Below are 72,089 nucleotides of genomic sequence, written 5' to 3'. Positions count from 1 at the left end.
AGGTCACTTTTACTGTGTGTGAATGTAAATGTTCAAACTCTAATCACATTAAGTTCATGCAGGAAAACCCCACACAAATCCCAAACATGAGCCAAACATTAGCCAACGCTTATGCTAAATAGATCAAAGTCGTGATACAAGGTTTAAAGGGTTGCCTTGCATTTTCCTAGTTTTAATATATAGCTGAGATTTCAGTTGTTTTCATACAAGCTGTTTTCCAGTAGAAAGTAGTTCTGTGTTTTCTCCAGAGTAACAGGAACTCTTTCTGGAAACGTGTTGTTCTGGAAACGCTGTTAATTTGATTAATTTTAGTTATTCTCTGACTTCCACAAATTACATTTACATTTCCACAATTTATTTAGAGAGGGAGGAAAATACAAACACAAAATCTGTTAACATCAAGTGAAGCATCAACTAGAGTTGCACGATACCCACGGTATACACGGTACCCCGCGGTGCCAAATCATAACCGTCGCTACTATACTAGAAATTTTACACGACGGTAGTACCGTGGATTACTATATTACCGGTGCCAGTCTCCGCTACATAGCGGCCGCCTCTGCTCTCCTCCCGGCTTCTCACTGCATGCTACTCCTTTGTAAACAAACCAACATGGAACCGCAACCGAACTACACAGCTGCTGAATGATTGGCTGTTTGCCTGTTACTGGTGACGTCCAGGGATATGATAGGCTGTTTCGACACGCTGGGTCCGCCCGTCTGTTAGCTGATTGGCTGTTCTTGTGTTTCTGCCGGCAAGAACGAACTCCGCGAAGACAGCTCCGCTTCGATAGAAACTCGCTTCAGAACAAACAACGAGCTGAAGTTCTGTCTCGCCCAGACACGAGACAACACACTCACCATGGCAGAAGCACCGGGCCCGAGCAGCGAGTCTGCCATGGCGTCTTCGTCAGTGGCAACACTAATTTTGCTTAAAAAACAAACGTCGTTGTTTCAAACTAACTTGTACAAATACATTGCAGTTTATAAAAATAATAATAAAAAAAAAAGGCCGCAGTATCGTGATAATACCCGGAACCGCGATACTTTGTCTGGTATAGTATTGTGGTTACTCATTTTAGTATCGTGACAACTCTAGCATCAACACCAACAGGAAAGTTTTTCCATTGTTATTTTTGGTGTACTGGCTGCTTTTAACAATCAGAAGTCATGGTAAACATTTGAACATCTCTATGACAGCCGGCTTGTGTCCCGTCTTTGAGATTTAACCACTTTGCCTGTGGTGATTGTGAATAGACAGTGAATATATTCTTAAACATACAAGCTCAGCAGCTTTCTGGAGAACTCTTAAGACTACAAATGATGAAAAAAAGACACTTAAATTTTTGCAGTTGTACTTCTTACTGATTTCATGTGTAAAAGCACCATATAGAAACCTTGATGACTTCCTTTCAAATGTTTCTCTCTGTACCAGTCACAGCCATGTCTGATTGTAATGTAATGGGGGTGGCACTTAGTGACGTGTTACGATTCAGAACCAATAATTATGTTATTGAGCATGTCATGTATATGTAGAATTTCTTATTGTAAACACACACATGGTTTTCACAAGTTATCTCTCTAGAACAAAGCCAGTATATGAGTGTGCTATAGTCATAAAGTTTCCTTTTATATATTTTTATTACTGATTTCTGCTTACCCCAGGTCAGATAAGATGAGCCCACCACATGATGGCTTAGTAGCCAGCAGAACTTTGCCTTTTCATCCACATATGTTTACCAGTTCCCCTCATCTGTATAATCCTTTCATTAGCAAGGGTCGTCTTCTGAAACCAGCACATGCAGCACAGCTGTGAGGAGATCACATGGCAGTAATTACCTTTTAAATTGCCAGGTTTCATCTGACAACCTCTGCTTGAAAAGTGAATAAATTCCATTTGTAAAAGTGACTCTATTCCTCTAATCTGTGCACCCTCGGTACCATTAAAGTGCCTTCATCCACTGCTATGGCTCTGAGAGAAGTGTAATTATTAGCATGTGGTGACAAAAAAACACACACAAGAAAACACAAAAAGTCATTATGGAAATAACATGGGACTCTTTATTTGTCAGCTCAATCCAAATGAACCAATTTCACAATAAATTGCTGATTACTAGTGACAATGTAGTGTGATTATACCCTTAATAATTTCTTCTGAGGGTGACTTCCATTTCCATAACAGATAAGCCTCATGAAAAAAACAAAATTAAACTAACCTAAAATACAATGTATCAACCCTTAGAATTAAATCTGCTGTTCTTTTTTACAACATGGTCTCAAAAGAATATTCATTTCTGATTGGCTGGCAGGTGTCAGGTGGAATTGTATATCAGGAAACCTCAAACATTGTTATGCTATGTTAAAGGAATATTCCGGTAAGGACCTCGGCTTAAAGACCTCACAATGAGGAGGTTCGCAGCAGTAGCTCAGTCCATAGGGACTTGGCTCCTGGGCACTGCCGAGGTGCCCTTGAGCAAGGCACCGATCCCCCACAACCGCTCACTGGGCGCTGGTCCAGCCGGCTGCCCATCACTCCACCATCTCTCTCCACGTTTGCATGTCTATGAGCCCTTGTACCTTGTACTGCATGTGTGTGTCTGGGTTAAAATGCATGTCAAAAAATAAAATAGAGTGAAAAAAGAATTTCCCCATTGAGGGATAAATAAAGTATATCTTCTTCTTCTTCTTCTTCTATGGTGCTTGAAATGATCAACATCATCAAACTCAATAGTTACTCATTTATTTGGACACAATTTAGATTTAGATTCATCTTATGAGATTATAGATATCTGATCAAATCTGTCACTGGACAGGAAGCATTGCAGAGATCCAGCATCACTGTCATCCTGATCCACCTTAATGCAGTGGCAGGACAATGTCAAGACTATGAGCCACTGTCAAATAAAAACAGTGTGCTGTGTTACCTCTTATGGGAGCTCAACTCCAGTTTTTCTGTAAAGGTTTACTCTTATGTCACTCTCCTGTGTGCAGCACGAGTTAGTGGAGCTTTTTGGCTCACAGATGTGGGTTTGAGTCATTGGAACATGTCCACATGCTGGTGGGCCAGACGGTCTGGGTTATGGTAGAAAAGGCTGTTTCCATCACTACACAACTGGACAACAATCTGTATTTCAGAAGGTTACCTCCACAACTCCAATGTACAAAAGACGTATTAAAGGAGTTTCTGAAGCCATCTGATGATGTGACAAGCAGTCCTGATGAAGTACACTGGCAGCTTAGGTGTAACATATGCATGTCCTCCAAAGTGTAGTTACCCTGAGCTCACAGATCCAGGTGCTACATACTGACATGGAAAGGTACTTTATATGTTTGGACTTTACTTTTCACGTTGATGCTTGTAAAAAAATAAAGCTTTTCAAAGAAGTGCAGGATTCAATTTCCATCTGTCCATATTATAACAACAGGCATGCGGTGACACAACAAAACACTCTAAAAGCTTAGTCTCATTTTAAAACCTGATTTGGACCTGATGCACAATTGTTGCTAATTTGCAATTCCCTCAAAGTCATGGATACTGGGTGGATACTTTTTAACTGCATAGTTTTATTGTAATATATAGTTAACTGCAAAGCGTATCGTATTAATGAAATATAATTCATTTTATTGATGAAGAACAACAGAGTAGAGGCGAGTTAACAGTGATAGACACGACAAAACAAACAGTGTGTTTGTGGCATGTGCCTGCTAACAAAACCAGCAGGCTAAGAATACTCATACTTGTAAACTTGAGAAAATCAGATATGACTTAAAGTGATTTAGGATTTATTGGAGAACTTGAATATTTGGACCAAATTTGATGCCAATCTATGCTGCAGAGGCTGTACATGCTGCTCTGGCTGCTGATGGTATGGTGTGTGGAGTTAGAATTGGTTTAATGTGACATTTAGGTTGTTTCAAGGATGAAATATTTAGTTTGATTGTAAATAAAGGTGTTATTCATATATTTATATAACATCTCTCAGTCCGTTTAAATATAGTTTTGTCTACTATTGTTCATCAGTGTCATTACTTGCCTGGACAGGATATTCTTGTCTTTTTTCTTGTCAGTGAATTGTGTAAAGATTAAGTGAACATTTTTTGTTGGTTGAAATACTTTATTGAAAAATAAAACTGTCAACCTTGCGGTAGCACCAAATGAAAATCAAACGATGTGGCTTCCTGATCTACTCAAGGAGCACTTGTCACATTCACCCATTCAACACACATTCATACACTGAGCAATATGTTTCGACCTGTCCAATAGTGTCGAGATATAACTTCAATCACTCCATGCACTACTGATTAAGGGGTATTTGTTTCTTAATCAGTAGCCAGCCAGAGGCCTTATCAACCTCCACCTGCAGTAGTGAATATGCAAAAATGTTTTTATATCTATTGTCAGTTGTCTCGTGTAATTGAAATAAAGTAAGAGAGACATGGTCAGATGACCTGTGGCTCACAGATGATGCCTGTGGTGGCTTCAAAGAATGGCAGTTTGACGCAATTTCTTGAACCTGACAGGACTAGTGCTGTCTGTGAATAATTATCATTAACCAGACGATGCTCATGTTTACTGCTACAACTCTACTGTAGCTGTAGGTGAGTCTCAATGGTGTGTCTCAAAACTCACAGTAAAAGCTTTGGTTGTATTTCAGTTAAGCTAAGTTAAGATACGCTAAGCCTTATCTGTTCGTTTGATCCTTTGGTTTATTCACACACCAGCTTCAGTGTTGAGTTGCTCATGGTTCATGTCAAACGTCTAAACCTCCATAATCCAAATCAGTGTTTTCATTTTGGTATTTAGTTTTAGTTGTTGTCTTTTGACAAAAATGTTTTTTGTCACATTTGAGTTATTTAATTTACTGACTTTTTAATGACTTTTCAAAATTCCATGGTTACAGGTATTGCTCTAACCCCAGCTTCTCTTTGTGGTGATTAATTTGTCAGAACTGGTAATTTTACATTTTTCCCCCCCCCCCCCCCCCCCCCCCCATGTTGCTGTGAACAACATGTAGATATCTATGACCTGACGAGGTGACTGTTATGATGAGACCTTTTCCTGCTCCCTTCCCTCGTGTGTTTGTATGTCTGGTTGGTCTCCCCTCTATTGTGTGTGCTGCTGGGCGGGGCTTCAGTTTTTCCCTCTCACCTGCCTGATTACTACAGTACAAAAGATCTGCTCAACCTCCAAACTTTGTGCAATTATTCAGTCTGGTTTGTGGTAACTACACTACAATCCAAACTCAGTATGTTTGTGAAAGCTGCTTGTGCCTCAGGAACTCTGCCAGCCATCCTCCCGTCATATAGAGCTCTGTCTCGTCACCTCACCTGATTTTTGGTCGGGATCACCTTCACTTAGAATCTATCCTGCTCCTTCTACCTCAAGGTATTGTGTTGAACCTCACTACTAGTTTTCAATAAACTGTTTTACTGATTATGGTCTCTGTCTTGTATTCAACAATCAACTAGTAAGGAAGTGTAAGGCTCATACCCTCCTACTGAGAAGCCTCTGAAATATAGTGGACGTTTAAAGTAGCATGAAATGGAAATACTCAAGTGAAGTACTAGTACGTCAAAATTGTACTTCAGAACAGTAATTCAGTAATTGGACGTTACTGTTATATTCCACCACTGCTAGTTTGCCACTCCAACAGCCAAAATACACAAAAGACATGCTGTGTCAGGTAGTCAGGGAGAGCAGAGCCCTACTGACAGGTTCAGATTGATATCAGAGAACCAGATAAACTGTCAGGATAAAACTTGCTTTTACAATCTGATATTAAATGATACAGTTTTATTGACTCTTTAATTGCAGCACATTTATATGTGAGTACACAGTTGAGTAGGAAAGTATGGAGTGTTGTAGCTTTGTAACATTCGTGTATCTGTACCTTTTAATGATGTTGAGTTTGCATTTTTCAGGCACCTTGGTGTCTTAATTTGATGCTAATTTAAAGAAGCAGACTACAATCAGGGCCTTGGATAGTGTGTTGTAATATCTTGAAGCCTCTCTCCAGCCCGCAGGACTTGTCTGTCTGACAATTCAATACAGGCCCATTTTGTAGTCTGACGCTTGAGCGACAGCTTTTGAGTGAGTTAGTGTCCCTGACCATCAATTAGGAGCAGACCTCATTGACACACATAAAAAACTCTGCCATCCAGTGCTTTCAGTAATTGTGGGCATGACAGTTTATCATTATCCGTGAAAAGCGCTGGATTTTTTGCGAACACATGGCTGTTTTGATGGTCCCCCATCACTCGAGTGTCACTCAGTTTTGTGCAGCTGTTTGTTTCCATGTGATTATTTTTTCTCTCCCAAGGCCAAATGGTCATTTTGCTTTAATGAGCTCACCGTTCTGTAAAACACAAAGCTGCAGTGGGGTGTGGAGTGCAAGGTTCCAAAGGCTAATTGAGAGTTTTAACCAAGGCTACTAAAGCTAGATAATAGGCAATTACAGCTAATTGTATTTGAACAACTCTAAAAAACACTCACAATCGTTTTGTATTTGTTCCTCTTACATATTTTTTCTTATTCTAAATATTGGAATGAAATGTCCATGCACCTGATGCTTTATCAACACCAGATACAAATAATTAAATCCTGATAAAGTTAGAAAAGGTTTGTGTAAGACAGAAGACAGGAGAATAAATTGACTTATTTATACAGTGCCTTTCTGATCTACATTCACAGTGCTTTACACATCTACACATCTACACACACATCCATACACTGATGGGGGAAGCTGAAAAATTATCAAAGCACACACACGCACACACACACACACACACACACACACACACACACACACACACACACACACACACACACACAGAAGGCATGGCCATTGGGAGCAATTTGGGGTTCAGTATCAGCCAAGGACACTTCGACTGGACAAAATAAATAAATATAGTACTTTAAATAAATATACTCATTCAAAGAATCTGGCCTTCTCATGGCAACAGAGACTTTACTCCAAAGAGTTCTTAAACAATTGCAGAAAACCACAAACACATTACAATTTTCATTACTTAAGTCTAACTGATACAATTATGTACTTGTGAGCAGCCCAGAAGCATGACTCAAGTGTCAACACTTGATGCCATGATTACCATTTGACAAAAACATTGTTAATTACAACTCAGAAGTTAAGTGAAGAGCCAGGCACTGAAGCATTAAAACATAAATGAAGCCTTTGCCCCCCTTCAGCAATGGTAGATAATGGGATTCCACATCAATAAACACTTAAGAGATTTTTTCACATCAAGTGCCAGCATCCTGTGGAAAAAGTGCTATTTGACAGTAATATTTCCCCTGTATATACTTAAGAGATTTCTGTCCAACAGTACTCCTATTTATTTTGATGTGACTTTTATTTGTTGTTTTTTTCTTTTTTCTTTTGGAGCCAGCTCATTTGATATCTCTTGGTCTTGCAACCTTGTTTCATATAACATCTTCCAGCTAAGGTAGCCTTGCCTCTTATGTGTTGAATAATTCATGACTTGCAATTCAATACTATTGGATTGGGGTGAGTGGGACTCAAAAGTTGAATTACAAAACATCACATTCTTTCATCTCATAAAGTTTTTTTACAAAGTGCAGAGGTCAATTATGAGTCCTCTGGCAATAGCTGGTATGAATAATACACCGAAGGGCTCCAGAACCTTGGGAGAGTTCCTCCACTTGTGTAGATTATTGACGCGTTTACTTTTTTTCTTCCTATCCTCAGGTAAAAAATGGACCCTTTGTCTGTGGTCTCCTTTACTGTTCATGCCTCCATCTCCTCCAGGCAAAAGAGGCCTAATTTGCACAGGTCTGTTTTGGGGCCAATTATTATAATACCAAATGTACTGGAAACACAATAAAATTGAAAACAATAGAAGATTGGGCCTACCAATACCATGCATTTTAATAATCCTTTCATTAAAGATGCATTTTATCTGTCCAGCAGAGTTTTACTCCACTCTCTTTAGACTCACATTACCTACAGAGCATAGACCTGCTCCTGGTGTGCAGATAGAGCTGTTGTAATCATCCAGTCACCTCGGGTGATGAATGGCAGATCAAAGTGCATGTATATGTTTGACATGTGAAATTGTTGTTTTTGCATTGTACAACCCAGTTTCATGTCTTCTGCAGGTATAGAGGATTTTTTATTGATCTTGTGAAATATATGTTAAGTTAGCCATCTAAGCCATGACATATTATATTATATTTCCATTGAAATGACATTGTCTTTGTGTATTGACTTTAGATTGGCTCAGTGAATTTAATTAAAAACAAACAAACAAACACACAAAAAAAAAAAAAATCAATTCATTTTGTGATAATGATCACAGACTAGTGTCATAACTCATCACACTTTCCAATCTGGTTTGCGCAAACCGGATGGATGGCACGTTGCTGAAGAATGCTGTGGTATTCATGCTGGCGATTGTGCCTTCAATACTGAACAACAGTGTCATAAGCAAAGCAACCCCACACCATCACCCACTCTGTACTTCACAGTGGGAATCACACGATACATATTATCCATTCACCTTCTCTGTGTCTCTCAAGATGGTTGAAATGTTCTGTATTGACTGACTTTCACTGCCATAATATTGTAGTAGTAGTTGCATAGAGCCATTTACTGTATTCCTGCCAACACCACCTCTTAACAACACAACTGATGCTAATTAACTTCAGATGAAGTACATGTTACTTGAAAATAATTCCAGGTAATGTCCTCATGAAGCGGACTAACAGAATATGTGCAAAGCTGTCATCAAAGCAAAAAAAGCGCAAATATAAACCATACTTTGTCTACACTTTTGCTCACCACATAATTCCATATATTATTACATGTGTACAGCTAAACTGCTGGTTTCCAGTAGCCCCCTCCTGACTTGCATCCTGTCTTGCAGCACTAGATGTCAGTGTTCTCACTGCTCTGTGGAGCTGCAGGCACATGAACTACACCCTGGGACCCGCTCCAGAAAAATGCACCTATTTTTTTTCACTTGAAAGTCCTCAGTCCTAATGGATTTCATGTTATAGCCTCCTGTGTCACTGATTACAGAGGGCATTTCATAATGAGCTGCAAACTGCTGAGCTGCAGTTTCTTCTGAACCCACTCTCAGATCAACCAGTGCTGCATTTCTCACCACTTGTTGCCAGTTCAATTGTATCTTTCAGTAAACAGTTGTATGTTTACTCATCCACAGTAAAAGGCATTGAAGATTTGAGAATAAATTAGATAAAGGTACCTATCAAAACTAAAAATAGAAAAAACTAAAAGTACTGAACTAAAAGGAAACTAAACCATTTCAAGCTCAAACAAAAATCATATAATACTTATTTACTGTAGAAAAATGATGTAGTCTCTGTGATGTCACCCACAGGTTTCTAAAGAGCTGTTGCGAACTTCAGCGTGGTGGCTCTGGTTGTCTCCATCTTGGCAGTCCTCCCAGTTAATCCAAATATGGGCAAAGAGGTAGATCGTGGGTGGAGCTGAGGCGGGCTGAATGAAGCGTGACGGAACCCACCTGTCAATCAAAACAGTCACGCTGTTAATTCTCCATGACTATATATAATTTGAACAGGTGAGTGCTATAAAAAAAATCCCCCTCAGTGTTATGGAATTGATTATGGATTAGAGGTATCAAAACAGTTTTTTGTACCAGGCTGTAAACATGTTTATTTCTGCTGTGAAGTTGGACATTTGAACATGGGGACTTATGGAGACTGACTTGTTCTGTAGCCAGCCTCAAGTGGACGTTTGAGGAACTGCAGGTTTTTAACTCCCTTGTTTACAAACATGGAGGCTGCTGCCTGCTGTCAACTAGTTTGTGTTGTGTTCAAAGGTCATTCTAAGGCAGGGGTCGGTTTGGTCCGGGCCAATTTTTTTTCTGGGGGTGTTCTGCGTCCTGATTGGCTGATTGGCTGAGTGAGAACCGCACGTGTGTTCTGCGTCCTGATTAATTAAGGGAGTACTGTACAAAATGCGTGTAATAAGGTGTATACAAGTGTGTGGTTAGGGGTTTTACGGCCTTAAAACATGTATGATAATTGTACTTACTTCGCGGATTTCGTTTACGCCCACTGCGTCTGTCATGAAACTGTCAACCTGCCCTAGCAACGTGCCGTTACTAATGTATACAGCAGCGCAGATCTGCCGCTGATGTGCATTCACATTCATATTTGATATTTGAGCCGACCTTGTTCGGTTGTGTTTTTTTCATTTAATGAAACACATTTATTCACGTTGTCCGTTGCATGAGGGACACAGGACACTTTTACTTTCCACAGGTTACAGCGCACGCACGTGCCAATTAGTGTTCCAACCTGTGCGTCAAGTAAAGAGGCCAGTTTTGGCCCGCGGGCTGCTAATTGCCGACCCCTGTGTACAGAGACTCACTCGTAGCACCTCGCTCTGAATTCAAGGTGGCGATTTCATTGGCTAGATAGAATCACATGGGTAGTATGACTCTCACACGATTGGTTGGTACCTTCCAATGCTTGCTCAGTGCAGTGCTTGGATAGGGAAAAGTAATGTTACGGCATGAAATAGACTCGCCTGTCAAAAAAAAAAAAAAAATTCTACAATTAATCTCGGGTCCGGATGATATGGCGATCCGGTCCGGATCCGGACCCCGGTCCGCGGGTTGGGAACCCCGGTTCTAAGGTAACAAACACACAACAATTCTTATTTTCAGGTGATTAGAACATAGTTATGGATATTTTAAAATTGAATATTCCATTTTTGCTAATACAAGCTCCTAAATGTTACACACTAGATTTGTGTTTCTCAAACCATTGTCACCACATACCACCATAGAAAATATTAGGCTGTCACCAATGACCCCACTGATCACAGGATACATCACATCAAATATGAAAATTAGTGCCCATTTTCATATTGACAAAACTCTGTATGAGAACAGATGAACAGTGTTTCTCTATCTGAATGTTTTACAGGGAACATTTGATGTAAAGTCCTGAATCTGAATTTGGGATTCGTAATAATCTGAAAAGCAATTTTATTCCACAGATACATATATACCACTGCACATGTGGGGCGTACCCGTACCTGCAGTCCAATTCCAATATATCTGAAAGAGACTGAAAGTTTACTGAAAAGAATTAAAGGCACTTGTTTCAGTCTGTTCTCTCTGGTCTGTCTGTCTGTCCCTCTGTCTGTCTGTCCCTCTGTCTGTTCTCTCTGGTCTGTCTGTCTGTACCTCTGTCTGTCCCTCTGGTCTGTCTTTCTGTCCCTCTGTCTGTTCTCTCTGGTCTGTCTGTCTGTCGTCTGTCTGTCCCTCTGGTCTGTCTTTCTGTCCCTCTGTCTGTTCTCTCTGGTCTGTCTGTCTGTCCGTCCCTCTGTCTGCCTGTCCCTCTGTCTGCTCTCTGGACTGTCTGTCTGTCCCTCCTGTCTGTCTGTTCTCTCTGTTCTCTCTGTTCTGTCTGTCTGTCTGTCTGTCTGTCTGTCTGTCTGTCCCTCTAACTATCCCTCTGTCCTGCTCTCACTGTCATCAGTCCATCTGTGTCCAGAGTGGGAGGTCTTTCCTGCTATTGCCAGTGTGGGGCAGCCAATCAGCGTGCGCGTCAACATCGCAGTCCGGAAAAAGGAAGCTAAACTCGAAAAGAGCGCCTTGATTTAAAGTGGAGACGTTACGGGAAGGTAAGTTTTATGTTTCCTTACATATTTATAGATATATTTATGTTACCTTATCATACATATAGATATATTTATGTTACCTTATCATACATATAGAGATATTTATGTTACCTTATCATACGATACACGTAAGACACTTCACACTGACGTTAACTTCTCTAAAGCAGCGTTACTCTAAAAAACACGTCAGTTTGATGCTCCCTTTATCGGACAGATTCATGCTCTCATGTAACTCTGACGTTACATAAACGTTCCTAAACGTTTGGTGAAGTTCTACTTTTAGAACAATGTTTGACTGTACCGCCGCTGTATCACGCAGGCCTGTGAGTCCTGCGGGTTTAAATATAGTGTAGAAATATATCAGGAATGTTAGTAACCGAAACTTTGACGGAGTCAAAGCACTATGTGTGTGTGTGTGTGTGTGTGTGTGTGTGTGTGTGTGTGTGTCTGTCTGTCTGTCTGTCTGTCTGTCTGTCTGTCTGTCTGTCTCACACGGCGTTTCACTACACTGTGTTGATGTTGTAATGTAAATGAAGTGTTGCATACCACCGTGTACACACAGTAACGTCAGGTCTTCTGTGGAGGCATGTTGGAAAAAGTGGCTGCGCTCCAATAGTCTATTTTTCTTCCTCACTGAGTGAAATGACCCGGGAGTATTAACGTGTCCGCCATGATAAGAGCTGTTTGAATTCTCTAACTGTTAAGGAAAGGAGCTTCAATGCTTCCTTTGTTATCTCCTTTAGCATAGGATACACTGGACTATCCTTTAGGAAAGGAAAGGAGGTAATGCCGTCCCACAATTCTTTGGCAGCATCAAAAAAACAACGCACTGTTCAGTCATTCATAACCAGACATAAAAACATCAGTGTATTTAAACAGTATGATGCAGCCTGCAGCAGAGAGTGTGTGAATATGAACATACCTGTACATGTTGACGTGATGTAAACACTCTGATCATGAAGTGTGTTCTGTTGCTGACTGTAGTTCACACACAGAGTAAAAACTGTTTCTAACTGTGACATGCAGCGTCCTGCAGATCATCATTTTACAATTATGTACATCATGTTACATCAAGTTACTGTCGATTATTAATCATATATCTTTGCCATAACTTGCTAATATGTTTCTGCATGAGTGGACAGGAGGGTGAGCGACCATACCAGCGTAACAAACATCTGACTCTGTGACAGGTGGACAATATTCATTTATCATTTAAATTCTGACGCTGATAATGACATTAATCACATTTTTCACCGGGTTGTGCATTTTTATATTTCCTGCATGAAACAACACGGTCAGAGTACAGGGAGATGTGTCTAAGATGAGCGTTTTGTAGTCCATCTTCTGAACTTTGTAGTTTTACCACAGATCACTTCAATAACATTCGCCGTCTCATAATGACGTAGTCTAGTGTAAGAGCAGTCTGATTCTCTGAACACCGTGGTCATCTTCTCCTAACTCCTCATGAATTCTCCTTCACATCTTTCCTTAAATTTGTGACGTTTCCCATTGAGATCAAGGAAAAGTGGTTAGGAAAGGACTTAGGTCAGCCAGACCCAAACATGGCGCCTAATGAATCCAAAAAATATTCTCATTTCCGGGTTTACTTCCTACCGGTGGTGCAGTGGTCAGCATTGTCTCCTCACAGAAAGAAGGTTCCTGGTTTGGTTCTTCCTCTGTGGAGTTTGCATGTTCTCCCGTGTCTGTGTGGGTTCTCTCCAGGTACTCCGGCTTCCTCACACAGTCCAAACACATGAACCATAACAGGTTAACTGGTGATTCTAAACTGCCCGTAGGTGTGAATGTGAGTGTGAATGGTTGTTTGTCTCTATGTGCCCTGTGATGAGCTGGTGACTTGTCCAGGGTGTACCCTGCCTCTTGCCCTAAGTCAGCTGGGATAGGCTTCAGCCCTCCAAGCGACTGTAGTAAGATAATGGACACAATCACCTGAAAATAAGAATCATTGTGTTTTTGTTACTTTAGATGAGCCTTGTGTATCTACAGACACTGCGGGTCCATGTTTGGAGGATGTATTCCAGTTGTATCGTCTAACCCGGTTTTTAGTCAGCTTGAACAAAGTTAGCTGAGTTTAGGCGCACACAGACAATGCAGAGTTTTGAGCTGGGGACAGGCTTCATGATAAACTGTCAGATGGTCCTGTACTACATCTCATCATCCAGTCACAGTGAGCATCTCCCTGTGGGAGAAGTGTACCCTGGTTAGCATTGATCAGGCCCTCTTGTTTACAGTGCAGGGGTCCTCAGAGAAAGCACAGTGGTTAATTACTGTTAAAGCTCTCTGCCCACTCCACACTCTGCTAATACTAAGGAGATGACACTAATGAGGGAATGCAGGGAGGGCAGTGCCTCTGCATGGCTGTAGGTCAGCTGGAGGAGGGTTTGATGATTACCACTGCTGCTCAAGGGACAGAGCAGTGTTTTAGAGACCGCCATTATTCATTTGTTATGAGTAGATGGTGACAGTAAAGTTTATAATGTGTCTGACTGCATCTGGTGAATATTGTAAAAAATGTTCATCACACTTCACCAGATCTTCAAATTGCTGTCTAACACTGTAAACATTCTGAAGTGTTGAATGTGAGCACATCCACACATTTGAAATGCTTTAATCTACCAATAACCTGCGCTTCTCTTTTCTTAAAGCAACACGCGGTTAGGATTTTTGTTATTTTGCGTCTCCATTGAGGGCTGTGAAGGGGTTAACTGTTCAGAAAGGACACAGTGTGAGGCGGGCTGGGAATCATAGAGAGGTGGGAGACAGTGCACATTTTCAGACAGTCGCTACCAGACCACATGGGAGAAGCAGGGTCCCCCTTATCACTGTGACTGTGAGTGTCTCCCCTGGTCCAACCGGCCCCCTCCGGCTCAGTACTACTACTAGGAGTAGAGGGAACGCTGGGAGAGAAAACGCAGCCGGACAGCCAAAGAGTTGGTGCAGACAGAACAACGCTACTGTCAACAGCTGGAGCTGGTCACCACTGTATGTCTGTAGCAGTCAGCTGGCTCATGGTCCAACTTTGAAGGGGTTCAGAAAGGACACAGTGTGAGGCGGGCTGAGAATCTAGCTGTCATAGAGGTGGGAGACAGTGCACATTTTCAGACAGTCTCTGCCAGACCACATGGGAGAAGCAACCAGCAGTCCAGCAAGTCCAGTCCACCTCCACTCCTCTTAGCCAATCACTGTGAAGTGTGTGTATGTGCGCGCATCTGTGTGTGTGTGTTTGTTGGTTTTGGACACAGCCGTCCAATTCCAACTTCAGTAAGAGTCGACTGATAAAGTTATTTCAGGGCCAGTACAGGTACTGATTATTAGAAGGGAAGGAGAACGCTACATGCGGAGTCAATAAACATACATTTACTGAAGCACTGGACATGAGTACAGTTTTGAGGTACTTACATATTTATAGTATATACATTTCATGCTACTTTAAAGTACATTTGGAGGCATATATCATATTATTATCGTTAATCTAAAATTTAAATCAACTAATAAATAATTCGGATACATTATCAATGTAGCCATCCAGCAGTATATAAAGTCATTCAAATCACATTAATACATCAATAATTATAATTCAGTAATATAATACATAATATTCTATAATAGACCATGGTGCACTTTTTGGTATTGTATTTTTACTGAAATACAGTCTTTCAGTCTACCTTTCAACGTTATCTTAATTACTTTAATATTACTTGTGATGTATAACCAATCACATTGTGCTGTGGGCAGGACTTTGAGCGAGATTTTAGAGTTCTGACTACAGACAGAGAGATACCATCTGTATCAGTGTCATAGCAGCACATATTTAAAATGATTTATTTTATTGACAGATAAAAACATGTGGTCACACTGATAATCAGTCAGGTCAATCATTGTTTTCTCCGTAGTTTAGACAGGTAGGCAATGGATTATACTGACCCTGTGCCACTGTGACAGTACTGAGATTGCGGTTTGAAGCCACTTTGTGCTAACTGAATGTCTCAGTGTGTAGCTGTGTTGGCGATTGTTTTTAGAATTTCACTTCAGTGGTCAGTGCTTGTAGCTGATAACTGGATCTCTGTGATTCTTTAATCTCCCTTTTAGGAAACAGACTTATTTCTGTTTTCTGATAACTTTCCTATTGCTGCGTTAAAAGCTATTAAACCTAATGCAATGTTTTCCACAATGTTGCTGCTTCAACTTAAAAGCTTTACACTGGCAAACCAGCAAAGGCTTTTATTGTGAAACAGTGTTAGCGTCTTCAGTTTCATCTGGTTTGTCAGCTTCATCAGTGAATCCGAGTACTTATAGCACAACATGTAGTAAAGACAAATGGCAATAAAGATACAGGCTAATTGACCCCACATGTCATGGTGAACTCTTCTTCATGTGCAGTTTTTAGCAGTCATCTACTGATGCTGGCTTTGTTAGTGTTTGTCATCCATAATTCTGATTTGATTACATTCATGGTACCAATGCAAAGTAACAGCAAGTATACACTCATTTGTGTTCAGTTCATCATTAGTGTATGCCTGTGTGTAAACCTGGTTCCATTGCTTGTGTCTCTGCAGGGTCCACCTAATCACTGTGACTATGAGTTTCTCCCCTGGTCCATCTGGCCCTCTCGGGCTCACCACTATCCAGGAGCAGAGGGAACGCTGGGAGAGAAAACGCAGCCGGACAGCTAAAGAGTTGGTGCAGACAGAACAACGCTACTGTCAACAGCTGGAGCTGGTCACCACTGTACGTCTGTAGCAGTCAGCTGGCTCATGGTCCAACCCCGCTGTGTGTGTCTCTGTCACGTCACATCGTGGCTAAGACTCTTTTTGTCCGTTCTCCATGCAACTTCAGTTTAGAAGCAGAGTGTTAGTCTTGCCTGACTTTGTTAACCTGCTCAGATTTGGTAATTTTTCCTAGATGATGTGCCTCTGAATATGTACATATATTACATTGCGTGCATTTTTATTGAAAGAAAAAAAAGTTTTATTTTGAAAGTCAGCCATTAGCCATTTCTGTGTCTGTTTACTGGCCAGTTCAAGCTGCTCTGAGCAGATTGACATGTTGGCTGTCTCAGTAGAGCAGAGCTTCTGAAATGGACCGTGGCCCACCTGTTGGTTTCAAACATCTACATTACTGCTGGATGGCTTGGGTGATAATATATTATTATTATTATTATAACTAATGACTTATCAGTGGATTATCTGTGGCGGCCGTGTCACATCTGTGCTCAGCTGTCAAAGAGTTTATATAAATATATCTAATATATCTAATATAATATATATCTAAACTAGGCCTCAAAGATATCAGTGGTAGAAATCCAACATTGAAAGCAACCTCCATTCCCCAACAGATGACCCTCAGGGACCACTTCTTACAGTGTTTATAAAGGTCTATATAAGGCTTTATTTAGGCTTCTCTGTTGTATCGGGATTAATTTTCCCCACAGCTTCCTGCCACAGGCATGGCTAGATGCCACTACAAAGAAAGAAATCATCTTTCTCATAATTTTGGTGTGCTGACTCTTTAAAAGTACATTTCACTAAGAGAGTTTCCAGATTTAAATTCACAGCAAATAAAGTCAAAAGGTTGAACAGACAGGCAGTAGTGTAATAAGAGTGCACTTCACATGTTTTAATATAGCTGTAGAACATACTGTGCCGTACATATTAACAAAATAAAAGGTAGCATTCATGGTACCCTTTCTCCCCGTGGAGAGAACAGACTTTTCCACCCACCGCTGCAGCCTCATTTCTACACAATTACTCACCCTCCACCCGTTCACTCCAATTAGGAGTCATTTTTAGGCCTAATGCACATTCAATTTGCTAATCCCATTTTCACTTCAAATGACTTGAGACCAGCACAGCTGTCGCTTTATTGTCAGTGGTGTGGTACAACAACATCCCTCTGTACTTGTGCTTCATATGAGCCATGCAGGCATACAGTACATTCCATGTTAACAGTCAGTTTGGGCTGTAGGGCAAAAAACGACCAGTCCCTGTTGTTAAGGCTCGTAAATGTTTTGTGCAGTCTGTCATTGCTATTACATTACCTCCCTGTGTTGGGAGAGTAAATGAGATGTCAGCAGTGAAAGCACCTCCTTAGAAAAAAAATCTTTAATCAGAGGCACATCCAATCAGGCAGCCTGTTAATACAAATGCTAAGAAATAACATCATTTTATCTCCCTCTGCTCTCTTGTTTCTCACAGTACTTTGTGGAAATCTTGAAAGCCAAAGGAACCCTGAAGCAGGACATTAGAGAAAGCATCTTCAGTTCAATTAAAGCCATTCATTCAGTAAACCAGTAAGTATCTGAATAATTTATAGAATAGCTATGTTTTGGAGATTGTGTGAAGGGATGAATATAAGTTGTTTTTTTCTAGTTAACCAAAGGAAATCCTTATCTTCTCCATTAACTGGAGTCAGTGATCTTGTGTCATGTATATTAGGTGTAATAACTCCAGGTGATAAGGGCATTATTGTTACCATAGAAAATTCTCGTTGCCTGCCTGACTGGCTGCTGAAGAGCTCAGGGGTCAGGATGGCTACTCTAACCACACATCTAGACATCAGATTGATCTTGCAGTCAAGGTGCTGTACAACTAAAATTTTCAAGTGCGCTTGAAAGACTTCAAAAAGTGTTGTCACATAAATAAAAAGTCGATGTTTGAAGTTAGTACATGTGTACATTCTAAAACACTGGATTCAATCATGGTATCTATAAATCAATAATGAAGAAAAAATAGGGCTCATAATTTTGAAAGCTGTTAAAGTGGTAGAACTTTGATCATTTCTGTGTTAAAGATAAAAACATTCAGTATCCTCACTGCTTCTGATGCTTTTCCTGATCTTGGAGCTGAATGGGTGGATCAACACTGCAGTGCCAGTTTGTTTTTCAATGTCTAACTTGACTATGTCATGCGAATGAATGCATTTTCTTATCAAGGGTTTTTTTTAAGAGGACCTCAAATTAACTCAAATGCACTCCTGCCCAAACTTTGTTTAGTTAGTAAATTATATGCACATAACTCATGCTGAGTGTGAATGATTGGTGATAACCAGCATATTTATTTCTTGTTTAGTTCAGATACCGTTTGCAGATCACAGTGTGGACAGTCAAATTTGAGGAACCCATCCAGTTTTGCAGTGTACGTCCTGAACAGAGTGTGCGGTCTGAACGCAGTGTACCACCTGAACACGGTGTATGGTCTGAACACGGTGTACGGTCTGGACACAGGACACAGGACACAGATCAGTATCAAACTGCACTGCTTGACAAACTGTGGAGTGAGTGGTTGGGATACCTTTGATTGGGAATTCCATTTCCAGACTAAATAATGAGTGGTGTGGATTCCCTCAGGCTCGAATCCTCTGCATACTGACAGGCTTTCTTGTTGAGAGTGCTGCAATGAAGATTGAAGTATGAATTACACAGTCTGATGTATTGGATAAATGGTTCCACAGTTCCCATACATCTTCATTATGAGCCCCTTATTGAATCAATGGTTGAAATATAATGGCAAGCACTCCATTTAAAAAATGGTCCATAGAGAGAGTGTGTTAGTGCTAGACTGATTTTACCACTGCAAAATGATTGATTATAGATTTCCCCATCTTCTTTTCACTTTCTTTCACTCTGATGTTTGGTTTACATTGAATATCTGTGTGACAGTGCCAAGAATAATTGATAATAACAGTGGTGATAATTGGCTCTTGTAGATGGATATGTAGGTGACTTTCTCATCCATCTGTCCCACAAGTGTTTTATACTGTGAGTCTTAATGCATTAAACAGGCTCACTGTTATCAAGGGACATGTTGTAAAAGGTATGCTGCTGCTTCTGTCAGCAAGTGCTCTGTATCCCAACACCAGTATGGCCGTCAATGGTGATTTACATACATGCTGCGGCACACCATGTTTCACGTCATTTGCTCAGCATCATACATGGCAAACAAGTATTGTCACAAACACACAGAAACACACACACATACAGAGACACTAAGACAACAAACCTCAACACACAACTCAATAGCAGGTGAAAGAATCCAAAACAGGAGTTATGCTTTTTGGGCCACTTTTAAAGTCATTATGCTGATGACGAGAGAAGTCAACATAACAGACAGGGAGAGAGGAACAGAAAGAGACGGGCGGGGTGAGCAGCTGTGTATACAGAGGTGTAGGTGTGTATTAGTGTGAGGAAAAGAGAGGGACAGGTAAGGTGAGCGGATTGAAGTAGTTTGTGAGTAAACACTGCAATAAAGTGGAGCAGGAGCTGTTGGATTTGTTTGTACAGAAAAGCTTAGTCCTGAGTGAGAATAAGAGAAGATCCTGTAACCTGTAAAGTTTTACAGAACATATAAATGTTATTATATAGTTCATGTTTTATTGAATTAATGATTATCGAATCGCCAAGAAAATTACAATCTGTATATTTATACCAGTAATTCTTTGATAATTTTAATTTCATTTAATTTAATGGAGGGTTGATCTCAGTCAGCTTGTTGCTAAGGAGTAGCTTAAAGAAGAGAAAAGAGTTGTTTAAACATTGAGTCGCCTTTGCTGGTTGGCCAGTCTTAGCCACTGGTGAACCTACATGCAGATATTGCAGCTAATGTTAAGCTAGCTGTTGATTGTTGGTGAGTTCCTCTAAACTGTAGGCTGATTGAACCACATTTTTTTCCCTACACATTAAATACAGAAGATGTGACGTGTATGTGCCAAGGCTTTGGAATTGTTTAAAGGCCCCATAAATGAAGATGGACTGTATAACAGAGTAATGAACCAATTACCTGCTGTTGGTAAAGCAATGCAATACGTACTATGTAATGAGTAAGAATAGAAAACATAATGAAGACATTTTTCAAGTGACTTTCCGAACATTGATAATGAGTATACAAAGACCAAAGGTGATTTAAAATGACCTTCCATTGAGGACAGGTCCAAGACTGTGAGAGATCTGCGCTTCATATTTTATCATTCAGTCAACAGGTAGAAGATGTCTCATCATTTATTTAGATTAAAGGTCATAGAACTACTACTCTGAGGAAGCCGCACATCCAGGTGGCGTCTCTACCAGTTTAGATTCTTCTGCTTCATTGTTCCCCTCCTTTGTCACTTTGGCCTCAGAGATGACCGGCTCAGGTTCCATGTCAGGCTTCCTTACACTTCACTACACTTCACTACACTGTGTGTGTGTATACCAGCTGATATACTTTATATAAATAAACACACATCCTCTCCTTCAAATGTAGTCAGAGATGTATAATGGAGGCAGGATATTTGACATCAAACAATGAAGCTCAAAATTACATTGGTGCACTGAAACTTCACTTGGAATTTACTAATTATAATAATTCTACATAAAGAAGACAACTAGAACATCAATAGATTGAAACAAAGAGCTGCATGTTGAATGTGTAGATCTGATGATGATTTTTACAGTTGGCTACTGTAAAAAAAAAAAAAACACTTGGCTACTTCCTAAGATGAGTTGTTGATCCTCACAAAGCAGCAAGTAACCACTTTAGTGGCAGAGACCTTGTGTGAGAGCCGTGTTTGTCAGCTCTGATAGTAATACAAGTCTGTCAGTGTGTGCAGAGTGGAGGTATATTCATCTGATGTTTCTGTCTTTATTTACTTAACTCCAGAGTGCAGTGGGAATAGTAGTAATGAATTCTGCCTTCATTAAGCTTTGTTGAGTTACATAAGAAAAGGAGACGTGAATATATTGATATGCCATGGCATTCATTCTGCTTCTGACTGTTTATGGAGAACAGAGAGCAGGCAGCAGAAGCAGCAACCCAATTATCCCCAGCTGCTAACATGACAAACAAGAATCAACAACTTGAAAGAGCAGTCAGCGCATCCAGTAAGAAGCATACAATCAGCAATGGATTTGAAAGGGGGAGGAAGGGGTCATAATGAGAATCAGGAGAGGTAGATCAGACATGGAGTGACACGAGTCACCATGTTCCAACACAGCATGAATCACACTATACAGTTGACTAAGAGCAACAAAGTGTTGCTGTATCTCTTTGTTTTCTTATCAGTGATTTGTGCTTATGTTTATGTATTGAATAAGTAGTCATTTATGTTAAGCGGATGCTCACACTGTGTCGTAACAATTAGTATTCCTCTGCTCAAGCCTTCCCCAAATGAAGGCGCTTCGGCCTGAATTGTTTGGTCGAGGTTGTATCCACCCCAGATGTCGCAACTGCTCGGAATTAATGTGGATTAACGCAACACACACGGAATGCTAATGTTATCTCCATCGCCATGACGATGGCAAGACAATTAATTGCTGTGAAAAAAAAGTATAAAAATGTAATACATAATTTCATATTTATCATAATAGCCTCTGGCAGTGAGAGGGGGGAAAAAAACGGAAACACAGTTTTTCCCACCCTTTGCCCTCGTTAGAACTCTCTCGGCTGCTCCTGCATCTCCTGATTATGAACAGAGGCTACCTTGGCGCACAACTTCATTAAAATCTATTTAAATCAACTTCAACAGCAAAGTGCTCCTTCTTACAGCATGTACGAACAGAAGTCTCTGGGAACATCATTAGAGGGTAGGAGTGTGTGTGTGTGTGTGTGTGCGTGTGTGTGTGCATACGTGCATGTGTGGTACTTCCTCTAAGTTTGGATAACAAGCTCCTTCACAAGTGTCAACACCCCCAACCAATTGCGTCCGTGTTACTGTAATGTGCCTGACAGGCTGAACGACTGCTTTGCCTCTGCCTTGATCCAGTTGTTTTGTTCCTGAGTTCAGCGGGCGTGTTCTCACTACAAAGTGGCCCTGGGTGCCCTGAAGGTAGACCCTACCATCTGGGTCCCAGTAAATACGTCACCCACAGGGAGAGGCCTTGAAATGACACTACAGAGCCTTGCTTGCTAAACCCCCCATTAACGGGGGAGCAATCCTCTAAACTTTGCTCAACCTCCGCACTTCTCTAAACATGTGTGCCTTTGCTGAAAATGATGCTTCAGATGTGATCCCGCCTTATTTGAGCGCCTTCTTTTCACTTATGCAGAGCAGCAGTGCATTCTCAAGCAGTGATGTGCATTAACTCAAAGTCCAATGCGGTTTGACTGGAGGCTAAATGCTCACTGGAGGACACTTTAAAATGAATGTGTCAAAAAATATGCCACACATTTGGAAATAGTTCCTTCCACCATGTCCTGTGTTGAAGTTAAGCATGTTGGTGTGACTCAGTAATGATGTTTGTCTGCTTGTTTGCGTGCCCTAAAAATGAGTGACAGTGGCGTTATAAATTATAGTGGCTAGGTTAGCATGTTCTACAAATGTATGTTGTATTTGATTTTGATCTGAAAGATTTGAAGAAAAAAATCTATTAGTTTTCTGTACATACTCTGTACCTGTACATGTACTCCAGTGCCGTTTGGATTTTAAACAAGATATATGTTTGTCCTAAGCATAACCATAATGTATCTTGTTTCTACATTAATAGAATCAGATGAATAATAACCTTGCTTGCTGTGTCCTCCAAGGAAAGGCAATTTCTAAGTAAACTTGGTAGCATGCGTGCATCAAGCTAGGTTCTTGAGCTTTGTCACCAGCCTGCAGGGAATGCTGTTCATTGACTTCAATTAAGAATTTAACAGAAATCTCTTTTTGGTGTGGAGGGTGTGTGCTATGGCATGCTATTTTCTGATGATTGGTTGGAACATTAAGAAAACTGTAGTGGGTCCAACGTGCTGGGTGGTGAGGAGCAGATGTATTCCTTGACCAGCTGCTCAAAGCATTTCATCACTACAGAGGTCAGTGGCACTTGGCGATAGCCATTCAGGTAGGCTGGTATGGTTTTCCTGGACACAGGATTGATGAACCTTTATTTTGCAGATCTCTGCTGGTCCATCTGGAGAATGGCTACTTTGGCCGAGGGTTCGACCAGTTCTGTCCACAGCTGCACAACTACAACATGTATGTGGACAACATCTACAACGCCAGCAAAGTGCTCAGGGTAGGAACACTGGATAAAAGCGTCTGCTAAATGCAATGTAATGTAATAATAATGTAAAAAAGGAACACAGTATTTCCACATGTTATCACACCCCTGTGTCAGATCTGCTGTTGCAATTTCACAAGCTGTTATTACATTAGATGTGATTAGATTTTAATAATCCCTGAGGGAATATTGGCCAATGCATTCCACACTTTATTGGACTGAATACACAATAACAAATGCGTAAGTGGTTATTGTATTCTTTGTTGCTGACATAATCAATTCCACAGCTGTTAGTGATATCAACACTGTCATGGCAACGCTTTCATGTATGTAGTGTGTTACATGACAGAATTGGTTATGTGTTTTTATTATGAATATTGAGCAAGCAATTTTTGATTTTCTTGGGAGTTGCATGCTACAACTATTTTCTTGGTGAACAGCTGACTGTAGTCTTGTCGTGACAGTTGGTTGACCGAGGTTTCCAGATTTGGTACCAGCAGCACTAAAGCAGGAGACACATAAGTAATGGGCAAATGGATACACTGTTTGTCAAAACATGAAAACACTAAATTGTTTGCTAATTACATTGTGCCTCCTGCTTCCATCCTTTGTGTTTACTAGGATAACCACATCCAGATAACATCTTCATACTTCATATGCATACATGTGTGATATGAATTATTTTTATCTCAATCTCAGAAGAAAGCAAATTAGCACATTTTCCTTTAATAATTTCTTTCTCTGTAAGTAGAAAACTACACCCTCACAGATGTCAACACTTTCCACAAATCACATCCTGATACAGACCCTAACTGATCAGTGATGTTGATCCTAGTGCAGAGTTACAGAATCTGTGCTTGTGAGATAAGATTTGATTTGTTAGTGTTCCATCCTTTGTTAGTGGACTGGCCTGCTGGGAGCAAACAGCAGAGACGTCCTGTTGCTAGCTTTGCATCAAAGCTGCAAAGATAATATTGTCATAATTGAGACTAAGGATGTGTTTGCAGAGTGTTGACTAATTGCATTGATTATGTACTCGGCCCTGTGAGTTTGCATCGATTCCACTGCAGATCAACAAACTGAGTAATTGACTGAACACTGAAGCGTGTTGTAGTGACAGGTGTGCTGCTTTACTCAGGTGAACAGTCTTATAAACAGAAACCTTCTCAGCGCCTTAATGAGCGTTTCTTATGACTCAGAGCAGTCTGAATATTTTTTCAAATCAAATGAAATATCAAAATCTAGCTTGAAGCTTGGTGATCATTCAGTGTTAAATTTGATTGGCTTCAAATGGAACCATATTCAATGAAATAATAGTTAGTGAAGTTATTGTTTGTTTGTTCTCATGTAACAGTGAAGCACAGTTCATTCAGTTGAATGAATGGAATGAACTGGAACACCTCTGGGACACCCAGCTGTAGTATTAATAATGCTGGCAATATTCTATAGTTTTGTTATTGTCAAATTCAACTTAAAGGGCAACATGTTTGTCACGCAATACTTTCTATAGATGTTGTTTAACAAAAGTAATATAAAATAATTTAAATGTTTTCATTTTACCTTTGTTATACTGCGTGTCAGTCCTCACACAATAGCACAGCATTGTTTACAACGCAGCCCCAGTTTAACCAACGTTTCCATACGTTCCTCGAGTCACCACTTATAATCAAATCTCACTTCCATGCTCTATATGAAAATATCCATATATAATTCCCAAATGCTTTGTTGTTTTTAAATTAAATTTCTAAATTTTTCTGAAAAGTCTTTTTGCTCTGTTGCTCTTCTGGAGGTTTCTTCCATTTTTCGACTTAAAAGAGTTTTTCATGTTCTGAATCGTGGTTTTAAGGTTTAAGGTCATACCATGTTGGACAGACTGTAAAACCCCTGAGGCAAATTGTGATTTTGGCCTATATAAATCAAACTTGACTTGACTTCACATAGGGAAAGAATTAGGTTGAAAAAAATTATGAAGATGAAAAGATGCAGCTGAAGCTGCTTTCACTGTTTGCTGTGCACAAACACAACTTTATGACTTTATTTACTGATGCTTGTGAAACTGGATCATATTGTATGTTGAAAATCTTCTCTGGTTTTCCCCATTCCCTTGGCTGCTCTGTCTCAACTCTCTGTTACTATGGAGTTTTCTGGTGGACAGATACCTTTACTTATCACTAAAGTAACAGCTAACTGCTGCCAAGTGTAGCTGCTGTTAGCTCAGTTAGCCACGCAGTAGGGCTGTGCAATTAATCGAATTTTGATCACGATTTCGATTTTGCTGTCAAACGATCTCAAAAATCATATAATCGAGTTTAAACGATTTATTTTCCACTTTTCATTACACAATTTCTGAGAGACGCGCATGCGCAATACATTCCATTTCTCGCGGCCCCGCTGACTAACAGGATAGCCCATACTCCTTCACGCAGCTGCAGAGTGAGGAGGTGTGTCGTTTGGTGTTCAAAAACAGTGAGTGAGATTGAAAGCGAATGAGAAGAATCCGACGAGAAGCAGCAGCACATAATGTGCAAGATTTGCTACAAGGTAATAGCTGCTCCTCTTGGTAACACTACAAATTTATTCAACCATCTCAAACAAAAGCACAAAGTCACTCATGATGAATTAATAAGGAAACAAAAAGACAAAGCCAGTGCCACAACCAGCAAGACGTCAACGCAAACTCAGTCATCGATCACAGACACATTGTTTAATGCGACTCCTTATCCGACAAGTTCGGAGAGGCACAAGACATTAGGCTACGTTTAGACATAGCCGGGTATGTTGAGAAACGAATATTTCCCTCCCTCCGTTTTCCAAAATAACATTGTGCACATAGCATCATTTTCAAAAAAGTTTTTGTTTACATCAACCCGCATAAATACGCCATGGAGCGCCATCATAACTACGCCAAGCCTATGCGAGGCTGCTTCCATGATCAACGTCAAGGCAAAAGGTAAACATTGGTCGCACTTTTGGCGCATCACCTGCCTAAAACTCGATTCGTTTTCAGAGGCGAATTCACCGTTTGTGTGTAAAAGATAGGTACAAACGAAAGGAAATGTCTCTGTTTTTTAAAATACCCGTGTACGTGTAAACGGGGCCTAACAGCTGCCATTGGATATTTCTTAGCTAAAGATATGCAACCCATTAATACAGTCGAGGGTGAGGGTTTCAAGAAGATGCTTATTGCTTATTGATGCTTATACTTATTATTGTATTTATTTTGTTCTATAAATATAGAGAATTTGCAGAGCAGCTGGATCCATAGTTTTTTTGGATACATTTGTTTTTCTATGCCTTATTTAATGTTCCATAAAGTATATTTATTTTATTGATTTAATGCTTTATGCATTGCAAAACAGCTGTAAAGTACATATTTGTAGCCAGAATTTATTTTCAATTTGAATGTTTTGCATAAAGAATCAATAACAAAGTGTTTTTTGAGAGAGAGAGAAATGCTGAATAAATGCATTGTGAAACTCAAAATTAATTGTTTGAATAATCGTGATTTCAATATTGACCAAAATAATCGTGAAATTGATTTTTTTCCATAATCGAGCAGCCATGCAGTCCTTGCTGTCTTGGTAAAGTCCTCTTTAGCTGTTTATTGGCTTTATTAAACACTTTCTAAAATATACAATAACTTTTTCATTTCAGACTTGATGATTGATTTTGATGTTGGAAACATGGTTAATAAAGCTACCTCTACCTTCCCACTGACTGTAGTTGTGAATTAGGGAAGATCTCTTTTGAAATCATATTTACAACATTTTAATGATTGACAGAAAGGACAAGATGAGGCTTTATTCAAATGTTGATACTCATGCTGACATGATGTGCAAATGCATATTTAATGACATCTACAGCCCCCCTCTCGCTCCACCTCCCCATATCTCGGCTGGCAGTCAAGCATAATGAGTGACAACGAGATGATTTTTGGGTTTGTCAGGCAGATGTGGGTCTCATAAGTGACATGAGATTCAGGGGTTGTCACTGGTTGTGACATGTCCATCATCCCTTCTACAAGACGCATGCAAATGGTATTATCACAATAACATGTAGATAGCTCACAGAGAATCCAGATGCTGAGCATACATGTACTCAGTCCATTATGTTATGATTTGTTTGCACTGATTACATTGTGTACAAGACATTTTCTTTTTGTATTTTTGTACCTAAAGGCATGAGTTGCATTCAGGGTGAGAACAGGGTGCTGACATGCCCAGGAAACCAATTTGCACCTCATAAAATGTCACTAGCAAAGAATACAAACTATGCACAAAAAGCAAGGAAATTTGTGTTTGGTAGATTATTTCTTTGTTGTAACAGTGCTTCTTGGCAATAAAGCTTATACCATCGGAAAGTCTAATTATTTCCCTTTTAAAATAGTGTCACATTTATAAGGAACATACATTTGTGTGATGAGCAGCAGAGCTGAGTATGTGGGTTGCGCCCTAAATCTTCTCCGACAATGCCAAACGGCTTTTCTTTGCTGTTGCTATTGACTCATGTTTTGAGCTTCTGGTACTCCCAGTCTGATCGTCATCACCTGTGAGCATGGACCCTGCTACACTGGTCTGTTGGTGTCTGCTCCAAGAATCTGCATACCATGTTTGACTGATCTGGATAGGGCCCATGCAATAGGGCAGCTTCAAGCTGGTGTTCCACAAAACTAGGTTGCAGCATTCTTTTGAGTGAACGCTAGTACCATCTGCAAACTGAAGACCAAGTTCCATATAACAGGGCATGTCAGAGACAGGCTGTGAAGTGGGCTTCCCAAGAAGACGGAACTCCAAGAAGAACATTTCCTCAGTCTGTCAACACTTAGGAACCATATGCAGTCTTCTACAGATTTGCAGTCAAGGTTTGTAGGATGATATGGCCGCAGGTCTCTGTCAAGATAATTTGGAACAGACTGCACACAGCCAATATCCGGTCTCATAGGGCTGCCAGGAATACTGCCATGACCTACGGATCATAGGGTCAAAGTGTGGAGACAACACGGAGAACACTTTGCTGATTGTTGCACCAATAGAGTAACATTGTGGTGGAGGCAGTGTGACGGTTTGGGGCGGCATCTGGAAAAACATCTGGAAAAACGAGGCTTGTCATTATTGGAGGCATCTCAATGCAGAGAGATATCGAGATGAAATTCTGCAACCAGTGGCAATCCCATATCTCCACACTCAGGGACCAAACTCAGTTCTCCAACATGAAGCTTGCCCCCACAGAGCAAGTTTATCAGACACTACCTCCAATATTTAGGAGTGGAGAGGATGGATGGAATGGCCTGCCAGCTGCCCTGACCTCAACCCCATTGAACACCACGTTGACTCACTTGTGACAAATGCTGGTTGAAGAATGGGATGCCATCCCACAGCAGTGTGACCAGGCTGGTGACCAGCATGATGAGAAGGTGTCAGGCTGTTGTGGCTGTGTATGGTTCTTCCACACACTACTGAGGCTCCTGTTTGTTAAATGAATAAGTTGTTAAATTGCCAATATGTCTTGTTTCTTCAGTCTTCAATCATCCAGTCATCCACCAAACAACACCAAGTAGGAGATTTGGCTAATTTTTCATGGGTACAACTCACAAACTCAGCTCTGCTGCTCATCCTACAAATGCATGTTCCTTACAAATGTGACACCATTTAAAAGGGAAATAATCAGGCTTTCTAATGGTACAAGATTTATTGCCAAGATGCATAACAAAGAAATAATCTTCTAAACAAATTTGTTTTACTTTTTGTTTGTAGTTTAGTTGTGTCTTATAAATGTGCGGATGGTCTCACAGTAGCTTGTATGTTGTCTTAGATCCAGCTGAAAAAAAACAAGGCCTTCAGACGTTTTAAGGAGCTACAGGAAGCCCGGCCAGAGTTCAACAACCACAAACTGGAGGACTTGCTTCAACTTCCCATTCAGCGGATTGATCAGTAAGATTTTAAATGAAAAGTCTATATCTATTTCTGTGATTATATGAACGTATTACTGTTCTTACACTTACACAATGTTGGTATGAGGTAATGTGGTGGTATGAGGGCTAACATTTTGGACACTAATGATGAGAGCCAAGGTCCCCAATAGTGGTCCCTCTAGCTTGATTTTCCTGTACTTGATGTTGTTGTTTTTTTTTTGTTAATTTATGGTGTTTTTTATAAGCGCCTGCAGGCTTGGTGGGAAATGCGATATAGCCTAAGAATAATATCATGATGAGTTAGAGAGGCAGAGCTGTGTCAAGGGTTGGGCTAGTCTTTTCATATTGCCCAATTGTGGTTACTTGAGATCACCAATAGCCAGGGGGACGCGGGAGTAGTAAGGGGTGCATCACAGCACGCCAATGAAATTCCAGCATGGACGACTTAGTGTGAGTGAGCCTTTGGCACCTGGAGATTACACATTATCTACAATCTATGTAAAAGATGTGTGCCAACAAAGGACATATACACTACTTACTGCACGCAAACAGAACATCCAACAATCCGACAATTCTGACAATCAACAAACAAGTGAGTCATTTCTAACCTCCTCCAAACCCATTTACAAAATGTAAGCACAACCTTTTCAAACAATATCAGTCACACTCACTTTTTCTATAGTTTTCATTGGACTTTCATCTTACAGCAAAGGTATGCTGGTCGAATATTATTGTTATCGTGTCATATTATTGGCATTATCATTGACTATCATTAAGTGAGAAAGCCTTAACGTTGATAGTAGCTCTTCCATCTAAAGATTAGATTTTTGTAATACTCCTTTTTTTTAAAATCTCCATTTTAGTTCTCTGTAGTGATGATAGTGATTTTTCAAACTGGATTACTTATGCAAGATCTGAATACACATTTGTACTGTACACATTCACAAGTCTCAGTACGCATTTAGAAATTATTTTGCACATTTCTAAATCTCATTACGTAAGCGTGGGTTGAGATACAGTTACACAACCCTGCACTCACATTTGTGCTACTATTTGTTTCTACAAGTATGAGTTTGTGAGCTATCTTTTAAACCAAATTTTTACTGGTTCAATTGTTTATGTAATTAATGCTCTAGTTCTGTCAAATATTTCCATTTTTTACTCACTGGTGTAAATTGGTCACAAATTTCACGCTTGAGTTCCGCTTTTACTGTTGAGTTGTTTACCTTTTACCAGTCATCGGCTGCACTACACCATCTATCTGCACAGACTCTGACAGACAGACAGACAGACAGATGTAACGTTATTATTATTATTTTATGTAGCACCCATGTAAGCACTGAGACTGTCCAGAAACTGTCAGATGTCTTTTGTTGAGCACCAGTTTGTGTTTGGTTGTTTTGTAATTTCATGCGGTCTTGATCTTGCTTGTTAATTAGTGGAACAAGAGGAGAAATGGGCTGAAATGTGCTTTCCAATGCAGCAGATATCATGACAGTGGTTTATCAAGCTGCTTGGTTGTATCTTAATTAGGCCCTTCTCATTTTCTCATCTTTCCAGATGTACAGTAGAGCGCTCAGTATGTTACATCCATCCATCATAAAAGAGAGAAGTTGTCTCTGAGATGAGCTGACCCTTCACCTTAACATCTGAGACACTTTACTGTAGATCTCATTTCTATTCACTTTCTCCTTAGTGATCGTTTTTCTCACTCTGAAACAGCGTGGAACTCTGGAATGCAGTTTTCCAAACCTTGAAAAATGATAAAGATGCACCAGTCCAGCATTTTCTCTTCCGACATATCAGGGTATCACCACAAGTCCAGTCCAATACCGTGCTCTATTTTTCCATAAATTCAAAATCTGTATCCTTTATTGGAACTCATAAAAACATATTTATGTGAGGTACTCTTGCAGGCATGTTGGTGTAGGTTCAATCAGTAGGTTCATTAAAACTTGTATCTGGTTCGAAGGGCTCTAATGGAAAGCGGGGAAAGCAGTCTTTGGCAGCTGGCATACCATCCCCTACCCCCATCCTGTGTATAGGCTTGGGGTCATCACCACACACTAATAGCTGGGAGGTGTTAAACCAGGAAGCAAATGTGATTTAAAAATGTCCCCCTGGAGCATCTGTGCCCATCAATGCTGGGAAAAGGCACAGTGACATGTCAAAGTGCGTCCATGCTGATTATATATCAGTTGTTACTGATGTGCATCACCATTAGTGTCATATTCACATTATTTTGATGTTATTATTATCAATATTGATTTTATTTTATCTTAGACTGTAATTATGAGCAGCAAGGCAGGAAAGCAAGATAGTTGTAATTTAGAGCTGGAGATAACAGGAATTTATATCTTTAATAAAACAGTTACAAGGTAAGCCTTATTTTGTCCTGGCTTCGAAGTACGGTCGAAAAGTAAAAGATAGAAACATTTGCTTATTCATGGTGTGACTATGGGGCTAGCAGTGAGGATAACCATCTTAGAATAATATGCGAATCCTCCCAAGTTTGTATAATGCAAGGTTTTCCTGTTCTTCCCATTCACTGCAGCAAAAATATAGTATGCATTAGTCTCGAGGTCATTGAGAATGTCCTGAAGTATTTTCTTTACAAGAGCAGGAGGCCTGTTTACATTTTATGTAACCAAGAGGGGAAATGAGAGTACCCCCCATCTCTCATATGAGTAGGCTGACCACTGTATTTGACTGACACATAATCAGTCAGCCTCATTCTCTCCAGCTCAACCCTCTCTCACGCTGCCTTTTTCTCTGCACTTCCCATCATCATCATTGATTCGTCTGTCGTTCTCAGTGAAACTCAGGAGACTCGAGGGATGTGTCTAATTGTATGATGATTTTAAGTGGCACGGCTAGATAATCATCTATGGCTGGCGCCTTACCTTACTCTGGCTCTGTGGCTGGGAATAGCAGGAAATTGTTGTCACTTATCACCATTCAAGGATGATGGATGGTGAGTAGGGCCTGGAGTGTGGATACTTATGTTGCTGCTGGGGGAGGAATAAAATCATTGCCTTTATTAAGTGGCATTCACTAGAGCCGGCTGGAGCAGTCATCAGTGTCCTCCCTACTGAGATCACCATTATGACAGTGATGGGGTCTCGAGTTGATTGTGGCAGTGAATAGCAGCTATCTCTGCCTGTATTGCCTGTGTTTGTGTGGATAATAGAGATGCAGCTCTCATTCAGATGGCAGCAATTGGAGGCCTTTGGATATATCTGCTCTAAGCTGAACACCATTTATTATAACAAGGGAAAGACCCAGTGTTCGGCTTACTATAGAGCATGTTCTATGTAAAGGATGTACAACTCCAGATGTCTTGGGGTCATTGTCATACTTGCTAAGTTGAGAAGTGTGTATTTGTGTGCTGTACTGGCCATGCTCGATTTTGTCTTTCAATTGCCAAAATGGGGTTTCAGATTGACTGCTTGCTTTATGTGCTCAGCTCCATAATCTCCAACTGCTAAACACAGTGAGGTTCTTCAGCACAAGGTCAGAGTTTTGATTAAATATGTTCTGAAAAGAATTCTGGATGGATCCTAAGTGGCTCCTCTCTGCAGTTCTACAGGTACAGAGTTGTATTCAGTTAATAATTTGTTCCATTGTCAAATGACCCTGTAGTTCATTGCCAAGTTTGAAGTGAGGCTTGCGATAAAACAAAGCGCCTCAATTGTGGTGTGAGACAGTGTTTATTTGTGAATCATTAGTTGATTCGATTGACCCTGAATGTAGAGACCACACTTCACTGCTTAGAAAAAAAGCTTGCCATGGAACAACTTTTGTCAGATTTTAAAATAATGATATTTTATTTAATGGCCCCCACATGTTAACATCTTTAGACTCACATTTGACCTGTAAGATCTAGTGTCTATGATCGTCATGTGTAATGTGAAGCATCAGATTTGCACACACACAAAACAAGTGTGTATACCACAGATCCATTAAGTAAACTGGGTTCAATGATGGCTTCATATTTAGTCCATCTGTTATTGAACTGAAACCAGCTTTGAATTGCAGGCTATCATATCTTATAATATTTAGGGTTGCAAAGGGGCAATTTTGGAAATATTCCAAATCGGAAATTCCATGGGAATTAACTGGAAACTGGGGGTAATTTAAATTAACTGTATCATATCCAACGATAACCAGAAACATTTAGTTTTGTCATAAGCAGACATGCAAAATAAAACGATTAAAAACATTTCAACAGATTTATTTGTAAGTAGAACTTTATAAAGTTTGAATTATTTTATTGAACAATATTACGTAGTCCAGAAGCTCAAATGTGTGTCTTGAATAGTCTCTGTGTGCTCTGGGCTCTAAATGTGGTCCAGGTACAGAAATCACCTGTAGGTAGGGGGGCGGGGCCTCCTGCAGTAAGATAAGATATTCAAGTGTACCTGCATGAAATCTGGTTGTTTTAGTCAAGATTATGCTAAAATATATTTTCCCCAACTATATTTAAGTTCCCTGTTAAAGGACAAAATTTTGTAAATTCCCAGTTTATTTCCGTTTATTCCCATAAATACTTGTTAATTCCCATGGAAAGATGCCGACTTTGAAAATTCCCATAATTTTGCAACTTTATTAAGAATATATCTATGTGTTTTCGGTATCGAATCAGACTGTGTATTTAGGTCTTCCACAGTAGAGGTGGCATTAACAGTGTCTTTGCTAACATGGTGAAGTTGGTGGCTGTGACTCAGAGAGTAGAACAGGTCCTTCGATCCCCAGCTGCTTCTTCCACATGTCAAAGTGTCCCTGAGCAAGACATCAGTGGCTCACTGCCCTGTGAGAGTGTAGGTAAAAGGGTGAATGAGATGCAAATTTACCATCAGAGCATTTCAGCTGCCAGTTACCTGATTTCTACTCAAGACAGGATTTGTAAAAGTTTATAACCTACCATCCAGTTTTCCTGTGTTCAGTGTGTAAGTCTGACTGATGAGCTATGAACTCTGCAATATGTTCATTTGAAACTGACCAATTCCAACCCTCACGCTGATGTAAGTTGACTCATGCTGAAGCGTACAGTAATAAAAGCTGCAGTCACTCTGGAGTTTGATTGAAAGGTTTTTCTTAATGTCCATATTTACACAGTGTTCCATTCTCTGAGTAAATCCCTGTTTCAGAGAAGGATAAGACGGTCTTCACATTCACTTCACAATACATTTTTATTGTTCAAGTTTGGACAGTGGAGTATCTAGTCTTCTGTATTTACCATGGCTGTGCATTCCTTCCCTTTTAAGCTATTAAATTTGATTAATTACCCACAAGCCCGTGCCATGTTCACTAACCCATGCAGGATCCTGCCAGTGCCTCTTGTCTCTTAATTACAAATTTGAATCCTTAATGCATGTATGGGAAGCAAAATAATTAGACAGATATTTCCTCCATCTCTTTTTTCTTTACTGATATGTGTGCAAATGCCCGAATGACCTGACGTGTCTGTGAGGAGAGAGTGAGAAAAAAGGCTGCATATCATCTACATATTATAAAGGAATTAGCAGCTCCTGCTGCTGCAGCAGCAGGCACACCCCTTCACTAGCCCATGCTTTCGAAAGCTACATTCTTCATTAGAATATCTGAATTGTTATAAATATGGTTCAGATTACGTTATTGTCTCATTATCTTTTCTTTGCTTAACTGCTAATGAGCGGGACAGGGCAGCTAAACGAGAGAGTTCCGTTTACATTATTTGAAATGTGCCATAATAATGCTCATTAGAGTGTTCCTTTTTTGTTACACAGTTGCTTTAATTAGATTTTCGTCTGCAGTCCTTAATAATAACGAGGGCATCCATCGCTAATAATGCCTGTAATGTATTTGTTATTACAAGATGAGACAAGAAGAGAAAGAAGTGAAATTATTTCTCTTTTTAAATGTCTCTTAATTGAAGGAGGCTTAATTGGAGCTTGTTTGACTTCTGTTTTATTTCCAATGAGTAATCGACGACAAGAACAGTGCCCCCTCCTCTTCCATCTCCTCCACCCACAGACCCAACATTGTGCTAACCTACTGTTCTGGAGTTAAGCACCTGTAAATTCAAAGCAGATGGAGTTGGTCAGTTGTCATGTCATAGTTTAGTTTTTATCACGAGCCAGTCTTGAGATAACAGGTGATTCTATATAGAGGGAGATGGTAATCGCTGTCTCTATTCAAACTGGGTCTTTGGTGTCAGATGTAAAGGTTCACCTTGATCTCTGGTCGCCCACTGACCCCTAGTCCATGAGTTCTGACCTCCTCCCAGTGAATGAGTGGTTTTGGTCAGTTCTTTTTTGTCAAGGGCCCTTGATGTCACATGATGACATCAACATGCAATATGTCATAGTTTATTGTCGTATATTGTCAAAAACATTTAGCGCGGTAAGAACATTTCATCCCATGATTAAAATGATAAGTTCCCATTGATGACGTATATATGTGCGCGACACACTCGCATCCCAACACGCATATTGACAAACATGCCGTAAGGTGGAGCAGATACACTGGGCAGCGAGGAGCTCTTTCCTCATGCTTCGGCTGCCAATCAGACACTCAGATCTGTCAAACCTCCACAGACAGTCTGAAATGTCTCTGAAGCAGAGACTATCCAGGTGGATTCACGGACTAAACTCTGATCATCTACCTGTGTGTGTTCTCACTTTGTTTATTTCATGTACCAGCTTCTAAATCTGAGTCTGACTCGCAATTTATGCCACAAAATATAATGACAGGAAGAAGTTTCATTTGATTTGTGTCCGATGGAGGGAGGGAGGGAGGGGGGGAGGGAAGGAGGGAGAGAGACGGACAGAGAGAGAAACGGAGAGACAGAGAAATAAAAAGACACGCCCACCACCAGCCTTTATTATTATTTTGGTGATAGATTTATAGTCAAAAAGATTAGGCTGAATTGGTGTTTATTTATCATCATTTTTATCGTTACCGTGATAAATTCCAGAAATTATCCGGATAAATTTTCAGTCCATCCCTAATGCCGCGTTGACTTATTTTTGGACTCAACTGGTCGTTGTTGGATTTGATTATTAATCCCAACCAAAAGTTGGGATTAATAATCATCATATTGTTGATGCGGGTTATACTTTATCCTCTTTTTGTGCATGGTGTGCATTGTAGTGTTGACAATCCCTGGTGCACATACAGTAATCTCAGTGTCCTTGTGCATATGACCTAGAGATTTACGCTAGTCTTACACTGTTAAATAGAACCTGTAGTTAATCTTGATAATTCATTCCTAACCTAGGAGACAACAGTTAACAGAAACATCTCAAAACTTCCTTGAACCTTTGATCGTATCATGTTCTCACTAGTACATTGAGTTTGCTCAGTCAGCATGCACATGTAGATGTTCTAACTAGGGCTGTCAATCGATTAAAAAAAATTAACTAATTAATCGCAAAAATTTCTGTAATTAATCGCGATTAATCTGTGCTAACCGATGTTTGGCTAGCTAGCTATGGTTGCTAGGAAATGTAAGCTTGTGATAATTAGAAGCTTCAAGTGTTCAGTGTAATAAAAAAAAAAAAACTCATTCATCAGAAAACCTAGAACTTCCTGTTTCTTCTCAAGAAGAAGAGCACTTCTTCTCTGGCACGTTGCAGCCGTGACACTGTTTTGGTCCGTCCATGTGACTTCAAACCCCACCAGGAGCATTTCAGAACAATTACCCGACAGACTGTTTGCATGCTCAGATTTGGTAATTTTCCTTTGTTTATGTGCTTCCAAATATGCTTCAACATGTGTAAATATGCTACAAAGTTAAAAAGGATTCCCTTTTGACTGTTTATCAAACTGACAGTTTGAGCATGGTGTTTTATTTTGAAAATTTGCCTGGATTCTCTATGCCCTATGCCGTGTCTGACGTCCGGCCAGTTTGAGCTGCTTTGTGCAGCTTGACGTGGGCTGCTTGCGGCGTCCATCAAAAATAGAACAGCCCTGTATTCCCCTCTGAGCCTAGCAGAGGCCTACTTCTGGGATGCTGCTGAAATGGACCACAACTGGGCCGGTGGTGTTTGAAACATTGACTGGAAATGCCTCGTATAGGTTCGGCAGCACATATCCATGAACAGTGGAATTTGGGGGTTCTGCAGGAGGTTATTTGAACAACTGGATTTAATGCCAGCTGTATGAAAATGTTGTAATCATAATACAGTGGTCCCTCGTTTATCGCAGGGGATACGTTCTAAAAATAACTCGCAATAAACGAAATCCACAAAGTAAGTTTTACAATTATTATACATGTTTTAAGGCCGTAAAAGCCCTAACCACACACTTTTATACACTTTTCTCATACAAGCATTAACATTTTCTCACATTTCTCTCTTATTTAAACACTCTCAAAGTTCAAACTTTTGCAGATTTAACAAAAATAAGTACAATACTATATTAGTAAATGAAACCAAAGATCAAAATCTATTTTTAAGCCCAAACATTTTTAACAAATTTAATTTTAATGATCAATCTTCGAGGTTTGACACATAAGAAATTATTACCAGTAACTCACGCAGATTTTTTCAGTTCCTCTGACGGTGCCGAATACAATGTGCGTTCATACTGTACAGTACGCTTAAAAAAACATGCAAAATTACACACAAAAAATCCGCGAAACAGCGAGTCTGCGAAAGGTGAACCACGAGGGACAACTGTACATAATAATACATATAGTACTTGTCAAAACTTTGGACACACACTGATTTCTCTGTATTTTTATTGCTTGGCACCAAAAACAACAGACTTTTGTTTTTTTACCCAAATATTTCTAAATATACTATCCCACAAAATGCAGCAGTATCATCCATTCTGACAGCTCCTGTTTAGTAAACTGGTGTCATCATATCAGAAAATTAAAAAAAGTCAGTCAAGCAAGCACGTTTCCATGTGCAGCTTGAAGAATCACCACTGTGTTGTTATATTCTCTACACACAGGCCATATAGACACTATCATACTACACTGTTATCACTCTCCAACACGTGTCTCATCCTACTCATGCCACTACATAGACCAGCAGTGGTGTACAGTCTGCTAGCCTCACTAATGACCTCTCTCAGTGGCACCACTGTGTCTCTAAAAACAAGCCCAGACTGCACAAAGAGAGGGCTGCAAAAGCAGACACAGTGGAAATCAATGTCAATTGTCAATGCACTTCAAGGTCACATCATCCTAGTAAAAAGGCTAAAGATTCCTGAGGAAGCTGATGCCCTTCACAACTGTTACTTTAGATGGAAACTGAAATTGGGACAATAAGTTACTTCATTTCACAACAAATGGATTGTACAGTAAGTTTTCTCTTTTATTTTCTAAGGCTCAGTCTGATGCGTGTATATTTAATACATGTATTGAAATAATGTATATGTATTTTCTCTTAACTTTTACACATTGGAGTATGTCTGTTTGCCTGGAGAGTGACTGTCAGACCACTGATAATTCCTGGACGACTGCATCTAATGCTCATTTATGAGTGGAAGACACAGCAGACTGACTGAAGTACAAGTGAAGGAATGTTATAGCATCAGAGAGCTTAGAGTCATGAGACGAATTGCTTACAGTGTTTGTGTCTCCAACAACATACTCATCTCATCTGTGGTTGAACAATGTTAGTGGACCATTTTTTGTCCAGTGTTATTATAACTTAAGTAAGTCTCCCAAACAATAGAACATCCAGGAAATGAGTTTGTGTCTAATGTCTATTGATAAAAAAAGTGATGTTCCTGCTGACAAACTCAGCCGTTGATTAAATGGAATTTTTAATGTACACTAGTCGACTAAGAAAGAAAACACTCATACCACACATGCAAAAGAAGTCATATACCCCAGTATGTCCTGTTATACTGTGGGCACTTTGTCACATTATCAGCATTTAAAAGTCAGTAAACTCGTTGGGATTCTACTGAAATGGTAAACTTATGGACAAGATCTTCCTCACAGAGAAGCCGTGAATGATCATGAAGAAAATGAAGACTGATCATGTTATTAGACGAAGAGAGAGACTCTCATGGTGCCCGATTGTTGTGGGATAACTCCACACATGATGCCTGTCCAACAACAAAACATAAACATAGATGACATGACATCATGATGAAGTTATAGAGGATAATGTTACAGCTATCAGAGAGAAGCTAAGCTAAGACAGATTTGTTGCATGTTAGTTAGATGGTAAAATCGTCTGGACTGTAGTAACTAAATGTTTGGATGACTTATTCTTTAAAATGGGACAAAGATGACAGATGATGAACTTATTTCAGTCTAATTCTTACTTCACCAGTATTATGTTTATCATGCACTAAACAACATTATAAGTAATTAATAAGTATTTATAACTTGTACAAATACATTGCAGTTCATAAAAATAATAATAAAAAAAGGCTGCAGTATCGTGATAGTACCCGGAACCGTGATACTTTGTCTGGTATATATCGTGGTTACTCATTTTGGTGTCGTGACAACTCTAATACATACATTGATGAGATCAGTGCTAATACAGATACATACCAATACATTTATTAAGTGGATTAACAATAAAAAAATTACATAGCCTCCTACTGCTGCAAATGAGGGTTTTTGCTTGTTAAGACAAAGAGTGGTTACGTTTGTTGTGTTGATCTAGCAGTAAATGTTTGGTTCAAACTGGAGGCCAAACGTTCTGTGAGGAACATTCTGGGATGAGGTCTCATGAATATACACATGGTAATAGAGAGGACAGAGACAATGGGAATACTTCTGATTATACATCAAAGTAATGTATAACACATAAATGATTTAATTAAAGTGTTGTAGATGTAAATTGTACTCTTCTCAACCAGGTTTTTGTTGGAAGGATTTCATCAGATGTTTTAAATAAGATGATGAGGAGGTGCTTTGTTCACGTCTCATCCTTTATAACTCAAGTAGGGCCAGTGCAGATCTTCAACAATTCATGTTCCAGAGGTCTTGAGGTCATCACCATTAACACTACTTCAAAGCAAAAGCTGCTCTCTCCATCTGCATCAGTCAGCAGCTGTGTGTACATGTTCTGTTGGGTTCCTCTGAGGTCCAGTTTTCCTGCATCTAGTCTACACTGACAGAATGTACTGTTCAACAGTGGAGTGGTTGGGCTACATGAGTAATATCATCAAGTGTTTATTGTTCCATTTTACACTTTTTCTCTTTTTCCAGTGGAATGTTTCAAAAGTGAGCACACAGTGACCCACTTTATTTTCTGTTTACTCACAGGTACAAACATTTCCTACAGGACCTGACTGCCAACACAAGTCCAGACAACCCAGAGTTTCAGCAGCTTTCAAGTAAGTGTCTTTTATGAATGTGTACTCCATGTATTTTCATGTAGTAATGGGTGTGGATTCACACACATGTGAAGCTGAGGTTCACTTTGTTACTTCTTCCTGTTTGGGTTTGTCAGCGACAGCAATGTAAGGACAAGTGATGATGTGCTCTGCATCACTACTAACAAAGACGTCTGGTTCATGGAGGAACACTTCCCACCTGTGACACGTAGTTTGAGAGAAAGAGAGTTAAGCAAAGCTGTGCAGTTCTAGAATGTAAGATCAGGCCTAAACAATCAAACCAGAAAAGAAGACTTTGGTCGCAGCAGTCAGACAGACATAGTGAGAGACAGCCTTCATTATCTTCATTTGAGGAACAAAGGAAAGTGCTCTCTATCCCTTTCATTCCTCATTTGTTATTATTGTCACAGCAGAGCTTGGCTAGTAGAGAAATGAAAGCGAGGCAAAGCTCAATATGCGTGTAAGTTCTGGTTTGATGTGGATTTTGACATAATTAATTGGGAGCGGATCAGAGGATATTAAGCGGGAACTATATTAATAAATAAAATCTTCAACATCAACACGAATCCCGATAATGACTAATTTCAATCGTCAAATAAACAGCGAATCTGACTCAAGTGTGAATGTACACAAGGAATTATTTATGTGTATCAATTAAAATCTCATTGCTGGTATGCTGCCTTTGCTTACAAATTAACACAGCCCCTTACTCTAAGATGAAGGTACATATCTAAATGTGCTCCACCATCGCCTCTTCCTCTTCTCATTAGAGATCCTTTTTTTTAAACTCTGCTGCTTTTTATTGGGGGTTGGGTGTGTCTGTGTGTGTATGTGTGGAAATACTTCCCATAGTCAGCTTGGCTGTATTGTAAAGGGAATTATTTAAAAAAAGAAAATCCAGACAAATCACATTGTATCTGATTAAGAAAACTAGCAGACAGAATCACAAGAGGCTTTGTTGTTGTTGTTTTCTCTTGTGCTGCTTTGTCTCCTGTTTTTCCTCACACTGCGCTCAGGCTGGATTTAATTGTTGTAATTGCAGTGCTTCAGGAGTTTTCATCAGCCTGCTTTAATATGACACTCTAATGCCCAATTCTACTGCAGTAACCATAACCAAGTCTGCAATTCTCCGACTATGTCAGAGGTTTAACAGTAAAAGTTAACAGTTGTCCTCACATGGTCAAACACTGTCTAAATAGTGAATGAATGGAATAAAAAGCTGTAAAAATCTAAGATGCCTCTGGAATGTCTAATGGGCTAGATGTATTATTAATGCCTGGGCCTGGGTCAAGTTGCCCTGAGGATCAGGTTCATCCATGGGGTTTCAGTGCTCAGAACAAAAGCAGGAAAGTTGAGCTTGAAATTAAAATGTGTCTCTTTGTTGTTATTTTGGACACGTTAATGATGTAGTTCCAAATGTTTACAGCAATTATTATGGCTGGCACACAGTAATTGGATGCTTGTGTCTATTTTGATGATTTGCCTATTTGTTCTGGGGCAAAGATTTTAAAGCTTTGTACAAAAAAAGTAAGGAAGGTAGCAGCAGATCGTTACAGTCAGTCCATTGACAGGAAGTTTAAACTGAAAATTGTAGAACATACATGATAAAGCTGGGTATTAACGAATAACACCGAAACCCCACGGAAACGTCTCTGTCACGTCGTGGCTGTGACACTGTTTTGGTCCGTCCTGCACGTGGCTTCAAACCCCACCAAAAGCGTTTTAAGGCTGTTTAGCCCACCAGATTTTGTTTACTGGCTCAAATTTGGTCATTTCTGGTCATTCCTAGTTCATGTGCTTCTAAACATGCTTCTACATGTGCAAATATGCTACGTAGTTAATCAGTTTTGCTTTTGTCTGTTTTTGCGACCGGCAGTTTGCACAGGGTGTTTTTATTTTGAGAATCCACTGGATGTTTCTGCGTCTTGAGGTGCTCTGTGTGAATTGACGCGGGCTTCTTGCGGCGTCCATCAACAATGGAACAACGGAGGGCCACTTCTAGGACGATTCTGAACCGGACCGTGGTGGAGCCGCTAGGGTATAAGGTGTGACTTTTCAGTCATTTAAATAGACTGTACCTACCCCAGCTATCCAAAAATGGTGAAAGACTGAATGGCACCTGGCTGCTCAAATAGCACCCATCTGACAATCACAGCATCCATGCTGGTAATTCTGCATAACTTTAAGCCTTAATATAATGTGAACAGGTGAGTTGTATATAAATTCACCCTCAGTACAGTTGTCATGAACGGGGAAATTAGCTACAGAGACCAAAACTGTTTTTTGTACCAGGCTGTAAACATGTTTATTTCTGCTGCACAGAGAAAATACTAAAGCTTGTATCACTTTTAAATGATCACTCCACAGTTCCTAAACCAGCAGGGTGTTGTGCAGAGCTAAGGTGGGAATGGTTTGATGTTGTGGTAAACAGGTTTGTGGAAACAGGTTTATTTAACCAAATGAGCTGTGCTTATTGGGGGCTGCTGTTCAGCTCAGCTGATTTACAGGAGGGCAATATATATGGGCTTCAATGGCCGCTGTGGTGGAGACCAGCATCCCTCTAATTAAGATGACCATGCTTAGGTGTCCCTACATACACATATAAACGCTACGATGCTGAGTGACCCTCCAAAACATTTTGAATACATAGTTTGGATATATAGCTCAATAGTCCGTATTCAGGCTATAGAGCGCACCTGAATATAGGCCGCACCCCCTAAGTTTTTAAAAAAAATTATAAAAAATTACATATATAAGCCGCACCGGACTATAAGCCGCCAATATCCAGGTTGAGAAATGAGATATTTATCGGATACACAGAAAGGTTTTGTACCGTAAAATTTTATTTATATACCTGACCTGATTGTTTCCGAACAGTGCCTGTAACACGGCAGTAAAAGTGCTCACCATGGATTCACTAACGCCAAGCTTACGTGCAGCAGCTCTATTTCCTTCCCGGATAGCCAGATCGACGGCCTATAACTCAAAAGCTGCATCATACGAACTTCTTTGTGTGCTTTCCAGGATGAAGGGGAGAGGGTGTGAAAATAATTCGCTATTAATAATTCGCTGTGCGTGCTGTGTTGCATGTGCTAAATAAAAACAAGTGTGTTCTTCTTTGCACTGACTTCCCCTGTCTCGTTTTTGCTCTTCCTGTTAGAGCGCCCCCTGGCGGCTGAAGAAAAATCAATAGAAAAGCCGCATCTTTGTATAAACCGCATGGTTCAAAGTGTGGGGAAAAAAAAGTAGTGGCCTATTGTCCGGAAAATACGGTATTTTGTTCTGGTAATCAGATCCTACATTTTTGTTAAAGAGATGACAACTGAAAAAAATGCAGAGAGGGAATAATATTTAACAAATGTCTGTGGCCAAACGATGTTCATAGATGACTGTATTATTGTTTTTTCTGTATTCGTCTGTGTCAGTCTTTTCATTCTGTCAACATTAGAGGCAGACATATAAATTGTAGTACTTTAGGAATCACTATCTTAAGTATATTGTTACATAACACAAAGCTATGGTTGAACATTCAGAACTGTATTGTTTAGCTACGATAAATCCAGTTAGTACAGTTTCTAAACCAAACTGCAGACTGTCTGCGGTGGACAGCACTGGTTACACACCCAGATATCCTCAGACAAATGTTTTCTCCAACCTTAAACCACATATATTGGGTGCGTTTGTGTGCACGTGTGTGTGTCTCAGTGGAATGGTGGGGAAATGACAAACATGCACACATCCACATTGTGTGTGTGTGTGTGTGTGTGTGTGTGTGTGTGTGTGTGTGTGTGTGTGTGTGTGTGTGTGTGTGTGTGTGTGTGAGTGAGAGGCCACAGGTGGAGGGGGAACAGAGATGCAGTGAATTCCCTGGTGATTCCTGTTCATTTCCCTTCCACGCTACACTTCAAATGACATGATGCCACACAGCCACTGCTTTGACTAATGCATTCAGGCAGCACTGAGCCTCATGATCTGTGTCTACATACACATGCATGTGTCTGTGCATGCATATTTCTTGCTCTGTTAATATACTTATGAGTAGTAGGAGCCTCCCAAGCATAGAAATATGGATCTCGATTCTCTCTGTTTAGCTTTGCAAAAATAAAGTATATATTTTTTATGTTGAACAGTTTTGAAGCATAGTGATGTGTTGATCAATACTTATTATTACAGATGAAATAGAATCAAAGAAATAGAAGTTAAAATGAATATTCCCACTAATTAATGGAAGAAATGATCAACAGGCAATCAATGGAGTTAAATAAATAAAAGTGGCCCCACCCTGATGACAGAAGCCCAGTTCAGTCTTTAACCTGGATACCAAAAGAAGAAGAGCTGCACTTAAGGACCTTCAGCTACTCAGGAGGGGATCAAAAGCTCCAAAAGACAACTATGTGTGGTGAGAGTGGCCTGTGAAAGGCCTAAACACTAAACTGAAAACAAATAGAGCTGGACTCAGTGGATCTGACATCTAAATTCTAAACAACACAATCAGCAGGACATAAAAAGTGATGAGGTGTGCAGCTCCAACCATCTACTCTTTCTGTATTTACATCCTGTCTGTCTCACGGTCATTTTTTGTCCTATTCCTATATTATTACACTCTAACCTTTATTCTGAGTGTCCTCACATGATATTTGTCTGTGTGTTGTTTGCTGTAGGGGCGGTGACTGCAGTGTGCGTGGTGTCCCAGCGTATACACAACAATAACCAGTGCCATGAGAATCACCTGCAGCTTTGCCGGGTGCAGAAACTGCTGAAAGGGCGAAAGACGAAGGTGTTGGCTGCAGGTTAGAGCCTCTGATCACATATTCCTTTCATCTCCTCCAAGAACCACCTCCATCTCCTCTCTGCCCCTTTCTGCATCTACAGGATGTCCTCTGGGACACATTGGAGTGGAGGGGGAAGTAAGACAAATATAGATAAACTGAGGGAAAATGAGTTTAGTATGGAGACACTCTGAAAGCACTTGCCTGGATTTCTTTTAATCAATGGAATTCATTTGACTTTTAACAGGAAACTGAAGTAGTCTGCACATCACACTGGGCCCACCATATTAATAGAGCATTACTGCTAACTGTTAGCAAGTGAATGTGCTTTTCCCCTTCATCCTGCCTTCCTGCCTTCCCTATCGCTCAATTATTTCCCCTCTTCTATTGTAGTTCCCTCTCTACTTGTGGAGCAGTGGCCCTTTTCTTCCTGCCACTCCCCCTCCTGTTGTTTGTCTGGCCTCCTCGTTGCTCCTCTCACCCTGCCAATCTCCCCTAGGACCAATTAGAGCCCAGGCTCATCTCGCCAACCGGCAGATAAAAAGGAAGCCAAAGTGTGTTCTTACGTGTGTTTTTGCTGGATATGAGTGAATGCGTGTGTGTATGAGGCCACAAGTGTGTTTACTTGGGTATGCAGGCTTGTTTTATGTGTGTATTTGCGGATGTGTTGGTGTAGGCTGGGAGAGAGCTCTGAATAGCAGCTCATCTCTCTAATGCCGATGTGGGAAGTTTCAAAAGCTTCCTCTCATCCAAGTTCTCAGACCCTCGCAACTCCGCCGGCTTCCTTTCCAGCCAATAAAGCTCCAGTCCCACCAGGCAGACTTCAGAGCAGCAACAGCACCGCCCCGCCCCGCAACCCCACGCCGACCCATTCTCCTTCTCCCCACCAACACCACCTCTAATGTGGGTAAAAGAAAAGCTCTGCCTTTTACAGATGAGAAGCGTCGGAGCCCCTCAAACATATTAAGTAGCTCTGTAGGAGATGAGGGGGGAGATTGTGAGACACAAAGCCTGAATCAATGGGACATCGATACAGCAGACAGTCAGCCTGTTTCCCTGGGAGGCCGCAGATTTGTGTCTGCCTGCCTGTTTCTTCAATTTAAAACAAAGATGTCTCACATTTTCTATCTTGTTTCACATTGATTTTTCCAATTTATGTCCCTTTATGTTCCTGGCTGTTGCACATAACCGTGTTATGTCCTTTCTGCAATTTTTATGTATTTGGGGGTTTTTTTTGTTTGTTTTTTTTGTTTTGTTTCCTAGTAAATCAGACTCATTCAATTAAATATTATTGTAAATGAAAAGAAAACTTAGAGGAAACATTCAATCATTTTGGTTTCTCTCTGTTTTCTTTCCTACACAGATCAATCAAACCTTTCCTCCTTTTTTGTGATGAAATATTTAATTTAATATTAATCCACAAAACAAATGATCATTTTAATAATTCATCAAGAAGAAATGCCAAATGTTTTTTGGTTCCAGCCTCTCTATTATATTATTGTAAACTCTTTAGGCTGTTAATCGGACAATCAGATCTCACACAGTCCAAAATCTGATAGAACATCCATACATACCAATTTGCAGCAATATGATATGCTGTGATTCAATTCAGTTATGACTTAATATGCTCTCAGCTCAGGTTTTATGTTATCACTTGTGCATGAATTGTTTATTATTGTTTATTTTTAGTGACAAAATTAAAAATGGCAACATTAATATCTCAGTCAATCTACACACTGAATCAGAAATACACTGATTTCATTTCAATTGGTCTTTTTCACTGAAATGATTGTTCACCGCCTATAATCAGTGTACTCATTACACACTTCGCTTTATTTCTCAGCGTGCATGTTGCTTTCTTAAAACATTTATAAGGTGTGTGTTTCCACTAGCATATTTTATGATGCCATAATGATTTTTGTGATTGATGTTGATATTTACGTGATTTAGGAATGTAGCTAGTTAGCTGCCCTTTGCTGCATAAATCATGTTTTTACTTTCAAGTGACAAAAAAATCTCTTGAATCTCGAATCCTGAGATCCAAAGACATTTTTGTGTTGCATTGCATTGCGTTGCGTGATGGAGGCATGTGTCTGACTGCTGAGTTGGTTCTTCTATACACTTGACAGACTGTAAGGGTATAATCAGTTATTGCAGCTGTACTCTCATTTATTCCTTCCACCCCTGAGATCATCTGCTAGCTTTTATCATCAGTAGCTTCAGTATTTGAGAATACTGTTTGACTCTCCAAACTCATGATGCCAAACCTGACTTGCACTTATTCTGCCACAGCGGCTGCCCTCTGCATCTGTTATTTCTCTGGCCTTGGACACATCAGGAGGAACAGGACCCTTTGTAGATCAATCTTTATTTCCTGCCCCACTTCCCTCAGCACCCCACTTGGTCCAGCCCAAAAGACTTTGTAGTAGAGCAGAGGTGCTCTTTGACAAGGGAATCTGAAAGCCTGGACATGGAAAGCAGTGCTTGGCACTTCCTGCTCTTTGAACCCTCTGCTCCCTCAAAGCACTGTGGATGGTCAGATGTAGGCAGGGGGTCTGAAGAGAACCTGGTCCACAAAGAGAGTCCTCCTTACACAGAGCATATTCAACCTCTCTGACTGTCAACTCTGTCTATCAGGGGGTCTGATGGGGGATATCTGATCAAACTTTAAAGGTTAGAAATACCTCAGCTTGCCTTCCAAAGCAGCTCTGAATTTCGTTCAACTTAAAGAGAAAATTCAAAATTCTTAGAATCTTTTGAAACTTTTCATTGAATGTTTCAACAGATAGTAGCTATCATTCGCTAAGACTGATTATTGTCCACCTCGTGAACAAACGTTAACTTAGCACTTCATATAGTTTGAGGGAGGAGCAGTGGGAGATTCCTGTACGTCTGGATGATCACTACACTTGATGTCTACTGAAATGCATCCGTTTCAGCACACTGGACACTGGCAGCATTCTGATGCTTGAGCAAACATGTAACACAACACTGCCCATGCATGAATTAAAAGGGATAACATATCACAGAATGATGCTATGTTATGTATTCATCGAAGTCCAACTGATATTAAACCGCTTTCTTTTTTATGCATGCCACTGCAAACATATCTGATCTGTAAATGACTTTATTTATATATTGTTAAAATATCATAGAACCCAAAAGGCATAAATGTATATTTTTATATTTCATGATGGTGCCCCCTGTTTTGCATTAATTTGATGGAATACTGTTCAGTAGGGTTATGGTTTCATGTCAGTGGATTTCACTATAGCCAATCAAATCTTGCATAAAGCAGTAAGTCAGTGTTCTATTATAGGCAGAGCAGAGGTCACAGAGCCTGACAGCAGCCTGCTCCACAACACAAGAGCCATAGACTAAACAGCAATCTACGTTAGCTTTCCTGCTAAAAGCCTTATTCTTACCTAACTTCTCTTCTTATCTTGTTGAGTGAGCAAACATACCTTAATCAGATAGTAGTGAATTCAATATGCTGAATTTGTAAACAGTACAGCGCCAGAGTTTTTGGATAAATCTGAAATTGACCCAGAATCCAAAAGTGAATTGTTTGGCCAGCAGATTTTAAAAGCAGTTTTCTCAATTCTGTATTTTTAGATCCACATGCCTTGTACCTATGGTGGACTCACTGGATTAAGAGATACTGGGACACTGTGAAGGCATCCCATTGGAACTTACATTTTTATTATCTTAAGCATTAGAATCAATAATGCAATGTCCTTGCTCTGCAGTTATGAGGCTAGAAAACATATTAGCAAACAGAGGACACACCTGTCCAGTGTCACAGTTACCACATGGATAAAAGTCCTGGGTCAGTTAATTGTGACAGAGCTGAGGGTGTGAGGGATCTGTTGCATGAGGACACTTCCCACTACTAAGCGTCGAGATGACAGACCTAACTGAGTGGTTATTGCAACAACACATTCAAATAAGTTCTTGCTCTGTCTTTAAAGGCTTGTATAAGGCTCAAACAGGGTTTTATTTATATCACAGTTAATAGAACAATCACAACCACTGCTCCAATCTCCACACAACACCTGAGAGAGTCATAGGGTGTCTCTTGACTGTTTTTCCGTTTGAGACCCATGGCATTTTAAAAGCAATTTGACCCCTGCCTGGCCCCGCCACTTAATCTCAGTGGGCTTGTCTGTAGCTGAAAATGTCCTTTCTGAGCCCCAGAGGCAAAGCTCTGGCCACTCAGGCTAGCTGCAATCACAGGCTACTGGCTGGGCCAATTACAAAAACACCCTGGACCCAGGCTGAATTTTCATCTTATCTATCTAAATGTCAGGCTCGTGCTTATTAGCTATCATCATGCTGCTGCCAATCATGGTGAAAGAGATGAGAGCTTTCCTCAGCAGCCACACCCCGACATACCTACCTCCCACTGAGTCTGTCTTAGATTTTCTCTCGTCTTCTTTGCTCCCTTCAAACAGCCTTCATTTATCTTTTCAATCCAGCATGGCTTAGTTAGTATCATTATTTTTGTTCTCTGCAGTTCTGCAATTTGATGCTGAGGAAAATGATTATTACCTTCTTCACACTGACACAGTGATGTCGGTTAAACCTGCACTGGTGGTCATTGTCATTGTAAGTGTCATTGTATTAAAATCTAAATTCAGTATCATACCAGAATTTTCAGCAGACAAAAGGAAGAAAGAGTTTTGAGTGTTAAATTAATGTTGACGACCTACAGATAAAACTAAGGCATATAAAAATAAGGCATGATTTATTGATGAAGTGATTGTGTGGCCTGTCTTTGTTTTACAAATTCTCGAGTAACTCAAGTATTTATGTTTTCTATTAAAACATGATGTGATAAGCTGAGTACAAACACCACATTGCAGAAAGCAGACGAAAGTTTTAATTTCAGTTGCTAGGGGATTAACATCAGTTAGCTCTAGCTGATATAATTTGCAACCTATTGTCATTTTGGCAGAAGCAACGGTCAGCCTGCTAATGTAACCAGAACATCTGTACATTTTTCTTCACTCAGAAAAGAGAGGGAGGAAAAAAGGTGGTCAGGGTGGATGCTGTGTGTACACAGAGCTACAAAATTAAAGGTTTAGGTTAAATATAAAAAAATCCTCATGTCCTGCTACAGTTCTCGATTTGTGTCTGCACAGGATTCATTCAGGCACTGTATGGAGTGTAGGTCACTAATGTCAACAGAGTTCAACCTTCACTCACTGTTCTTATGTAGGTAAAAGTACTTATTACACATACAATTTTATCTGAAAAGCACCAAATCATAACAAACATTATCTAATGACTGTTTACATATAGAGCAGTTTTAGACCATACTCCTTATGATATTATTGTTCTTACTCTTTATAGTATTATTGATTTTACTCTATAGTATTATTGTTTTTACTCCTTATAGTATTATTGTTTTTACTCTTTATAGTGTTATTGTTTTTACTCTATAGTATTATTGTTTTACTCTTTATAGTATTATTGTTTTTACTCCTTATAGTATTATTGTTTTTACTCTTTATAGTGATATTGTTTTTACTCTATAGTATTGTTGTTTTTACTCCTTATAGTATTATTGTTTTTACTCTTTATAGTGTTATTGTTTTCACTCTATAGTATTATTGTTTTACTCTTTATAGTTTTATTGTTTTTACTTTATAATTTTACTGTTTTTACTCCTTATAGTGTTATTGATTTTACTCTATAGTATTATTGTTTTTACTCCTTACAGTGTTATTGTTTTTACTCTATAGTTTTATTGTTTTTACTCCTTATAGTTTTATTGTTTTTACTCTTTATAGTGTTATTGTTTTTACTTTATAGTATTATTGCTTTTACTCTTTATAGGATTATTGCTTTTACTCTTTATAGTATTATTGTTTTTACTCTTTATAGTGTTATTGATTTTACTCTTTATATTATTATTGTTTTTACCTGTTTATAGTGTTATTGTTTTTACTTTTTATAGTATTATTGTTTTGATACTTAGAGACCCAACAATTCCCACCATGAGCAAACTAGGTGACAGAGGGAAGGAAAAACTTTCTTTAAGAGGCGGAAACTTTGGGCAGAACCCAACTTGTGGGCAGCCATCATGTCTTTAATAATGGTTTATTTAAGAGTGGACTGATGAGTTAGAACTTGTCTATCCCAACTTTTAACAACCCAGAGTGATGTTGTCAAATATCCAGTTTTGTCTAACCCACAGCCTAAGCTAAAGCTGAAAGCACCAAATCATCACATTTGAGAACATGAAACCAGAGGGTTACACATGCTGAGTGCATCATGGAAGCAGAAAAATAGATGTTTTCTGAATGGTGATGTAAAATGAATATTATTTCCACTGTGTTGTTTTCAGTGCAGCATTGCCCCCAGTGAGGAGCAAACATTGTAAGAGTAGAAGAGTTACAGGGTTAATGAATGTCACAGCATTGTGTCTTTAGAATATTCATGGTTTTTGAACTTCATTCCTCACTAAACAAACTGCAGAAACAGATTTAAAAAGGATTCAGATTTAGATAAGCAAATTCACAGCTGATTCAGATTAGATAAATGTTATCGAACCTCCTTGGTCAGGTGGTTTGGAAACTTTAACAGGCTAGTAGAACATAAACAGTGCTCTGTGTGATCTGTCCCAGGTGTTTTGTTAATGCATGCTGGAAAAGCCATCAGTTTCCCTACAAAGGTGAAGATAATGATGGTTATGTTTCCTTCTCTCACAGGGAGATGGTACATCCGTGAGGGCTGGCTCAAGATGGTTCCTCCGAAAGGTGCAGACGCCAAGCCCAAGATGTTCTTCCTGTTCTCCGACATGCTGCTGCAGGCCAAGCGCTGCAGCCCGCTGCATCCCATCAACGGAGACAAGTTTGCCGGCCAGCATGCATACCCTCTGCAGGACTGCACTGTGGAGAAGGTGTTTGGCCACACCAAGAGCCAGGGAGGCCTGCTCAGTGTGAGTATCACCGGCTCAGAACTACCTACCTGAGTATTGTTCATGTAACAGGTTTCTTTTCAAAATATTAGAGGGATCAGTGAGTTTCTGCAATTTTGTGGAATCTACTATAAGATAGAGTTTAACTCAGTCAGTGGAATAGAAACTGAAAAACAATATTAACAAACCAGGAAGGAAATAAATGAATGAATGGACCCCTTACTTATTAAAGATCAGCAGATGAAAATTCACATTTGAAAGAAGAAAGAACTGTACATAAGGACAAGTTCTAGATTCTAGCATTCAATATGTTGTGATTTATTAAGTCTACAGGATAAGTCTTTTTTCAAGACAGTGCTGTATACACTGAAAGACATGCTGGTCACTATAGTAATTCCTATAAATATATGGGTGTATATATGTACAGTATAGGTATATATGTACATATACACACAGGATTTGTAATTTCCTGCAGAAAAAGTTGAATGTTGAAAAGAAAATTGTTTTTGTTGGGCAGCAGGTGGGGGAGACATCTGTTCATTGATTTGAGTATACACATGAGTGCGCCCTTAGCAGAGGCATTATTTAATTTCCATTTTGATGTATGTTGCTTTGATTTGTCTTACTTATGGCCTTGACGGTTGCTGTCGTCCAATCTGCCAAACATAGGTTTCCTGAATGTTTTCACTAAATGAAAATGTCATTTAGTTCTGCTTGTCAGAGAAGACCTTTGTTCCCTCGCCTCTTCTTCTCCCTAATCACTTCAAACCCTTGTTGAAGAAGCCCAAAAGTTGAACTTTTAATGTGTCTCTCGTCTCAGTCTGATCCGTCTCCCAGGTCTCAGTACAGCTGCTGGCTGACAAATTGTGTCTAAATGATGTAGATGCTGTCATGAAACATTCAAAGGAATGAGTCGCGCGTCATTGAGTGAGTAACCAAAGCGTTTATGCAGTGAGTGTTTAGTGCCAATGCTGCATGGTATCAATATTCATTTCAGCAGATCCGCTCTCGCTCAAAGAGCTCTTTATGTTGTGCTGCTAATGTGTTTCCCTGTGATGCACAGCAGCTATGTAGAGGTTTGATTACTGCACACTCTGCTCAGACTGCAGTCTGTCCAAAATGTTGGCAGTGTTGATGCTTTTTGACATTGAAGCTTGAATTACGCAGGACTCATGGCATACAGTAGAACTGAGACAATTATTGACATAATAAAACCAGACAGAACATGAAACTTAATTATAATTCATGAACTGAATTTTTATTTATTTATTTAGATTCATTTATTAAGTAGAACGTCATTAATTATATTAATTTCAGAAAAGTAGCACATTTAACAAGCTTTGTCATTCCACACAGAGTTGTGCTTAATGATTATTTTCAGTATCAATTAACCTGCTGTCTCCTTCAATTAGTCAAAAAATTGTAATCTATCAAATATGAAAAAATGTGAAAACTTTTCTTTCGAAGTTCTGACAAACCTAAATAACATGAAATCAGAAAATACTTGTTGTACTTGTCAACCACTGTAAACAACTGTAATAATTATTGTTCAATTATTGACCAAATAATTGATTCACTTCTTGTTTCAGCTCTAATTTTAAAATGATTTACTTGTTTAAAGAGACTGGCTCAATCCACCATCATAACACTTAAACTGTGTTTTCTTATCTTCTATATTTGACTTTATAGAGGGCCCATCTGGTGATATCAGTCCTTTCAATGCTAAATTAGCCTGAATAAAATGATTATCTGTTCTATTTTTTTTATTTTTTTTTTATTTTGCATCGATCCGTTTATTCCACTTTTAATCCAAAGATACTTAGTTTATCATGATTCTGACTTTTGATTAATTAACAATGAATTGCCAATACTGTTGATGATTATTTTCATTCATACATAAAATACAGTTTAACACCTGACCAGACATTTATTGCTAGTTTTGGATACCTGACTGCACTCAGTGCTGTGCACACAGTTTGATCCATTAGCTGTAAAAATAATTGCTCCAGGCTTTGATAGATTATTGTTGCAAATGTTTCCCAGTCTGTGATCCATGGGCTAAAAAAAAAGTTTTAACAAGAGTATAAATACAAAAGTGATATATTTTGTGAGAACATGCAACAAGAAAACAGTGATGAAGTGGTGAATTTAGTTTATCCTAGCAGTGTGTACAAGACTAGAGAGTGTCCGGCATGTGTGCTGCAGTGATCCTCGTGTTATGACGAGGCCTATGTGACTTCATTTGCTGAAAGAAGTGTAAATTAAAAGCATCCTTCAACTAATGAAAAGGACTAATGAAAAGGCTGTTGATGGGGAGATTAGTCAGCTGTATTATTTGGAGTGTGTGTAGTGTATGTCTGTGTGTGTGTAGTGATGGCTGCTGTAACAGAATCTCTCAGTTGCTGGATCAGATTAGGCTGCAGATCCATCTCTTCCGGCCCTCCAGTAAATACATCTTCCTCAAGCCTGTCGCCGCTCTCCGCCAGCCCGCTTCACGTTATCTAATGGCAGAAATGGCATTTCATTAGCCTCTTATCCCACCGAGGCCCAAATGCATACTCAATAGCATTACACGTAATTTCTCATAAGGACACATTATTGATCCCGGGCCCCTACCTGAGCTCAAGGAAAAGGGCTGTCAGCACTCCAGGGCCCTTCTCATCCAGGGCAATGAAGAATTAAAGCCAAATTAAATTTGACAGCTGTAAATGCCATGGCAATCTATATGCAAAGTTTAAAAAAAAAAAGAAATCGCTTTTATTAAAATTTCGGGTGTTTTTTTTTTTTTCACAACCTGCCTTTTATATTTGTGTCTCGCTCCACGTTTCTCTCTTCATCTCCTGGCTTCTCTCCCTCCACCTTTCTCCAGCTTCCTTATTCGCTCGTCTCGCTCTCTGTCTGCAGTCTTCCTCCTGCTAATATCCCCTCGCTACTTGAATATTTTCCCACATCCCTGACAGATTCTCTTTGATGTATAAATAATCAAGCTAAATTATGTGCAGCAATGAGGCTCCGTGCTCCACCGTTCTTATTATACAAAGTAATTTCTACCTAAGAGGGTCAGATTTCCTGACAAATCCCTAATTACCACATTGCAATGGAAGTGGAATCTATTTGTGCATAAATCAACCACCGTCCCCCAAGTGGCGAGTGCCTAATATCATGCAGCACTCAATTCAGCCCCACTCACTGAACTCTGTAATTAGATAATACTTTTGATGATGGTACATTTGAAATCTTAATCGATTTAATGTATAATGAGAGACACTCCCCTTCCCCCGTGTAAAACATCATTATGTTTGATGAGCTATATGTTCCTTTGTACAGCGTAAAGTTCTATCCAAATACACGTGGACATGATCAATATGTCACTCCTCAACCAGCTAGTTTCCTGTGTACAGGCTGCAGCTGCAGGTAAATGTGAAAGGTCATTTAATATGGTGAAGGCCTAATTCTGATCCTCTGTAATAGCTTTCCCAGTATAATTATGCTGCTCTAAAAGCCCCTTTTGTTTGGGCACGGACATCTCCCTTTGCTTTGTTTGACAAGTACAATCTGGGGCTGGTTTTAGCAATGTGAATGAGAGAGTTGATAATTACTGTTGACTCAAGAGGACCCTGCCACTCTGTAGACCTGAGAGGAGTCAGCAGCAGATCTGGAAACAGCTTTCCGTGTGTCTGTGTGTGTGTGTGTGTGTGTGTGTGTGTGTGTGTGTGTGTGTGTGTGTGTGTGTGTGTGTGTGTGTGTGTGTGTGTGAGAGAGAGATTCTGCTCTGTTTTATTTACTGTCAGTTTTCAGTCAGTTCAGTTCTGTTTTATTTGTATAGTGCCAAATCATACATGCAGTTATCTCAGGGAACTTTTCCAATGGGGTCTAGACGTCGGCCTCAGAAAAGTTCCAGTGCTATGGCCGATGAACGCCTGTGAGAAGCAGCAGCAGGTTCAGTTGTGTGGCGAGCTGAGAGAAGAGCTTTTTGCTTGATTTTGCCTGCCCTCTACTGTTTTTAATCATGTAACTGCACTTTCAGCCATGCAGAGGCGTCCAATGACCATCAGATGACGAGGCCAGTAAAATACAGGCTAAAGCTGATAAACCTACAGCTTACTATGGTCCCTACGCCTCTTTGAAACGCTGCCAGGCTTTAATGCAGTTTTACAAATCATCAACAAGTTTCTGATCAGGTTTCTGCTGTCCAGCTGTCAGACGGCCACCAGCACCACTTTCTTATTTGCAGCACAGGAGTCAGAGTTAGTGAAACGACTAAATGTTTCTGATGATTAGTCATACACCCATCACAATACAGTACATCAGAACCTTGTACATAGTGTAGATCCATACTGCCATCAAACATCCTAACTGCTCTCCTCTTCCTCCAGTTAACCTTCCCCAAAGCCAAACTCCTGCTGATGTCCAGCAACCAGGAGGATCTCAATGACTGGTACGAAAGCCTGAGCTCAGCTATAAGGTAAGCGCACACACACACACACACACACACACACACACACACTGGTATTTCAAAGTTTCAACAAAGTTGCTAAACATGTATTGCACACATAAGATGGTGTGACAGCTCTCAGGAGTCTGGCTGCAGTTTTTATCAAACAGGAGCAAATGTTGTGTTTTCAGCAGTGGACTTTTGGTTCTCTAGTGAGTATTATATATATGTGTGGCAGCTGGACGGTGTGTGGGAATGAGTCAAAATAAAGTACGGTGTGTGTGTTCATGGTAATGAAGGAACATTTCATGGGTACAGCAATGTGCCTGTGTAGTTTTTATGTGGTTCGCTGACCAGGAGAAGGAAAAACAGAATTCTGAAATGTTTCTGTCCTTTAAAATTAAATGAAAATAAAAGTTTGTTCAATGCTCGATGATGAGTTCTTCAGATGTCAGCTGATTTTTGATACATTATTTTAAAATAACATGTTCCACGGGTCAGTGGAGTATTGTCATGATGGGTATTTTGTCTTTGCGGCTCAGAACTTGACTTGTAATTCATAAAATCATTGCTTATATAATGACATAATAAAAACAATAAGTGTGGGATGAGTATGCAGTGTGTAGGTCTAGAATTGCTCTCAGTAAAACTTGAACACAGGCTCATACTGTACCTCAGGCCTGTCTGTCTCTCAGACAGCCTCTTAGCATTGATCAGCCAGACCTCAGTAACTCCACTCTCAGACTGCCTGGCCCTGGCTCCCCAGAGGTGGGTCCGGGTCAGCTCTGCTATGTGGAGGGGCCAGCTATGCTGAGGGCCCCAACCCTGGCGTGCCCAGCCAGGCTAATTAGTTTATGACTTTGTCAGAGAGGAGAGAGAGGAGGCTGTCAAAGAGCTCAGACCACCCAGCAGATGGGGGCCAAGGCTGCAGGCTGACGGCTCTAAACTCCAGGCAGTGTAATTAGCTGTGGTGGAGGACCGAGGAGAGGACAGACTGAGAGGACCAGGGGTCAGCAGCGCTCACACCACTGGGGAGGAGTGCAGGGCTAAGGGGTGTGTGAGTGAGTGTGTCTCTACACATAGTTGAATTATTGATTTAACAAAGACTACACACTGCCTGGACTGACATCTCTGAATCTATCACACACTGCCCTCAGTGATTATCAAAAATGTATTGTTTTCTGTGCTTTAGTCTCGTCAGCATGGACGCCATTGTTTCACACGTTACATATGCACAGTACAGAGGTAACATAAAGAAAGTATTTACTCTTTAATGCTTGATTGTGTTTTTTCTGTTCTTTTTGAAGAAAATGAATACACACACACACACACACACACACACACACACACACTCCTAGCCAAGGGACTTAATTAGTGTGTAGATCAATGCTTGGTGACAGAAGGCTGAGACCTGACCACTGGGGATGCAGTGAAAGCTAAGGACAGTTTAACTTTGACTTACCTTTTCATCTGCCCATCTTCTCAGCCTCAACATGCATTTCTAATGTTTATGTGGTGTGTGACACTGTAGAAGCATTCAAATTAGGTTAATTACGTTATGCTACTCTTGTACTCTTACGTTGGTTTTAGCCTATGAGCTACATTAGCCCCAGCTACACAGAAAGGAGTGTTTGTGTTTTAAATAAAGTTTCGATTATCTGTGTTTGGCTTCTTACATTTGACTTGGTGAAGTCTTTTTGACAGCACAACTCCCTGAAACCCACCACAGTCTGAATCTCCCTTGTTTTGTGCTGTGTGGAGGAAATGATCCACTAAACTCAGTTGAATCAGTGAATCTGGGTCACCTGGTTCTGCTGGATCCACGGGTCTCTTGAGTCTCTTGATTCCCCCGTGTTCATAGCTCTGTATGGATTTAGTCGTGCAGGATAGATCTATGGATCTGATCTGACTCTGAATCCAGATCTGTAATATGGATTCTGAGTCTGCAGGAAGCTCCACTGATCCACTGTGTCAGCAGCAACAACTGCTTATTGTCTACGATAATAGTGAGATTACTGGCAGCTACTTAGGCGGATGGACTGTTAAATGTTGTAATGAGACTGTACAGCTTAAAAGAAGAGTAGTGAATGACACAATTTATCTGGTATATGTGGCCTGGTGTTAGGCAGGTGTAGGATAGAAAAGATCCAGATTAATGGAGACTACCAACTCGTTATGCAGCCTCCAAAGGATGTTGGAACCCTGCCCCGCACTTTTCACAGGAAATCATGTATGAGATAATGGACAATAATGGAGAATGGACAGTGAAGTTGACAGGTGTAATCCATCCATCCATTATCTGTAACCTCTTATCCTCATCAGGGTCACGGCGGGACTGGAGCCTATCCTATCTGACTTTGGGTGAGAGGCGAGATACACCCTGAACAAGTCACCAGCTTATCGCAGGGCACATATAGTTATAATCAATTATATCATATAATACAGGGGTGTCCAAACTTCTTTTAAAGAGGGTCAGATTTGGGGCGGTGTTTAGCTCAGTTGGTAGAGCAGCCGTCCCATGTGCAAAGGCTCAGTCCTTGCTGTGGAAGCCCAGGGTTCAAATCCGACCTGTGGCTCTTTCACGCATGACATTCCCATTTCTCTCTTCACACATTCCTGTCACTCTTCAGCTGTCTCTGTCAGAAATAGAGCTTGAAAAGGCCAATAAATAATATTTATTAAAAAATAAATAAATAAATAAAATAAAGAGAGAGACAGATTTGACACTGTGATGCCTGGGGGCCAATACTAACATTTAAAAAATTTCAAAATTAATAATAAAATTTACATAAAAATGTACTGTTCTATGACAATTTTATTTTCATTGTCACAATTCATTCAAATGCTTCGTTATGTCAACCAAAAAAAGCCAAATCTTCCAATTCAAATGCTTCGTTATGTCAACCAAAAAAAGCCAAATCTTCCAGCTATCCATCTGACAATCCTAGAAGGCCATAAATAATAAATTATTTAGATTTTAAATAAATAAATTATTTGTTGTGTTTTTTGCAGTGCTAACATAGGAATTAATTTAATATATTTTTGTTTAGTCAAAATAGGACATGGAAGTCAGTGATTTCTGAGGGATTGTGTGTCTGTCCTGTGTGTTACTTTTTCAGTCTTCTTTCAAGATTTCATCCCTGTGTTAACATGATTGACGCTGAAGTGGAGAACAAACCATTTGGGTAATTAGGCTGTAGTCAGTTAGTTATAGTTAGTCTGTAATGAAGCATGTTACTAAATGAACTAGGATGAGCCAGAGCAACAAAAAGCTGCTATCAGTAACACAGAAGGACGGCGACTGGAATACACTGAAAGCAGCATGGTGAGTTCACTTCATCTGGAAGTGAAAAATAGAAGCAAAGGCTTGATTTGAATTAGACTCTGCCTTTTTGATCACCATGATCTAAATATTGGAATTCTTCTCCTCCTCCCTTTAACATTACCGTCTTTTGAAGGCCGTTAGCCCCGTTTTTAAGGTTTTATGACTGCAGTTGGTATTATCACCTAAATTCAAATCCTGAAATCATTTTAGGAGACATGTTTCTGTAATGTCATCCTAAATCGAGACCAAGGTTCCAACCATGAACCTTACAACTACAAAATCTACAAACTACAAAATCTAACAAATATACCAATATTGTTTTTTTTCAGGGGAAACTAGAGCACCTGGAGAAAACCCACAAAACATGTTGTTATCTTACTCCTCCTTCTTCTTCTTCTTCCACCTCTCTGGTTTTCTCAACCCTAGAAAGTGACAGGCTCTCTTCCAGACAGAAGGTGGTTCTGCTGTCCTCTGTGGACGATTTCCTTCAGCCTCTTTCTGGGATTCGAGGGCCGGTGCAGGACTGACGGTCTCCTGCTGCTCGCACTGCATTTCCTTTGGAACTCAAGGGGCTCTGCATTAGGGATGGATTCCTGCTGCTTGTTGGGCTTATCCTCACAGTCATCATCACGGCCGGTGATTTTTTTTTGGGGAGCCTCTCTCTCAGCCTTGAGCTCAGTGGAGAGCTTCACGTTGAGTGAGATCTGAACACTGAGTTCAGCTCGTCCAGCACTCGACCTGATTCTCTGCCCTCAAATACAAACTGGTGTATTAGTTTTCTTGATGGAACAGCGCTAGTAAAAACTATAGAATTTGAATATCTGGGTCTTTTGCTTGATTTACGGCTCTCTTTTAAATTTCATATCAACTCAATTTCCAAGAAAATCTATGTTCTTCTGAAATCTCTTTATTGATCAATTGAATGCTTTTCCCTACAAGTCCGTAAACAAATTATTACACAGCTTATACTCCCAATACTTAATTATGGTGATGTCATCTATCAGAACACCTCAGAAACAAATCTTCGTCCTCTCTCTGTCTTATATAATTCTCTGTGTAGATTTGTACTGAGGTGTCATTATAATACCCATCACTGCCAGATGTACCAGTCTTTAAACTGGCTGGCCCCCAAGTCCAGGAGGCATGTTCATTGGTTACTATTCATTTTTAAGTGCAACTACTTTAATTTTCCTTCTTATTTGAAACGATATCTGATTCCACTCAGCTTACAATACAATTTAAGGCATACTGACCAACTTTTCTTTCTTACTCCTAGAATTAACAAAGAAATTGGTCGACATGCATTTAAATTTAAAGCCCAGGCAGACTGGAATAATCTCCCTTGCACGATTAGGTCTATAACCTCCTTTCATCTCTTTAAATCCTCTCCACTCATTCACTTCCAAACATCTTGTTTTTGTTTTTGATTTTATTTATGAGTATAGGTAGGCATGCATAAGTACTCTGTGTGTATGTGTGCATACGTATACAAATAGCCCTAGTTTTGCTTTTATATTTCTGCAGTTGTGTTTTGTATTATTCTTATTTTGTCCATGTATATGTATGGGGCAGGGGGCTAGTTAGGATCGGTGGAGCATTGTGGTGTGCGAATGTGTGTGAATGGGTGTCTGCGTCTTTACATTGTATCATGTTTTTGTGTTCATATTTGTGTTCATATTTATTCCTGTACTATTGATGACCTGTTTTGTATCTCTGTTGGCATTAAGGACCCCCTCGAAAATGAGATGGTACATCTCAAGGGGTTATCCTTTGAAAATAAAGTACAAATAAACTACAAATAAAGTACAAATATTCTTCTCTCTGAAGGTAAACAGGGAGACTGATGTGAAATTAAGATGTGTAAGGAAAAAAAACACAAACAACAACACTCAAATAAAAACATTCCAAAAAGTGTGTGTGTGTGTGGCTGTGGCTGGACATCATGTCATTGTTTTATAAAATTATGTGGTCCACATTAAAGACAGTATAATTATACAGTCGTCCCTCGTATAACACGATTCACTTTTCGCAGACTCGCTGTTTCGCAGATTTTTTTAGTGTAATTTTGCATGCTTTTTTTTACAACGTACTGTACAGTATGAACGCGCATTGTGTTCTGCGTTCTAAATTGGCTAAGGGAGAACCACACATGTGTTCCGCGTCCTGATTAACTAAGGGAGTACTGTACAAAATGCGTGTAAAAAGGTGTATAAAAGTGTGTGGTTAGGGGTTTTACGGCCTTAAAACATGTATAATAATTGTATACCTTACTTCGCGGATTTCATTTATTGCGGGTTAGTTTTAGAACATATCTCGCGATATCGCGATAAACGAGGAGCCACTGTAATTCATTTCATAACCTAATGGTTTGAGTTGATGTGTGTAAAATAATAATGGACTACAAGCAGTGCAGATGGTAAATAGATTGTACTTATATAACACCTTTCGGTCTTCTGACCACTCAAAGCTCTTTTACACTACATATCTCATTCACCCATTCACACACATTCATACACTGATGGCATTGGCTGCCATGCAAGGTGCCAACTGCTCATCAGTTTGAGAAGCTAACCATTCATACACATTCACACACTGATGGTGCAGCCTTCAGGAGCAATTTGGGGTGTGTAGCAGTGCGTAGCATTTAGTTGCAGTGTACTTTTTGCATTGCATGCTCCTCACCTCACCCTTGCCTTTTTTAGCTTGAAGGAGGAATGTCAGTGGAATAAAAAGATTGTTATGCATAATATATTCCATTTCTGCCATATTTTGAAATTGTGCCGCCCACATCTTGCACACTGGACCTTTTAATAATTTATCTTTCTGTCATACACTGATTTATGTAATTCATTGTCATTTTATCAGTCATTGTAATTGTACAATATGTTTGTGTTGATTTGTCCTGTACACGTGACATCCATTGCACGTCTGTCCGTCCCTCCTCTGTGGCTCTTCCTGAGGTTTCTTCCACCTTTTTTCCCTGTTAAAGGTTTTTTGTGGGCAAGTTCTTCCTCACTCGAACCGAGGGTCTAAGGACAGAGGGTGTCACTCCCTGTACAGATTGTAAAGCCCTCAGAGGCAAATGTACTTTGTGACTTTGGGCTATACAAATAAAATTGAATTGATTTGATTTGATTTGATAATATTGTGATATAGAAGGTGGGCAGGAGGACTGTAGGATGTTTTTATTGGAGGCTCACTGAAACATACAGTTAGGTCAGTAGAGCCTGTATGTTTGAGGAAACACTAGCCTCCATGGAATTTGACTCTTCTAAAGGTGTGCATGTTTAACGCTGAGGTTGTGGGTCTATGTGAATATTGTGATTGGTTGATTGACTTGAACTAAGAGACGACACATCATTAGAACTCCCTTTGAAAAGAATGCAATCATGACACCAGCACATTAAGAATGAGCACAGAGTCTCAATAGAAACATGCTAAGCTTTTTAAACTGTAGGACGATGACATTATGTTGTATAAGACACTGTTAAATTGCACAAATGAACCTGATTAATTGCTAACCTGGTGTGTATTGTCTTTACAGGAAGCTGCAGTCTAAGACAGTGGTCCATCAAAGAGATGAGTTGTGTCGGAGACCCCTTCGCTCAGCCGGTGACTGCCACAATACGCCCAGCAGCAGTGACCCCAGCAGGAAGAGAAACATGGTTAGAGGGGGGGTGGTCTGCCAGCCATCTATTGAGGGCCATATGTTCAGGATGGATGGAGTTTATGTTGCAACACTTCAAGGGGTGTTTGCACATCTCTTGTCCACCAGTAGCCAGTTTTCATGACTGAGTTCCCCATACAGGCTGGACAGTATGCACTGTCCCTAACCATCCTAGTGTCTGCTACAGAGGAGGTGTGAGGAGCTGCACACTGAAGTTGCTGAGGCTGCTGAAGGCCTCAAAGCAAGATAAAAGTTGTTTAGCTCACTTGCTTGAGACATCAGTGCTTATACAAGAGGAGTGGACAGGACTGTTATCTCACTTACTGGACTGTTATCTCATAGTTTGGCCTCTTTTAGCTTATTGTTTGGTTTTTCAGCATACAAAATAGAAAAACATTTCCTGTAACTCCAATGCCTGATAATGCTGCACTGTCTGTGCTGCATGTGCTCCTGTGGCGGGCACTCAGTAACAGACAGAGATGTGATGTACTTCCATGCAGCATTTAGCAACATTTGTATCAATTTCAAATATCAAATATGTTCAGAGCTTCCATGTAGTTTGTCATCAGGCTGAGAAGTTTCTGTGCCCTTTCTTCAGGTCAGCGCAGAGAGTGCTGAGCAGACTCAGAAGTGGGAGGGCAGCGCCCCCAAGAGGATGAAACAGAGTGATGCTCCAGAGCAGAGGTGAGATCAAACACAGAATATAACAAGAATAACGTACAAAGAATCTGCTTTGGGTGAATCTGTTTGTAATAATAATAAATACATAATGAGAAAAATATCAATCAGATGAAAGACATCAAGTCAGGAGGCAGAAATACACTAAACAATAGCATGGAAAATAGAATAGCTTTGAACGTTAAGAAGACATTAAGCATGTACAGTAGTTGAAGCTGTGAATGAAAGTGATGGAGGAATGTGCAAAATATGATGCAGTGACAGAATGAAGTGTAAAGAACATTTGAAAGATGTGCTTTAATGTGATACATTCAGTAAAGTCAGGTGTGTAAACTCATGTCTCACTGTAACATGGTTTGTTTCTGACTTTTTTTTTTTTGTTTTTGTGTCCAGCAGTGTAGAGGCGTCCACTTCCAGCTGTGTGATCCTCTGATGGACTTCTTCTTCCAATGATGAGATGACGGTGATCGTGATCCTGCAGTCTGTCTGAGAGTTTCACTTCAGACTGACTTTTTGTTCCAAACATGACACATGCAGCTGTGCATGTGTCATTTAACTAAACTCATTTCTTATTGTGCTTCTTAACACAAGTCAGGACCGGTTTGGATTCGAACTAACAGCAGCTTCAGCTTCTGCCCATCATGTGCAATATAAACATATATCCATCTGCTGCTTTAAACGCCAAATATCTGAAGAAGGGTTAACTGTGAGCAGCATGTTCCTGCTGCAGCTAGTCGAGTCTGTTTTCAGGAGCTCACTTCGGAAGTCCTGTTCCCAGTCTGTACCTGAATGCACCACCAGTCTGTTCAGTCAGTCACACTGCACACCAGGGAGAGAGAGCAAAAAGAATGTATTAAATTAACGTGTACAGACATGTGAGAGTCAAACAGCATCATATTATTTTTAATTTTAATATTGTTGCAGTAAGTAAACGTCAGAGAGAAGCAGTATGACACATAGACACATAGATATAAAGTATCCAGTCATATGACGGGAACACACACCTCTGCCGTGTTCTCTTCTTGTTACACTGATGCACAGTGTGAGCTCCAGGTTCACTTCTGATTTCTAATATTCTGAGCGGCCAACAGTAAATAAACATCATGAAGTCTGTGGGAAAGACTGTTCTGATGTCAAATTAAAGACATGAAATATATAAACCAAACATTTAAAATGTTCCAAATCTCATGAAATCGTTTTTTTTCACATCTATTATATTTGTTTAGTTTTTCAGTTATTGGAGTTCAGATATTGAATCAAGTTTTCGTTTGATCTAATTGATATTTTGGCCTGATTGTTGAATTTAATAATATCTTTAATAGTGAAAAAGAACTAAGATACTAAGAAGACGAAGACCAATGAACTAGCAGTTCACATTAATGAGATCTGTCTAATTACACTCACTTCTCACAGTTTATTTCGATTATTCTTTTTTATATAATAGTGGTCATTCTAATGTTCCATAAATCTAACTTTATGCCATCGTTTTCTATAACTTCACTTTATTTATGAATTATCCAGACACACTGTGAGCTGCTGCTGCTGTTTGTCCCACATGAACTGAGTCAGCGCGTCTCAGCAGGTCACAAGACTGTTTGAGTCTTTGAAATGTCTGATTTGATTGTTCGATATATACGAGTTCCTCATGGCTTTTACGTGTGGTGTGATGAATTAGTATTATTATTATGAATTGAATCAGTGCATTTAATCAGCTGCACTGTATTCTGAGGAAACTGTGTTTTGTTGATTTCTGTGATGAATCTGCATCCAGGCAAGAAAACCTGGTGAACAGTTGTAAGCTTTTATACATCCTTTAATCATATCCTTTATTAGCAAAAACTTCTCCTGTAATACTTCAACCGACACTGTTCAGCATTTTGAAGCTGGGTGTTTATTTTACAAATCATTTTAATATCCTTTTTTTATATTCAAAGCGCTTTACTAATCATGAGATGAAGATAAAGAAAATCTCAAAATAAAAATCTTAAAGAAGTCATGGTGCATGTGTTTATTTTTCAGCACAATCACTTGATGGAGACTCAGAACAGCTCAGTGCATTTCTTATTTTTTAAAATGCTTTAGAAATCATTTGTCTGTCTTTGTATGTGTCGTGTTTATTGCAAAGTTCCTAATATACAACAGTGCTGTTGCCCAATATTAAGTCTGATTCACAGCTCTATGAGACAAACTCATTTAGAATGAACCAAAGAACATTTTCTGTCGTTTACTCTGTTGTATGTTTACTCTCTTTGGTCCTTAGACCTTCATCATAAAAGTAATTTCATCTGAAAACAATATTTAGGTGTTTAAAATACATCCCAACGTACAAGTTAAGTACAAGAGTACAAAAGAAGTCAGTGAGAAGTCCATGTTCAGAAATCTAAGCCACCTGATGGGACAAAGATCAGGTCACATGCTTCAGTAGGTTCACAGGCGTGCCATGTAAAACTATCCCAATTCTGATTTGGATTATTAGCCCATCATTCTCCAGCAGCAGGCCGCTGTAATGCTTATGAAGACATTTTAAAATTTCATCACTTCTATATGTGGAGAGCAGAGCAGAGTGACTGATGAGGTTTCTATTTTAGAGGGCAAATGATGGCTGGTCACTTCATCTGCAGAGTCCACGCTCTGTGAAACTCATCACACTGATGGCTTCCTCGTCAACACTCTGCGATCAGACAGAATACCAGCAGAGCTCAGTCACGGATCACTGTGACATCTTATGAGAACTACCATATGAAATATTAATGAAGTGCAGATCCAAAGGGCACATAATGGCACAAACATGAACAGGTTAATGGTGAGGATCACAGCTATGTGTGAGGTGGAACTGTTGCTGGAACCAGAAAAAAGACAAGAAAAAGCTCGTACTGGACAGCAAGTTCACCATTAAGTAAGACTGTATATAATAAATGAATACAAGTCATATGTATAGAATGAAATGCATTTTTACTGCATGGAATGGAATAGATGTAATATTAAGGAGCCAACTTCAAGTTGTTAAAGGAACTGTGTGAATTTCTATAAGGTCTGTCCTGAAGATGGAGCCAGAGACAAAGTGATCAAATCGGCAGTATGAACGTGCTTATTTTAATCCGCCTCTGACATTACATTGTGCATCATGATGGTAATTCATTTGAAACTGGATCATTTCTTTTTTTTTTTTTTTATCAGTTGTTGCTGAAATATTGTACTACCATACAGCCATAACCTTTACGGGATTTTTTTTTTTCTCACAGTCAGAATCTTAAAGACACAAAAGGTTGGCTGCTGTTGCTCAGGAGGTAGAGTGGGTCATCCAGATGTGATCCCTGCTTCCTGCAGTCTGTATGTTGAAGTGTCCTTGTCCTCCTTTCTGATGAGCACTTGGCACCTTGTACGGCAACACCTTTCTCAGTGTATGACTGAGAAAGGTGTTGCAGTCCATTTACATCCAGCAGCATGTATGAAACCTGTATGAAGGTCAGAGCACTGCAGTCACAATGTAACAATGATTACTGTCAAAAGAATGGTAAATGGACTGTACTTATATAGCGCCTTTCACTCAAAGCTCTTTTTCACTACATATCTCATTCACCCCATTCACACACATTCATACACTGATGGCATTAGCTGCCATGCAAGGTGCCAACTGCTCATCAGTTTGTGGATCTAACCATTCATACACATTCACACACCGATGGCACAGCCTTCAGGAGCAACTTGGGGTTCAGTATCTTTCCCAAGGACACTTCGACATGCAGACTGGTAATAATAGTAATAATAATAGTAATAGTTTGTGTAGTGGATGTCAAACAGAACCACAGCAGCCGATTCGACCAATCACTGATCTTGGTGTAGCCACGATTCATGAGAACCTGCAAGACGAGTCCCCCATCATTTATGTTCTAATATATTTTTACAGTCTTCATGTTTGTCACACACCTGTGACCCTCACACTCTCCTCACACACTGTGCTCTGTCTGGGACTGATCTGTTCATTATGACTGCAGCATGTTTGACCTCTGTGACCTCTGCACAGAGAAGACACACGTATGGAAGACATTTCTCTGTCCAGCATCTGTTTCTAAAGGAGCATATTTATCAACTGCAAACCAGAAATATGATCAAAATAATAACAGAAAAGATAAAAAAAATTCTAATTAGCTTCACAACAACAACAACTAAGTACTAAGTACTAAGTACTGTTACATATTAGTACATCAATGATATAATATATACAACAGTCTGAAGGCAGACAGGCTAACACTCAGAGCAGCAGGCCCTCCACCTTCCTGCAGTTCTCCATAACTCCTTTCATAATGCAGAGATCAGTGGAGTGCTGCTTTATCCTGTCCTTTTCATCTGCATACGTCAGCTTTAAGAATCAAAGCAGGTTAGCATAGGAACACTTTCACAATCTCATTACAGCTCATTCATTGAGTGGAAGCGGTGAAGCTGTACTTCCTGACTTCAAAGACTTCAGCTGAAGAAATGTTAAAGCTGCTCTGTGTGCTGGCCGAGCAGTTGAAAGCATTCTAATGCACAGATGATTCTGTACCAGTTTAGAGCACATGGTCTGTGCTGCAGGATTAATGTCACACAAACACTTCGAACCTTTCGCAGTCTGCAGCGGCTGAGTGCTTTCAGACAGAAATATCACTTATGATAACACAGTGACATCAGCAGACATGAAGTGATAGAACACTGTAACACTATAAATAAAAGTATGTAAGTTCAAATAAACTCCGTCCTCCAGCAGACCTCTCCATCACATCTCCTGTACACATTCCTAACATGCCTGCCCTGCACAGGTGTCTCGCTGCTGTAATGTAGAGCAGTGAGACAGGTGATGGACAGCCAGCAGGTCTCTGCCCGGCCGGTCTTTATCACGGGGAGAGAGCTGCAGGAATGCTGGCAGTGTCCCTGCAGTGTGCACGGCTCTGAATGGAGCGCCTATCTCCACTATCAGTGACTGACTGTGTGCAGGTCAGCTGGTTCAGAGCTTTTACAAGAAATACTCAGATACCTGTTCTGCAGGTGACAAGGGGGTTTGGAGCCTTTTCATGGAGCTCTGCATATCTGAACCTGTAAGTTCACAAACATGAAGAAGTTATTTGTGCTCACTTATGCTGTAAATATCGCTCCAGTGTAAGATTTCACCTTTTGATAGCAGAGTTACTTGATGTTCTCCACAGTTACTGTGTTCATTTGATTTGTATGTGGGACAGAACAGGAGGCTGCTGTGTTTGTTCATTCAGTGGTGATCACAGTGAACAGACTAACCAGAAGATGAAGACTCAAAAACAACTTTTCTTCACCCGTCAGTCAGAATTAATGACAGTATAAAGAATGGACAGTGTATGTGTGACGTCACTCACAAGCATCTTCTTTTTTTTTTTTTTTTTGTAGTCTTGCCTTCTCCACCTACTGGCTAATCTAAAACTCTGCAAAGACATGGATCATCAGTGGACCTGAGTCCTGCAAGCCTTAATAAAATGTGAACAGGTGAGTTGTATATAAATTCACCCTCAGTACAGTTGTCATGAACGGGGAAATTAGCTACAGAGACCAAAACTGTTTTTTGTACCAGGCTGTAAACATGTTTATTTCTGCTGTGAAGTTGGACATTTGGACATGGGGACTTATGGAGACTGACTCACTTCTGGAGCCAGCCTCAAGTGGACGTTAGAGGAACTGCAGCTTGTGACATGGCTCCACAGAGGCTGCTGCTTGATCAGAACTGAGGAAGACTTATATAAAGCAGAGAAATGATTTCTTTTTGCCATTTTGGCAGATCTCAACTGAAATAACAGACAGAACTACAGCATCGAACAGAGGTGATGCTTCATGGCTACATACAATATTATAATAGGTGATAGATATATGTAAGTTGTTAGAAACTTGTGTATTGATTTTTTTGGTAGCTGTGAGATGTTGAAATATTTTAAACTCATAACTGTAAGATGCTGTTACTCTGTTGGTTTCTTTGACCTTTGATGTATTATTTCTTTGCATCTTTGTCTCTCCCTCTCTATACTTAACTGGTCACAGCAGATGGAAGTTTTTCCTTATCACAGTCTCTCCCTCTGCTTACTAAAAGGGTTTTTCTTTGAGTTGTCAGTCAGCCAGGCTGATCTGTGGAGTCTGTGAGAACATTTGAGGGATTTCTAGTGGATAGACCGGATTAGCAGCCACCATGCACTGTGCTGGGGAAAACACCAATGTCATATGTCACAACCAACTAATAAGATGAGTTTGATTAAACAGACAGCTAGATAGTGGTATTTCACCAAATACAAACAAAAGAGCAGTCAGGTGAGAGAGCGAGAAGTGAGCCGCGGCCAGAAATCAATAATTAATGATGATTTATACATACACATCAACCACAGAATTACCTTTGACGGAAAACAAACAAGCTTAGATACATTACAATACATTTTTATAACGTGATAACACCTTGGTTACCACATAGATTTGTGGTGATTTAGACTTGCAAGCAACTGAGAACACCACATCAGCTTTGTTTCACTGCACAGGAGATGAACCCAAATCTGTCCATTGTACTGACTAACTGACTATACTGACTATTACTTCAGGTTGTTTTCTTTCCTGTATGTGGACATGAAATATCTCCTCAGTTTGATTCTGACGTTTGATGCAGTTCTTCATTCTTCAACCTCTCTCAAGCTGGAGGTCGAGCTCTGAGTGGAGCAGACTGATGATGGTGTGTTATGGTAGAATTTGCAGACATGCATTTACTGCACATTTGATAACAATGTGCCCATAAATGTATACTGAGCTCCTGGATTACAGATGAAGAAATCATTGCTGTAAACTGTAAGACCTTATTTTAGAAAATCATGGACTCTTAGCTACATTAGCTCAGAGATCCAGATTCCTCATTTCTGTGCTGAACCATCCACACACACTTGGGGAATCCATTTTCACAATTTTGTATAATATCTGTCTATCTGAGACATCTTTTGACAAAATACAAAAATTCCATATTTACAAATTTTCTTCTTTATTTCTGTTATGCCCCAAAGAAAAAAGAAACATCAGTGAAAATGTTCCAAAGAATTGAACATACTGATGTCTATTATGAGGGCTTTAAGGTAGATGTTAAAATAAAGTAGTGTCTTCTGTTGATTATCCAGAGTGGAGTGGAAAGAGAAAGAAAGAGATGTTGCTGTTGAATTTAAAATGCCATGTTTGAAGAACAAACTGAATTCCATTCACCTCCACTGAGGTGCAGAGAATGCTGAAGGATGCTTTCAGATCTGGACAGATGAAACTCAAACTATAAACCCTATAATACCACAAGAGTTTAATGATAAACTTTAGTTATTTGGGTGAACTGAGTCCTAAAATGAATCTTTAAATGATAGAAGCAGCCTCTAACCAGCACTCTGTTATCTTCAGCTCTCTGGAAAACATCAGTGTTCTGTTGTGTCTGCTGCAGCACTAAC

The 72,089-nt window shown here is 39.8% G+C and overlaps 1 protein-coding gene across 2 annotated transcripts; it reads left to right on the top strand.

Moving 5' to 3' along the window:
- The first annotated feature begins 11,517 nt into the window (after positions 1–11,517).
- arhgef39 (Rho guanine nucleotide exchange factor (GEF) 39) lies at positions 11,518–66,550 on the top strand. Of its 2 annotated transcripts, none has more exons than XM_019253888.2 (12): positions 11,518–11,659; positions 16,231–16,402; positions 17,869–17,963; positions 23,522–23,642; positions 29,439–29,557; positions 40,766–40,836; positions 45,498–45,626; positions 52,322–52,551; positions 56,907–56,995; positions 63,835–63,955; positions 64,556–64,641; positions 65,032–66,550. In XM_019253888.2, the coding sequence occupies exons 2-12, from the start codon at positions 16,253–16,255 to the stop codon at positions 65,066–65,068; spliced, it is 1,248 nt and encodes a 415-aa protein (XP_019109433.1). In that variant the 5' UTR covers positions 11,518–11,659; positions 16,231–16,252; the 3' UTR covers positions 65,069–66,550. The 2 variants fall into 2 exon arrangements, with proteins under 2 accessions (XP_019109433.1, XP_019109432.1); XM_019253887.2 differs by having other exon boundaries at positions 65,029–66,550.
- Positions 66,551–72,089: the final 5,539 nt, after the last annotated feature.

This window comes from Larimichthys crocea, unplaced genomic scaffold (assembly GCF_000972845.2).
Source record: "Larimichthys crocea isolate SSNF unplaced genomic scaffold, L_crocea_2.0 scaffold607, whole genome shotgun sequence".
In the NCBI taxonomy this organism is placed as follows: domain Eukaryota; kingdom Metazoa; phylum Chordata; class Actinopteri; family Sciaenidae; genus Larimichthys; species Larimichthys crocea.
The sequence above is the reverse complement of the archived record's forward strand: the minus strand, read 5'-3'. Positions and strand labels throughout refer to the sequence as shown.

Coding starts and splice junctions, on each gene's coding strand:
- arhgef39 (XM_019253887.2), top strand. CDS start 16,253: ATGAGTTTCTCCCCTGGTCCATCTGGCCCTCTCGGGCTCACCACTATC. Junction 45,627..52,321: donor GACGAAGGTGTTGGCTGCAG/GTTAGAGCCTCT, acceptor CTTCTCTCACAG/GGAGATGGTACATCCGTGAG. Junction 56,996..63,834: donor AGCCTGAGCTCAGCTATAAG/GTAAGCGCACAC, acceptor TTGTCTTTACAG/GAAGCTGCAGTCTAAGACAG.